At 42.3% G+C, this 61,969-nt stretch overlaps 5 protein-coding genes across 6 annotated transcripts; 3 read left to right on the plus strand and 2 right to left on the minus strand.

Annotated features, from left to right (window-relative positions):
- Nucleotides 1-28,648: 28,648 nt before the first annotated feature.
- On the plus strand, nucleotides 28,649-31,995 carry LOC130202545 (thrombomodulin-like). Its single transcript, XM_056428186.1, has 2 exons — nucleotides 28,649-30,270; nucleotides 30,364-31,995. Exon 1 carries the CDS (start codon nucleotides 28,814-28,816, stop codon nucleotides 30,263-30,265), a length of 1,452 nt encoding a protein of 483 aa, XP_056284161.1. The 5' UTR covers nucleotides 28,649-28,813; the 3' UTR covers nucleotides 30,266-30,270; nucleotides 30,364-31,995.
- Nucleotides 31,996-32,586: 591 nt separating this feature from the next.
- Nucleotides 32,587-34,746, plus strand: thbd (thrombomodulin). Its single transcript, XM_056428316.1, has one exon. The coding sequence runs from the start codon at nucleotides 32,835-32,837 to the stop codon at nucleotides 34,566-34,568; it is 1,734 nt and encodes a 577-aa protein (XP_056284291.1). The 5' UTR covers nucleotides 32,587-32,834; the 3' UTR covers nucleotides 34,569-34,746.
- Nucleotides 34,747-41,587: 6,841 nt separating this feature from the next.
- rwdd3 (RWD domain containing 3) lies at nucleotides 41,588-48,841 on the minus strand. Its single transcript, XM_056428524.1, has 6 exons — nucleotides 48,666-48,841; nucleotides 47,944-48,176; nucleotides 47,592-47,825; nucleotides 43,711-43,829; nucleotides 43,405-43,610; nucleotides 41,588-43,124 (listed from the first exon to the last, which is right to left on the minus strand). Exons 1-5 carry the CDS (start codon nucleotides 48,748-48,750, stop codon nucleotides 43,496-43,498), a joined length of 786 nt encoding a protein of 261 aa, XP_056284499.1. The 5' UTR covers nucleotides 48,751-48,841; the 3' UTR covers nucleotides 41,588-43,124; nucleotides 43,405-43,495.
- Nucleotides 48,842-50,600: 1,759 nt separating this feature from the next.
- LOC130202659 (uncharacterized) lies at nucleotides 50,601-52,341 on the minus strand. Its single transcript, XM_056428362.1, has 2 exons — nucleotides 52,258-52,341; nucleotides 50,601-51,999 (listed from the first exon to the last, which is right to left on the minus strand). The coding sequence occupies exon 2, from the start codon at nucleotides 51,988-51,990 to the stop codon at nucleotides 51,106-51,108; it is 885 nt and encodes a 294-aa protein (XP_056284337.1). The 5' UTR covers nucleotides 51,991-51,999; nucleotides 52,258-52,341; the 3' UTR covers nucleotides 50,601-51,105.
- Nucleotides 52,342-55,878: 3,537 nt separating this feature from the next.
- Nucleotides 55,879-60,552, plus strand: LOC130202517 (uncharacterized). 2 transcript variants are annotated; one of them, XM_056428125.1, is made up of 2 exons: nucleotides 55,879-57,830; nucleotides 58,088-60,552. In XM_056428125.1, the coding sequence occupies exons 1-2, from the start codon at nucleotides 57,809-57,811 to the stop codon at nucleotides 58,981-58,983; spliced, it is 918 nt and encodes a 305-aa protein (XP_056284100.1). In that variant the 5' UTR covers nucleotides 55,879-57,808; the 3' UTR covers nucleotides 58,984-60,552. The 2 variants fall into 2 exon arrangements, with proteins under 2 accessions (XP_056284100.1, XP_056284101.1); XM_056428126.1 differs by having other exon boundaries at nucleotides 55,879-57,768.
- The last annotated feature ends 1,417 nt before the right edge of the window (nucleotides 60,553-61,969 follow it).

Below are 61,969 nucleotides of genomic sequence, written 5' to 3' on the forward strand. Positions count from 1 at the left end.
GAGGCACCATGAAGAAGTTTCAACATCTGTTCGAATAAACAGATGCCTCTCCCCAGACAATGAAATATAACTCTGAACACCTTCCAGTTATGAGCACACGCAGTTCATCTTTTCTTGTTTAAAAGTTTTAGAAGATGTGTACTTTAATTCAAGCCCGTCCCGGGGACAGCTACCGAAACACTTTATATCAAAATATCCTAAATAAAATGCTTGTTGTGTTATGGATGGATTCATACGGACATTTTTTGATCGTAGCATATGTTGGCTCCTTCACAACCCTTTTTATTTTTCTCCAGTAATAAAAAAGCTTTTTTTATGACCGTTGGGGTTCTCACTGTGGTGGACTTCTTCGAGGAGGATGTTCCCACAGTCAGAGTTGGATAAACAGGTGACCGATCCCACCGAGGAAAACAGCTGGAAGATTACTGAGGAAATGCCAGGCAGCACACAACGCAGCCGGCCCGTGTGGCTGCTCCGTGGTTTCTGTTGTTTCAGTCCTGACTTGTATATTAAAATATGGAGGAGAGACAAATACTCTCCATCTTACTAAAATATGTTAGCATTCCGCGCACGTTTGCTTGTCTACGGCAGTGGTTCTCAAATGGGGGTACGTGTACCTCTGAGTACGTCAAGGCACTCCAGAGGCTACGTGAGATTTAAAAAATATATAAATAAATTCAAAAATCCTTTAAAAATAGTCATTTCATGACTATTCACTCACATATAAGTGTGAGATCATAAACACAATGTTATGTATTCTAAATTATATCAGACACTGATGGGAAAGTATACATTTTTATGTTTTGCGCTGGTTATGGGGTACTTGGCTGAAAAAGAATGTAGAGAGGGGTACATCACTGAAAAGCAGTTGAGAACCACCGGTCTACGGTATTGAAAACCGACCATGTAATCTAAGCTTTTTCTATTTAGCCTGGCTCATGAAACCATAAAAGCGTGATCATTTGTGAAATATCCACAATCTTTTTACCTCATAACAATAATCTTAATAATCTATCTGAATAAAAAGTCAAGTTGTCTCGACCTGTATATGATCAGAAGGCTATGAATATTGGGCAGGTTATTCGTCACAACGTCCATACATTAAAGGGGAACTACTCCCCATTTTTCAAAATTAAATAAATAGTATTCTAAAAAAGTCCCAATACATATTAGTTCACTGGGGAAAATGGACTGGAAACAGTCTCAGAAGTTCTCAAAAATGTTGAGGAGCGATTGATGACCCCCTATAAACTATATATTTTCTACTAGTGGCCTGTCTTTTCCTTCTCTCTTCTTTCTTTTTTTATTATTCTTTTCAATTTCATTTAAGTTTTTCTTTTTGTCATTTACACTTTCGCGTTCTTTAAAAAAAAAAATTTAATTCGATTTTTTAAAAAATATTGGTAGAAAAACTCTCTCCCAAATTCCCCCAAAAAACGAGCTCTAAAACTTTGTGGTAACTGTGTGACGTCATCAAGTAAAAAAAGTGTGGAGCCGCTCCGAAAGACAATAAACGGAGCGTCCAGAGACACCACCGCATGTGTTCATCCTGTCTCCTCCACTTTAAACAGAACAGACCATAAACCAGAGCTGCTCCGGTGGAACAGGGAGGCTAAACCACCAGGAGCCGGACAATATTCATGGAGGCGTGAGTCAAAACGAAGGAATGCTCCACAGTGATCGCGGGCTGTGGTCGAGGAGGATTCATCACCACTCAAAGGTTCTGGTGCCCTGGCGACTGCAGACTAGAGCTTCAGGACATTAGACAGGATTTGTTTAACGAGGGTCTATATTTTCCTCCCCGACTTATTAAATTACAGACATTTAACAACCCTCTCAACACCCATAGAGGGTTCGAGTTTTTTTATTTTTTTATCCAATCATATTTTACTCTGATTTTCACTGCAATATAAAAGTCCTGAAGCTCTATGGAAGCAGCACGGTGATGGCTAGAAGTAAAAAGAATGTGCTAACACACTGAACTATTTACGTTTTAACAATCCTCCCTCCTTTGTTTAGTTTCACTGAATTTATTATTTATTGTCTCAGCCGAGTCAATAATTGCTTCCTTATTCGGCAGAGGAGCGCTTAATTTGATGTTTTGTTCTTGGGGCAAGATTTCTGGAGTAAAATATGATTTTTGATGGAATACCATAATTCTAATTAATAAATTACATTAATTAATTATAAGCTTCGTTGTGCTTACTTTTTTTCTGTTGACAGGTGTTCGTCACACACGTGTGTTCCCGGACCGTCGTTTTGTTTTGCAGCTTCTGCCTCCGATAAACCGATTGTTAATAGAAAAAAAAAACTTTTTAATAAAAATGTTTACATTTTAGAGACAGTACTTGTATTTTCATTCTGACTCTCGTGTCTCCGCAGGGATTAATCAATCAAACACACCACGCAGAGTGAGTTATTGAAAAAAAAAAAAAAAGAAGCTGAAAACAGCTCCGGCAACATTCCAACCTCGAGGCTGGATTTTTAAGGTATGCGTGCTCCCTCTCTGCAAGAAGTGTGCAGCAAAATGCAATTCCGGAGTCCAGCAATGTAAACCACATGGTGGAGGTAATGGTGGGGGGGTTACAGGGGCCAGTGTATACGAGGCTAGGGAAGGTAACAAACCCCTGTCCTGTAGAGGGAGCTTCACTCCTGCCTGTTACATAACCGTGGATGATAACTCAGTGAGGGGTTTGGCACATTGTCTCTTGTTGTGCTGCTGCAGCTTAAAACCCTCCACTGGTTTTCCATCGGCCGGGCCTCACATTCGGAGGCCCCGCACCCCAAAAGAAATGATACCGAACCATGAACACTGAGGACAGGTTCCCACGTGTTTTGAATCTGCGAGTTATGCCAAGATGTGCCGCTATGATCAAATCTGATTAATTCGTTTGGCAGGTCACCCAGAGAAACGGGAGAACAACATCCTGCGAAGAAAATTAAAACATCAAGAGAGGATGAGAGGAGGTATATACGAAAAAGGGAGTTATCAGCAGCGTAATGGAGCGTGTGACTATACTTTTTCCTTTCTTTTTAATTTGTCTCTCTACTCCAGATCTCACGGAAGAGTTAAAAGCACAGACCACAGCTGCTGCTAATGTCACGCTAGCACTGGATGTTCAGGACTTAGAAATGCTAATTAATCATTTCAGAATAATACAGGGATAAAAATATATACGCTTTCATTGGACAACCGTTTTAATCTTGCATTCACATAGAAATCACATGCGCTTCATATGACCCTGACTGGAGTGCTGGCCACACTCCAGTCAGGGTCATATGGGGCTAAGTTGTTTACATGAACCTTTGACATCGTGCATTTGACTGCGGTTGCCTTGAATAAACCAGTTAGCCGAATGTTCCTGCCCTCCATCACGCTCACGAGTTCAGCATGTGTCTGCACAAGGACAAGTCACTTGTCTCTACGCGTGTCAACACAGCCACTTTCAAACTAAACACAACTGCCCCGCATGAAGCTCTTTTTTCTTTTTTTAATCCGTTATATCCTGATATCTTGTCATCGCGAGAAAACGGAGTAATGAACTTGTTGTCTTTTGTTTCCTCTTTTTACGCTGATCGCATATCACAAGATTGGGCATTGAATTCTGAACATTTTAGCATTAGTTGCATGCCAATTGGACAAAAATGTATCGTGCTATGGTAAAAAAAGAGTTTGACCTTTCCATGACCTTGACCTTGACCTATGACCCGATTGTTCCCAAAATCTAATCAAATGGTCCCCGGATAATAACCAATCATCCCACCAAATTTCATGCGATTCAAGAACATTTTGACCTGTTCATGACCTTTGACCTTGACCTTTGACCCGATCGATCCCAAAATCTAATCAACTGGTCCCCGGATAATAAACAATCATCCCACCAAATTTCATGCGATTCGGTTCAATACTTTTTGAGTTCTGCGAAAGATTTTGACCTGTTCATGACGTTTGACCTTTGACCCGATCGATCCCAAAATCTAATCAACTGGTCCCCGGATAATAAACAATCATCCCACCAAATTTCATGCGATTCGGTTCAATACTTTTTGAGTTCTGCGAAAGATTTTGACCTGTTCATGACCTTTGATCTTTGACCCGATCGATCCCAAAATCTAATCAACTGGTCCCCGGATAATAAACAATCATCCCACCCAATTTCATGCGATTCGGTTCAATACTTTTTGAGTTCTGCGAAAGATTTTGACCTGTTCATGACGTTTGACCTTTGACCCGATCGATCCCAAAATCTAATCAACTGGTCCCCGGATAATAAACAATCATCCCACCAAATTTCATGCGATTCGGTTCAATACTTTTTGAGTTCTGCGAAAGATTTTGACCTGTTCATGACCTTTGATCTTTGACCCGATCGATCCCAAAATCTAATCAACTGGTCCCCGGATAATAAACAATCATCCCACCAAATTTCATGCGATTCGGTTCAATACTTTTTGAGTTCTGCGAAAGATTTTGACCTGTTCATGACCTTTGACCTTTGACCCGATCGATCCCAAAATCTAATCAACTGGTCCCTGGATAATAAACAATCATCCCACCAAATTTCATGCGATTCGGTTCAATACTTTTTGAGTTCTGCGAAAGATTTTGACCTGTTCATGATCTTTGACCTTTGACCTTTGACCCGATCGATCCCAAAATCTAATCAACTGGTCCCGGATAATAAACAATCATCCCACCAAATTTCATGCGATTCGGTTCAATACTTTTTGAGTTTTGCGAATAACACGCATACAAATAAATAAATAAATAAATAAATACACGGCGATCAAAACATAACCTTCCGGCATTTTCAATGCGAAGGTAACAAACTATATTGGAAACTAAATTCAACTAATCTGTTATATAAGTAATAACAACCAAAGAAATGAACAAGAACATTAATAAGCTTCAATTCATCGTTAATTTAAGGATGACTTATGATGTACACTACCGTTCAAAAGTTTGGGGTCACTTAGAAATGTCTTTATTCTTCAAAGAAAAGCACTGTTTTTTCAATAAAGATAACATAAATCAAAAATACACTCTATACATTGTTAATGTAGTAAATGACTATTCTAGGTGGAAACGTCTGGTTTCTAATGAAATATCTCCAGAGGTGTATAGAGGCCCATTTCCATCAACGATCACTCCAGTGTTCTAATGGTACATTGTGTTTGCTAATCGCCTTAGAAGACTAATATCTGATTAGAAAACCCTTGTGCAATTATGTTAGCACAGCTGAAAACAGTTATGCTGGTGATATAAGCTATACAACTGGCCTTCCTTTGAGCTTGAAGTTTGAAGAACAAAATTAATACTTCAAATATTAATCATTATTTCTAACCTTGTCAATGTCTTGACTATATTTTCGATTCAATTTTCAATTCATTTGATAAATAAAAGTGAGTTTTCATGGAAGACACAAAATTGTCTGGATGACCCCAAACTTTTGAACGGCAGTGTAGCTTTAGCAAGATTTTCAAATAATTTCTTAAATTGGTCCTCCGGCTCTTTGTTTTGTGGTTTCACTGAGAATCAGTTCAGCTCTGACTTGACGCAGGCCGAGCAGAGGCCAAGGTGTTCTGGTAAACCGATCGAGCCGATTAACCAATCCCTGCCAATTCTTTTTCTCAGTGTAATTCAAATTGGCATTTACTGGAGATTCAGTGTGAGACTTTTCTTTCTTAGCGATGATGGCTCTTTCTGGGGTTTGCCTCGTTGTCAATACATTGCGAAAAGAAACCCGGTGGAAAACAACTTTTGACATCTACGTGTTTCCTGCAACAATTGTCGGAAAAAGTAAATCACCCCGCTTAGCTTACAACACAACTGGGTGTATGAGTTGGCGTATTAGCGGTGGGTTTTATTATGATATCAATTAAATGGCCTCCGTAATGACACAAACAACATGACTGCCAAAGAGGATGTTTGGACAAAGACACGTTTTCCTTTTATATCATCAGCTAATAAAAAACATATCCAAGTATTGTATCGTAGGGCCTTGAACATGTTGACTAATAGGCACTGTTGTCACTTTTTGTTTAACAAGAGCTGGCACCTGCATTTTGGATAAAGGCTCAAGGTTAGTTAAAAAGGTCAAGGTGTGACTTCAGGGCTACATCTACTCAGAAGGTCACAGTCTTAATGTTTCAATGCTTGACGAGCCAATGAAATACAAAGAACAGTGGGAGTGATGACATGTTTGTAGGGGCAGGATGGAAGTGCTTTTCCATGGAAATGTATCACACACTGTAATGAACGAGGGATGGCACCAGGAATACTATAGAATTTGTTAGTTCAACTTTAACTGCAACATATATGTTTTTTGTGAGACACAGAATTCCAAATTTTGAAAAGATATGTCGTACAACTATTTTGCGAGCATCAAACAATGCATGTTGCTTCAGTCGCAAAATACATTTATGGCAATCAGCTGGGCTAAAGACCAGTTTACTAGTATGTGGCATTTGTTGTGACATCCATAAAAAAATGTGAATTAATTCTGAACCAAAGCATCGAAAGATAAATACCATACTTCATGTGTCAAATTCATTAGTTAGGCATAACTCAAGATGAATCTATCCCTGTTTTTGTTCTGAGCCAGGAGGGCCAGAGACTGAATATAAAGGAGTAGACATAGTCCAACTCACTATCATTTATAAAATTGTAACGAAAAGCAATCAACGTTTTTGTTTTCCTTCGTCTCACTCGGGAAGAAAAACATTGTCAATGGAAAGTACATGTTTTGTTTTTTTGCCTAAATTGAACTATATATTTAAACCCATATATAATTTTCTTCCTAAACCAAAGTGGTTTTGTTGCCTAAACCTAATTATCGTCTAGAAATGTAATAGTTACACTGAGCAACATGAAAGAAATGTAAGACGACAATGAGGGAAAAGATAATCCAACTCTATGTGACTCGATGACACCACATTGAACTGTCTCATGCTTGTTGCCAGGAGGCTGGTTTCCCAGTCCCCGAGTGCACACATATTTAAGAATAACTTTCCTGATTGAAAAGGTCAACGTAATCCCTTGTGGCAAAGTGAGCTTTTTGTCTTACATCTGGGGAAAGTAATCATTTTCTGACAGTAATAAGGACAAAGCACTTGAGAAAAGATAGTTTTTTGTGGAAGTGACTTCCTGTAAGTGCGTCCCAAAACGATGCGTGACGTCCAATCATCTGTCCGATGTGTTCTTTTCAATGCCAGATATCTGAATCATTAGTTAGCATACACAAGCTCACACGCACACTCACACTCCACTTGACTCACACTCAGATTCATACGCACAAGCCCCTCCGCGTTCAAACTACCCCAGCGTTGACCGACTGGTCAGTCCGCTCGGGATCCGGGCCAGACAAAAGCAGCGGGTCACAGATGACGCCAAAAGGCCTGCCGGTAACCTGGCCACCGCGAGCGTAAAGCGTGGGTGGTGGGGGGGTGACTCGGCTGTCAACCCAAACTCTGCTTACTGTCCAGGACATCGTGAGCGGACGCACAACGCACATGGAAACTTTCGTGCCTCGCAACTGAAAACTCAAAACTTGATGATGTCAGCTGATGAAATGAGTCTGAAACGAAGGGCGGCACTGCTCTGTATCCCCCCCTAAATAAAAGTGTGTTTGTCTCAAGACATTAGGCGTGAAACTTCCAGTGAGTATTAATTAGGACCACTGTCCCAAAGCTAAAAGGAAAGAGTCGATAAGTGCCAACAATAATATGAGGAAAAGAAGGTGTAATTCAGCCAATAATAAAGTCGTAGAGTTCCTTGTAAGACCAAACTATTCCCCCTGTTTATGTTTTTGATTGAATAGTTACCTTTTTGAACATGTACCATACTTGAGTTTGGACTGTATTGTCACTTGATTGGCATAAAGCTCTGATCTATTACATGTGGCTTCCATCTGGTTCAGGAATTCTACCAAAGAAATGTGGCTCAACCTCACATAGTTTGCAATAAAAAAACAATCATGTGGATGTTCTGTCCTCAATATGAGAAAATGAGAGAAGAAAAGTCCCACGGAAATGTAAAAATGGAAAATGATGATCTTGCCAAAAATATGATCCTGTAGGGGACTCCGCTTGGAGCACATAATTCACAGGACTAGTGGGGTGGCTTACACTATACATGAAAGGGTCCCTTTAAGAGCTGGGATCGTAACCAGGGCAACGAGGTGGCGGGCCAACATTGTTTTTCATGCTAGCTAGATTTGACCAGGCTGGTGAATCACCATCAAGAGAATACTCAAACGTAATAAGTAAAATAAATAATATAAATTTCTAACCTGTGATTGTAAATAATTATTTGGCCATTTAGAATGTCCACAATTTCTGGATTTTTCTTTCGTATTGTTCATCAATACTTTTTGTTTTTTCATGATAACCATGAACTATACTCAATGACTCAGAGTACTTATCATAAAATGTCATGTAAAACACAAATGTTCCCTGAATGTTCATTGAGATGTCAGCATTAGATCTGGCATATTTAGCTTCTTTATTCTGCATTGTTCATGTTTATTAGAGCATTAAATTAAACTTAGTGTACACCTGAAAAATGACAACCAAGCAATGGCTTTTCCACAATAACCTTTTGCCTTTTTGGGCTGTTCTATAATAAAGAAATACCCAATTATTCAGGTTTAAAATGTTTCCATGTACCCCTGGTCGGGAATCATTGTATTAAGTTGTGTTTTCTGTGCCGATGAAAGCCGAGAGCGATCATGCTTGCAATTCTTTGAAGCTTATATTGGACAGTGGACAGTAGAGATCTGACAGGAAATAAGGGGATAAGAGTGAGACGGGGAGTGCTATGTAGGTCTCCGCGAGTACAACTGAAACTTCCAGTTTTCTCTGTTAATATTCAGTTCTGTGTGCTTCGGAAATTGAAAATGAATGTTCAATTGACACATGAACCCCTTTTTGACTTCATTCACTGACAGCATCACTGAGGCGGACGACCTTCTAACTCACTGAGTCCTCTCAGTCCATGGGGGGCTGCAGACAGCAGTCATGCTCCTGTATACTGAGTCAACCAACAAGGCGAATCCCTGCGTCATCGAGAGGTTGCACTTACATCATAAATCTCCTAGCAGCCATGTGTGTCACTATCACAGAGTTCTGCTCGTGGCTGTATTTCGATATTGACTAAAACAGTACATCACAAGGGATTCAGCCCTTATGATTCACACATGACTTAATCTTAATCTCACTGTCAGTCAGTGTGGCAAAAAATGCCCCCTAAAATATATATAAATGTCCTGCCCTGCTCTAAGCATCCTGCTGCGCATCGTTTCTTTTGATTGGCTCTCCTGCTTTGATTGACTCATTTAGCTCTCACCTCACCTGTTTCCAATAACACACAGACATGCTAGCTCATATGTAGTGAAGACATGCTAGCTCCTACCTAGTGAGACTGGATTACTGCAACTCCTTATTATCAGGCTGCTCTAATAAATCTCTTAGGTCCCTCCAGTTGATCCAGAATGCTGCAGCTCGTGTTCTCACTAAAACTAAGAAAAGAGATCACATCACTCCTGCACTAGCTGCTCTGCACTGGCTCCCAGTAAAATCAAGAATCACTTTTAAAATTCTTCTCTTAACCTACAAAGCCTTGATTGGTGATGCACCATCATATCTTAAGGAGCTTATAGTACCATATTGCCCCACTAGAGAGCTGCGCTCACTAAATGCGGGACTACTTGTAGTTCCTAGAGTCTTAAAAAGTAGGATGGGAGCCAGAGCCTTTAGTTATCAAGCTCCTCTTCTATGGAACCAGCTTCCAATTTCAGTCCGGGAGGCAGACACAGTCACCTCGTTTAAGAGTCGACTTAAGACTTTCCTCTTTGACAGAGCTTATAGTTAGGGCTGAATCAGGTTCACCTGGTCCAGCCCCTTGATATGCTGCTATAGGCTTATAGCTGCTGGGGGACGTTTAGGATGCACTGAGCACCTATCTCCTCTTTTCTCTCTCCTTATGGATGAATTTTCATCTCTCCATCACACATTACTAACTCTGCTTTCTCCCCGGAGTCCTTGTGACTTCACGTCTCATGGGGTCATCGGACCCTATGAGACGGCATAGATCCTATCTGCCTGATGGATCATCGAGGTCTGGATCGTGGAATTCCTGCTACCAACTACGCCACTGCCCTGTTGAGACTCCACCCACTCCTCCTCTCTACCTCCATCTGTCTGATGGATCGTGGAGGTCTCCATCGTGGAATATGCCAACTACCAACTATTCATACACTCTGTCATGTTCATTGAATGTCTTTTAACTCTAATCTGTCCTTCTGTACACATTATATCTATTGCATCTGTCCATCCTGGAGAGGGATCCTCCTCTGTTGCTCTCCTGAAGGGTTCGTCCCTTTTTTCCCCCCTGAAGGGTTATTTGGGAGTTTTTCCTGATCCGATGTGAGGTTTTGGGACAGGGATGTCTATGGGTTCAGATTGTAAAGCACTCCGAGACAAATTTGTAATTTGTGAAATTGGGCTATACAAATAAACTGAATTAAAAACTGAATAGTGAAGACATGCTAGCTTCTACCTAGTGAAGACATGATAACTCCTAGCTACTGAGCGTAGTGGAGCACGAACACTACCGTTCAAAAGTTTGGAGTCACCCAGACACTGACATCTTAATCCTCTACGGTCGAGGACCAGGACCTTTCTAGTGACATTCTACCTCCTGACAAAGTCCTACACCCCACATTGTTACCACTATCTTGATTTAAAAAAAGAAGATTATATCATGATAGCAATCATACAATGGGTCTGTAAAGTAGACGTGACACGTTTCAGGTAAAAGGGGAGGACCTCCAATATGGTCACAGTATCACAAAAACATTATATTAGCTTTTTGAAGGGCTTTTACAGCTATCCAATAGCACTTTTCTCTGCTTCTGTATGTCAACAAATATTCTTTCTCAAAGTTCATCTTCCCCATAGTATCTAATACATGCCCCATATTGGAGGGACAGGAAGTGGAACCTTTTGTGAGTTATTGGATGGTTTTTTTAAACTATTTTTTTTTCGGACAATTGGTTTGACACATCAGTTCCACAAGTTTATTCAATTGTCATGCATTTGTCTACTTGGGAATTAGTCAGAATAAGAATTCCTGAGTCGGTTCTGCAGAAGCGGCCTCATACGGGAGAATTGTGCAGTGGAATTGGCAATCTTGCCAAAAACTAAATTAAATTTACCAAGTTGTCTGAAGCTGGAAGTCGGCGATGCACTCAGCTGTGCTTTTACCTTTATTTACTCATTCATATAATAACCTTAATTTACTCATTCATATGAAACTGGTGTATATAAAAGACATATTCTACAACTAAAGTGAGCACATAAAGTCCCACTTTAGACTTAGACATTTATATTTAAATGTGTTTTTTAGCATCTGAGCCATGTTTTTAATCCACTCTCTTTTGTCTCTAGCCATTTCTCTATTGTTTATAGATTCTTTCAGGAACTAAAACCATGAGCGTACTTTCGATAAACCTTGAAAGGAAGATGTCTTGGCAATAAGGTTGGACTTGACATCCGAACATCTTACATCAACATGAGAGCTCATCCGGCTGTCACAAACAATGACATGATTGTGTTTCTGATAGAGAGCACTTAAAATATGTTTGTATTGGAACTGGGCTACTTTGCATCATCTGGAGTCTGGTCCATTTGTTGCTATGACAATTGATGTCAACTCTGAGTAAGATGGAACATTAATGTAGCCAATGTTCTTCTTTTAAAACTTTCTGATTATTGAGTTCCACATACAAAGAAATGGAAATATGTCTCTTAATAATCCATCCGTTGTGACAGCTTTGTTTATCTCAGTGTCTTTTTCAGTTTTTCGGCTTTATCTGTCTTAAATAATGCAGACTCAGCTTTCAGTTCTGATCATTTCCTCAGCTTTTCATTCGTCCTGTGTAGGAAGCTTCTCCTGTTATTGTCCAAATTTGCCAGATTTCCTTGCCCTTGCTATGGATAATATTTAGACTAGATATCCATCCCTTCCTTCTACAGTTCTTGTCGTAAAGCCAAACATGCGCACGATAAACGTTCTCCTTTGGTACTATGTTTGGCACATACAAACATTTCCAGACAGCTGCTGTGTACTGAGCCGTCTGAACCAGCCAACTCGTGGATGCTCCCAACGTTACCAGTTGCCCTGCAGGCCTCAGACATGAGGACATGAATAGAAGGAAACACAACCAGGAAGCAGAGTGTTTAGTAGGCAGGAGAGACGAGGCTGAGAATTGATAGAAGACGGGGAAGCTCAGTTGTTGGCAAGCTATGAAGACAATGGTCTGCTTTTTAAATAAGGGGTCAGCTTATAAAACATATTTGCAATGTGAGATTAAATCAGTGGTTCTCAAACTTTTTCTGTTGCGCCCCACTTTGTAGGAAGAACGATGTTCACGCCCCAGCGCCCTGACACAATTGTAACAAAATGGTCCATGTTGAATCTTTATTTAAAAACAACTCTTTGTGAATCCTAATATTTTGCCATCACGATCAATTAAACCAAATGGATCCATCAGACAAAAAACTAATACGTTTTCAATGACTTTAGAATACAAATACTGTTCTACCTGTGCAAAGAAATATATATATGGCAAAAAAAGTGCTTATTTTGGCTGCAATTAACCTGTTTGGCCTTGAATCTCTTTTCAAAATAATCACAATTCAGTGCAACCTGTGAAAAACTAAGACAAAACAAGTGTAAATATTTGCCAATAAAGAGTTTTACTGAGTTTTACACTTCATATATTTTCAAAACAATAATGTGTAACCTTTACAAAAATAAATAAAACGAGTGCAGATATGTGTGAGTCATCACGTTTTATCATTATTATATGCTGCAATGAGCTTTCCACGACACCTCTTGTGAAAACGGGGTTTCAGGCTTAATACGGCCACGCTCAGTTAATGCTCAATGTTGAGCTCTTGTTTTGAAGGACAACAGAAGGAAAGCCGAACTCACGGAGAATCTTGGCAAATCGCCATCATGCATGCGCAGCGTAACCTGTTAACGCCGTAATGTAAACATTTACACTAAAGTACAGGCATTTCCATTGGAACTGGCTGGGTCTGACACCATGGCCCTGCTGATGCTCCGCCCACTCCTCCTCCTCTACCTCCATCTGCCTGATGGATCATGGAGGTCTGGATCGTGGTCCATGCCTACTACCAACTATTCATACACTCTGTCATATTCATTGAATTTGTTGTAACTCTGTAATGATTCCTTCTGTACACATTACATCTATTGCACCTGTCCATCCTGGAGAGGGATCCTCCTCTGTTGCTCTCCTGAAGGTTTCCCTGTAAAAGGTTTTTTTCAATTTTTTTGGGAGATTTCCTGATCCGATGTGAGGTCCTGGGACAGGGATGTCGTATGTGTACAGATTGTAAAACCCCTTTAGGGCAATTTTGTAATTTGTGAGGACGGGCTATATACAAAATAAACTGAATTGAATTGAATTTCGCTCTTTATTTATTAATAACTTTGTTTCATGTCCGTGTACTTTGTAAGATGTGAAGTTCCCAAAAAAGGTCTTGAAATAAAAAAATCTGCATTTCCCTCGCGCCCCACCTGTAATGCCTTGAGAACTACTGGATTAGACTAATGAAAGCTGGCAAAACCACAAATAGAATCAATTAATTGTATACACTGTATTACTTGGACTTTATTTTAAAAAACAAACATTAGTCAATTCTCTCTTTAAACGATCAATGAGGAGAACCCACCTTGGACTCATTTAAAAGCTGCTATAAGCGATATTCAACCTTATTATATGTGAAGTGAAAGTTGTTGCTGACAGTCAAGAAAGCACAGTGCACCACCAACTTATTGGACCCTTTAGCTGCTAAGGAGTCAGGTATATTTCCCTCAGGAGTTAGTATCAACAAAAGAGAGAGAGAGCTAAAAGGAGAGTGACTATTAGACTCCTTCATCATGGCCAGAACCAGGAGTCCACGTGAATGACCATTCAATTCAATTCAGTGTATTTCATATAGTCCAATATCACAAATGACTAATTTGTCTCAGAGGGCTTTTCAATCTTTACACATACGACATCCCTGTCCCAGGACCTCACATTGAACAGGAAAAACTCCAGAAAAAAACTGAAAAAACCCTTTTTACATTACATTACATGTCATTTAGCAGACGCTTTTATCCAAAGCGACTTACAATAAATTTTTCAACAACCTAACAAACTAAAGAACAAGATACAGGAAGTAACATTTCCAACACATAACGACTAAAAAAGTAACATAAGTAAAGTGCTTAAAAAGAACTTTCACAGGGTAAAAAGGGAAGAAACCTGCAGGAGAGCAACAGAGGAGGATCCCTCTCATCGGATGGACAGAAGCAACATGTCATGCAGATAAACAGTGTTACAACACATTCAACTAGAATGGGCACTCGGGAGAGTGTATACCGTCGCATATCACAAGATTGGGCATTGCATTATGAACATTTTGGCATTATTTGCATGCCAATTGGATATAAATTGACCGCGCTATGGTAAAAAGAAGTTGTTGACCTTTTCATGACCTTGACCTTTGACCCGATCGATCCCAAAATCTAATCAAATGGTCCCCGGATAATACCCAATCATCCTACCAAATTGCATGCGATTCGGTTAAAAACTTTTTTTGTGATGCGAATAACACGCATACAAATAAATAAATAAACTAGAACGGGCACTCGGTAGAGCGCATACCTTCGCATATCACAAGATTGGGCATTGAATTATGAAAATGTTGGCATTATTTGCATGCCAATTGGATAAAAATTGACCGCGCTATGGTAAAAAGAAGTTGTTGACCTTTTTCATGACCTTGACCTTGACCTTTCAGCCGATCGATCCCAAAATCGAATCAAATGGTCCCCGGATAATAACCAATCATCCCACCAAATTTCATGCGATTCGGTTTCATACTTTTTTACTTATGCGAATAACACGCATACAAATAAATAAATAAATACACGGCGATCAAAACATTACCTTCCGCATTTTCAATGCGAAGGTAATAAATACACGGCGATCAAAACATTACCTTCCGCATTTTCAATGCGAAGGTAATGAGTATGACAGACAAATTAAACAGAAGGAGGTAGAGAGGGTGTGTGTGTGTGGGGGGGGGGGGGGCATCAGCAGGGCCATGGCAGGAGGTAGGCTCACCACAGCCAGGTCCAATAGATCCTATGAGACGTGAAGTCACAAGGACTCCGGGGAGGAAGCAGAGTTAATAATGTGTGATGGAGAGATGAAAATGCATCCATAAGAGGAGAGAGAAGAGGAGAGAGGTGCTCAGTGTATCCTCAAACATGTTGCTCCCTGTGTGCTGCATGTGTGAATACGATGAGCGGCTGTTTGTCAACATGCTAACAAACAGTCGCTCAGCGTATTCACACATGCACAGGCCAAAGAAGAAAAAAAGAGCGATATGCCACTATCGCTCTTTTTTTAGACATCGTCGGGCTTCTACGGTCGCTTTCCCACCGGGCCCGTTTTTTTACCCCGGAAATATTTCGCGGGATAGTTTGTTTGTGTCGGTGGGAACCAAATAATCGAACGGAGACCACTTTTTAAAGCGATCCACGAGTTACCGGTCAGTAACTTCATGTTTACTCCTCTTGGTCCGTGTGAACAGGAACCAGAACTAAAATGCAACAATGCATCATTGAATCCCCCGGGGGGTCCGGACCATTGAACCCAACTACGGCTCTGAAAGCACCACCGAGAGAGCCACGAGCACTAAAAAATGAATTTGAGCACATCTGCAGCATAAGTAGGGTAAACAAACACAGAGTGGGCGATACTGAGAGCTGTGGCCTCTTTCCAGATGTTGAGAAGAAAAACATGGGCTGAGAATTTGCTGCCGTTTAGCCACAATAAAAACTACACAGTGCAACATTCATTTAGCAGCCGATAGCATTACGGCTGGTTTGTCGTGAAGTTGAATCTTAAGGAATTAAGGATATCTGTGACAATGGAGCTTCTAAAAGTGAAAGATTTTTTTATCAAATATCATACATTTTTAAAAGCTTCACAAAGTCTCCCTTAGTATAATCCATCTTGGAGCTATGGGCTCATTCTCTGTAGGTCTAACGCCACTAAGCCTCAAGGAGCCCTGCGTATTTATTATGAAGTGTGTTTCCCAAACAATGGTCCTATCATCCCGTTCACCTCGTAGCACACCAGACCCCTTCCGACATATTCTTTCCCGTCAATCTTTTTTTTTTTCAACACGACCTTGATACCACTTCACCAAGCCAAAAAAACCTGTTGCGTAAGATTTCCATTTCGTGATGCCAACTGGATGTTGTTGCCGCCACCTTTGAACTCAGTGTGCAAGACCTCACTCGTTTTTATCAACCAGAAAGGCAAACTGTGCCAGAAGAGGAAGAAGAAAGAAAACAAGTTGTAAAATGTCTTTAGTCATGGTTGTCATTATCGATTTTTCCATTGCCTTTTATTTTCTTTGCTGTATTTCAAAAACTGTAAATGCACCATTTGTGCATATTCTAATGAATTAATTGTATAATGTCCCGGATATGAATTTCTATTTCACAATAAAAGTATTATGGTGAATATTTTTGAACCGTGATGAAAACTTAAAATACGTGAAAAGGTTTAAAGCTCTTTGGTGGAGACATCCATTGAATATACAGTGGGTATGTAAAGTATTCAGACCCCTTTAAAATGGTCACTCTTTGTTTCATTGCAGGGTCTGAATACTTATGATCATGTGATGTTTCAGTTTCTAGTGACTTTTTCTTTGCTCCGTCCCGATGCGCGCAAACCGGTGTCGGAGCTCTCTTTTTTCGCGCAACTGAATCCCATGTAAAGTCAACGTACAGACGCGTGTGGCTGCGATAGACGCAATATTTTCCCGGGCGGCGTGTTTGGGGCCGACGCGTTTCCAGCGGCACAATTATCGCCCGGAGTTGAAATATTTCAACTTTGAGGCGGTCATCTCGCAACTCGGGCGAATCAGCTCTTGAGTTCCGCTCTCGTAGCGCTGGAAGCGGAAGTCTTTCAGACGTAACAGTAACTTCATCGGTGAAAGTTTTGCTTTTGGTGTGAACGCACCTTTAGTCTAGCGATTCCTCCTGAATCATCGGACAGACTTAAATTTTGGTCAGTACAATATCAAACCTTATTCAAATGTCTAAATGCACATTGTTGCGCATGAGTCAATTGCGAGCAGACTCAAGCTCATGTCAACTGCAGAGTTATTGTTAGTTAATTGCCACATTAAGTTCCATCTCGTCAATAACCACATTGTATTGATCAGCGTCCAGGACTCTGATATCTAGATGAAACTAGACTTGAATTCTAAAAATGGTGTGTGTCACACAGTGACCAGCTGAACATGAGGTCCTTACATGTACAGTTAACACACTGTTCATAATACTTACATAATATGTCCTAAACCCCCAAGAGCAAACACAACCAACGCTCTATATTTAAACCTTTGAGTTGTCAATGTATTTCTAATGTATTGTAATGACGCCAATCACACGCACTTTCATGAAATGCCTTTCCAGTTTGCCTTTTAATGTTTCAATACCATTTTGCATCTTTGACAAAAAACATGTTTTTAAATCCCTCTCCTTCTTATCAACTCACTTATGTGTTGCAAGCCAATAACGACTGCAGTCGGAGATGGAGTACGCGAGAAATCCACAGATATCAGATATTTCAGATTTGTTTATTTAGTTGGACACTGCACTGGAATATGCACTATCTGTATATGCACTCCCTATTTAAATCATATTTCACTCCTTTTATTCTGTATAATGCATTTTTAAATTAAAAAAATCTTGTCACACTAAAATCATACTACTGTAATTGCAGCTGCTAAGGGTGGGGGGGGGGGCATGGGGGGGTCAGCAAGACAAGCTGGGTGCCGGAAATGCAGATCCAAACTTTGGGACAAGGGTTGTACAAGTAATTGGATTGAATGGATGAAACAGTTTGATTATACCCATAATCTACAACACTGTGCGGCCGAGAACAACAAGATACCACGAAGGATGCAACGATCTGGAGATGAGTAAATGGAAATATGTTTCTGCAGCTACAGTAATAGTCAAAGAGAAAACACAATATACATTCTAAATACAATTTATTTTATTTATTTATTTATTTATTTTATTTTATTTTATTTATTTTATTTATTTATTTATTTTATTTATTTATTTTATTTATTTTATTTATTTTATTTATTTTATTTATTTTATTTATTTCATTCATTTATTTTATTTATTTATTTCATTTTATTTTATTTATTTTATTTATTTATTTTATTTATTTTATTTATTTTATTTTATTCATTTTATTCATTTTATTCATTTTATTCATTTTATTCATTTATTTATATCTCAGTCAAAAAAACATCTACAACGAATTCACACTGTAGTGTGAATGCTGTCTTTTGACTGCCTACCAACACACATGTGCATTAATCCTCTTTTAGGGTGAAAGGGTGATTGTATAATGTATGGCGACATAAGAGCCCTCATTGGCCTCATCAGCCTCTTTTGCAACGCCTCCTGCCTGGTGGGCCGGCCTGCTGACTCCTGCCTCCATGGCCCTGCTGATCAGATTTTTTCTTGGAGTTTTTCCTGATCGGATGTGAGGTCCTGGGACACGGATGTCGTATGTCTAGAGAATGTAAAGCCCTCTGAGGCAAATTTATTATTCTGGGCCATACAACATAAACAGCATATAATTTAATTGATTAAGTACATAAAAGCTTTTTAATTATTCTCCACCTTTACACTTTGCACTACCAGCAATAGAGCAACACACTCTGCCTCCTCACGTCTGTCCGGCTGGAAGGAAACTGTTTCCAAACAGTCTCTACGCTGCAGGTTTCTTCCTTGCTGCTCATATTTGTTTGAAATTATTGGCATGAACCGAAAATATGTATGACACAACCAGACTGGGAAAGAACTGTATCCTTGCCGTGGTGCTCTGCAACCACATGTAGGTCCGAACATCGGGGAGACGGTTGCTTTCCACAGGAGGGGTTCAGGGGGGGCCTCGCTGTGTGGGAAAAACCAAAACAACATCACCGATAGTTTATGTGTTAGCGAAAAGAATTCCCTGTTGTTGTTCTCCTGAGACGGATCCAAGCAGACTGGGTCAAAGGTCTCCAATGTAACCCCCCCCCCCCCCCCCCGTCATACATACATTATGTCTATAATACATGAAGACGCAATCTACTGCGTACACGTGAAACTCTAGATGCTTTGCAGTTATGGAACATTAATGAATTCCTCATTAGATTAGCTCCATAACTCCAAACCCACCACACCCACACACACACACACACACACACACACCACTAAAACATGTGGGGTCAAACACCCTGCTTTCTGGTCTATCTGAAAAATATATATTTTCCTTTTAATCGTTGGACCTGCAAACTTCCACTCTCCTGTTACTCCAGCCGGCGGCATGAAAACAATCAACTCGTCAAATGTTATCGCCGGTCTGTGTTGACTTTTGTGTTCTTGTGTCGAACAAAACGTGTTTCAGGAGCCAGAAAATAAATGTGTCTGTGCCCCAGTGCATGTCGTGCATGGGAAGTGTAGAGCACGGAAAGTGGAAACAGCCAATGTGTGTGTGTGTGTGTGTGTGTGTGTTGTTGTGTGTGTCTTAGTGTGTGGTACTTGCACACCTCACAAGGGTCCAGGGTATGTGTTCTTGTTTCTGGGGTCACAGGAAGTTCAGAATATTTCAGTCAACGTGCCAAGACTGAATAGGCGAGGGGCGTTCGAGGTGGGACTGGGAAGAGCGAGGAGGAAAGCTGAAGGGGAAACGCTGCAACGCGTTTATGGGTTTTGTTAAGAGCCACGCGGGAGGCTCTGGCTTGGTCGCTGCAAACACAATGAGATTGATTGTCCTTGAAGTCAATCTGTCGAGATCAGCATTTTAACTTTTCTGCAAGAAGAAGAAAACAATTAATAATAGTGGTCTCCAAGTATAAGGGGTTGCATTGTTATTTTGCCTAATTCCTTGGAATATTCGCTAATAATTAATTACAAAGAATTACAAAGAATTACAAATAACTACAAATAATTACAAAGGTTGTTTTAATAACTTATCTAAGTTTGAAGTGGCGCATTGTTTCTTCAGCTAATTTCTTTGAATATTCGATCGCCCTTATTAATTAAGGATAATCACAAATAATTTAAAGATAATTTAAAATGATTAGAAAATAATTTACATTTCTTCAAAGTATTTACAAATGTTGGTTTTGTTCATATCTAAATCTTAGAATAACTTACCTATGTTTAAAGTGGCGCATTGTTTCTTCAGCTAATTTCTTTCAATATTCGATCGCCCTTATTAATTAAGGTTAATCACAAATAATTTAAAGATAATTTAAAATGAATAGAAAATGATTAGAAAATAATTTAAAATAATTTAAAAATAATTACAAATGTTGGTTTTGTTCTTATCTAAATCTCAGAATAACTTACCAATGTTTAAAGTGGCGCATTGTTTCTTCGCCTAATTTCTTATATTCTAATATTCGATCATCATCATTAATTAAAGATAATTTAAAATAATTTAAAATGTTGGTTTTGTTCTCATCTTAATCTCAGAATAACTTACGTAAATTTGAAAGAGTATGGGACCCTTGTAAATGGCACTTTCCCCGTCATTTCCCAAGATGCTCTTCAGTCGTTTGGATAAAAGTTGCATTCTGTGAGTTTTGTTCGACATTTTACATTTTACTACAAAGCTGTTGTCGTGAATGTGTTAGCGGACAGTTGGAAACAAGTCTGTGGGCCCCACCATCAAAACAATGAGGTGCAAAGGCGATGACAGGCGTTGTAGAGTTACAAATAGTTACAAGGTCTGTGAAACTTGGCTGAATCCTGGAAGAATAAACAGCAGCATTCATTATTTTTCTTTTTACCGATTCGACAGCAGAGGACTCTGAAAGAAGAAAGTGCTTTGTGGTGATTATTTTTTCATTAATTGGTTGATTAAATGAAGACATCATGTATACACGTTTTTTTGCGGTGTGACATTTTAGCGTAATTTATATATTAACAGCAACGTGGCGCAACAAGATGACAGGGTAAACGTTCGCAAAGGCCTAGTTTGTTAGCTGGTGTTTCAGCAACCAGGATTTATTATTAAATTAAATCACTTATGCAGATCAGATTTATCAATGTATTTACTCCAGGTCAATCAAGCTTTCAATTCCCCGACACATTTTTTTATCTCAGCAGAACAGTATTAAAAAAAGAGGTTTCTTCCCTTTTTTCCCTGTGAAAGCTTTTTTTTGGGAGTCTTTCCTGATCCGATGTGAGGTCCTGGGACAGGGATGTCTATATATGTACAGATTGTAAAGCCCTCTGAGGCAAATTTGTAATTTGTGATAATGGGCGATACAAAATAAACTGAATTGAATGATGTCCATTTACTCAAATTGAATTTGCATAAACATAAGTACCCTAGTTAGCTACTTCTTAACCAAAAAGCCATCTGTGATTATATGGTGACTGAGCAAAGAAACACTAACAATTACCTTCGCATTGAAAATGCGGAAGGTTATGTTTTGATCGCCGTGTATTTATTTATTTATTTATTTGTATGCGTGTTATTCGCATCACAAAAAAAGTTTTAAACCGAATCGCATGAAATTTGGTGGGATGATTGGTTCTTATCCGGGGACCATTTGATTAGATTTTGGGATCGATCGGGTCAAAGGTCAAGGTCAAGGTCATGGAAAGGTCAAAATCTTCTTTTTACCATAGCGCGGTAAATTTGTATCCAATTGGCATGCAACTAATGCCAAAATGTTCATAATTCAATGACAAATCTTGTGATATGCGATGGTATGCGTTCTACCGAGTGCCCATTCTAGTTATATTTTGTATTAATTCACAGATATCTGAACCACAGTGCAAACCACCTCAATATCATATGAGTACAAATGCAGCCATACCGAACAAAGAGCTTTACTTGGGAAATAATTAAAAATAATCGGTGTAATTTAGAGAAGATTTATTTCTGTTCCAGTGAAGCACGATTCTTTTCAAGGTCGAACAGGTGCTAGATGAAAAGATGGTTGGTCTGCTCTCAGGTCACAGGGGTGTGCATGAACAACACGTGAAGTCCTCTTTCCTTAACTTTTTTTAGTGTCTCCATGCTTTGGATGAATCGTTTCCTCTCTCCTCGCATGGTTTCCTTGCATCCATGCATCCCTAGTGGGAGGGACTAAGACGCAAGTAAAGGTGCAAGTGAGGGAAAGAGGGATGCAATTAGGAGACCCCTACTTACTTCCCGGCTCCCTCCTGATGACCACTCATTCACCTCCCTGTCCAGTCCACCCAGCTGCCTCTAATTACTCATCTCCTCAACAGTACATCTACCCCGGGTTTCCATCCACTCTTCGGCAGGCCGTCGTCGTTGTTGTTGTTGCTGCAATCTCTTTGTTATCTTGTCTCCCTGCCACGCTCTCCACCTGCCCTGCATTGTTCTGCCAGGTTCCCCACCCTCGACCCTCTTATCCTGGGTCCATTACACCATAATCCCCTGGAAATAATACATTGCACCATATTTTTCTTTGTCTGCGCTTGGGTTCTCAACCTCACCCGAGACAAGATTAAAAAAAGATCTGAACTTTAATGGTTTACTCACACACTCATTATAAAAACAAAAGATGATGGAAGTTGTAATATATTGTGGTTTGTTTAACCTGAAAGCTTGTGATATCGCCCGGGAGCCCCGAGGGGGCATTTCCTGCCATTGAGGCGTTGGAGCTTCCCCCCTCCTGCGCCCCAATGCAGGACATGATTTACACCTTCAATATTTATCTGTGCGTCTCAGATGGTGAAATACAATATCCTGAAGGCAAGTTCCTCGCAGGTCAGCGAGGGTCAGGGAGGGAAAGCAAGACACATCCCTGCCAACGTTTTTTTAAAGCCATGACTAGTTGAGATAGGTATTTTTGACAAGATTGTGAACATATTCCTTTATGAACGTCACGTTGCTCCATCATGTTCTATGTTTTGTTAAGATTACCTCAAGTTTCAGTTCCCTAGAACGGAGAAGGTTTTGGTGATTTTAATTGTAAACCATCATTTATTGTACATCAATCACCCCGTGTCACCTTGAATTCTTGAGATGACTTAAACGTTTCAAAAACTGAGAAAAGTCTTAATTAACTGAGGCGAATGTGGACGACGGCATTAAGCAACAGCAAAATGTCATCGAACGTGCATCCTCATGCGGCGACCTCGAGTGGCAAAACTAATTACGACGGGGGCAAAGATGGACGAATAGGTCGGGATTTCAACCAGATAGCCGTTGTTTGTGTCACGTGTGAAACTAAAAGGTTAGTTAAATTAGGTTTAACCACACGTCCCGCGTAAAATAACAAACAGTTATTTGCGACCGTTTCAAAACGTTCAGGGGAAAGGTCATATTTAACAAAAGTATCCAATTGAACAAAACGGCCCAGTGTTGCCGGCTTGTAGCTCGTAGCATTAGCTTCAAAAAGTCCCTAGAAAGACGCCGAGTCATTGACGACTTTCTTTGGAGGGAGCCCCTCCCATGAGGGCTCCCTCCAAAAGCCAGGCACATAAAATCACTGTTATGAAGGTAAACAACCAACATGGCTGTTGCTAGTACTCACAGAAGTTAAGCTAGCACAAACTGCTAGCTTAACTTCTGTGAGTAGGCCTCGGCCTACTAGGAACTAGGACGACTTTGGTGGCGAACAATGAGTGCACAGTCAGAATGTGCCCGCAGGTAATGAAAGGATTAGACGGGCTTATTTCAGTCATGTGACAGCCACAGATACCTATACTATTATTAACTCTTTTATTTTGGGCAGAGCTTTTTACTCATTGATTTCTGTCGGGATGTAATGAGAGTTTTATTCAGAATATCAACAATATTTTTTAAGAAGATGACAAACCCTTCCTTTAAAGGACAGTTGTAAGAAGTGTCCGGATATCCTTTTCGTGTGTGTGTGTGTGTTTACATAATGACCAACCACTCCCTCACTGAAGGGGATGTACGCCATCGAAAAGGTCATCTGGGTGGGCATGTGCTCTGTGTCTGTCCACTGGTGCCACCCACGACATAGCAGCAGAGCTTAGTCAATTCCTCAGGGTGCGGGTGGCATAGGGCGAGTGAGAAACTAAAATGTCACTCACACTGTGTATGTGTGTGTGTGTGTGTGAGTTATCCACATGCACACACACACACATGGAGCTTCCTTATGCCTCTGCGTCTGTACGTGCAGATAGAATTATGTGCATGTAGGTGTGAGAGAGATAAAGAGGCCATGGGTGAATTCGCCTCAGCTCTCCTTCCCTTCATCCTCGTCCAGGACATGGAAAACACCTCCCATTTCCTCCTCGCCCGGGGACGGGCTCCTGTACTCCAACAACAATAAATCTTTACGTTTTGTTTGAGCGGTTAGGTGCAAAGCATTGCTCCTTTTGTGCAGCAGTCAATACTAAAGGTGGATGGTGCCACACGGACAATAACCCAGTGTGTTATTGGCATTGCGATTAAAGTAGAAATGAGAAGTTTGAAAGAACTGCAAACTGCCCTCAGGCTGGGTCAAAAACATCACAAACATAACTTAAAAATAAAGTTTTTCAGATGTATCCGGTTATTTCTTTAAAAATAAAACGGTACCAAGGGACCCAGGGACCAGCACCGGGCCACGTCCCGGTGGCTGGGGGACCGCTGTGTTAAGCCTCTTCGGCCCTGCGTGTGTGTTTTTTAATTTTTTATGTGTATTCATTTATTTGTTCCACTCCCGGAGCATTTTTTTTCTGAGCCTTTAAAAACGCTAAATTATCAGAAAAGCCCGAAGTGGGCCTTGTGCGTCGGTATCACACGGCGAGGGGGGCGTGGCAAAGCGCCTGTGTATGACAACGGGCTGAGCTTTGTGTGTTTTTATTATGATTCTTGAAACAGTTTTTAACGTCCATTCCACTGTCCGTTTTGCTGATTGTGTCTTCTTCTTAATCTCAATGAGATTAACTAAAGATTGAATAGATAATGTTCTAAAAAAGCTGCGATAGCTTCCCCTGTGGCCTACATTCACAAGGCTTGCCATTGGTCGACGGCTCATTTCATAAGGCACGGAGGTTTTTATACACAAAACTGGTTACATATTATTTCTATTATGATTTATTTCCAGAAATGATGTAAAAATGGGACTATTTGGGGGGTTTAGCAACGACATTTAATAGGAGACGTGATATTGCTATACAGTGTGTGCAGGCCAAGAGCACTTATGAGTTCTGTGGCACATCTCTTCCTACTGCTCTTCACCAACAGGATAATAAGTCCAGCTCAGCACTCGGCCGTCAGTTGGGCGTACGCGGCCTTTGACAGGCGGCAGGAAACCAGCGAGGCCCTCACAGGTCAGCCGAGGGCGAGCTGCTCCCACGTGTTGAAACGGAAGTATCGGAGCTATGTCACAAATATCGAATTCAAATCGAGACTGTACCGAGGATTTTAGTGGCGCTGACACCTGAACCTCGTCAAACCTCGTGTATCCACTGTGGAAAACGGCGAGGACGTGACGCCTGGAAAACAGCGAGGAGGAACAAGGCAGACTTCGTCTTGACCGCCCTCGGCGTGGGCACTAACAGATATCAGAGAAAAGTATTTATGGAGACTATACCGGCCTGGCTTTTGTCTCCACGCTGACATAATGTGTAAACGCGGGAGTGTGTGTGTCGCTGCGTCCGAGCAAAGATCGGAATCTCACAGTGAAATGACTCGAATAGAACCACCGATTATTTTTGTTTCTACAGCGTGAACAAAGGGTTCCCATCCCCGTACGCCTCTTTCACATCCCCTCCACCCCACCACACCCCTCTAACGAGGGCACTGCGATATAGCAGTGAGCCAACCTACCGCTTTCAATTGTGGGTAGTTCTTCACTGTGGCGTAAATGTCTGTAATCACAGTCATAATGTAACAGTTTAGCTCCACGCCTTCCTTTTTGTAATAGTTGTTTTCATCCTGTCACACCATCTCGTCAATCCAACTCCCCTCACCTGCCTCTGATCACCTCGTTAGTCCCTCATTCCCTTCACCTGGTCCTCACGCCCTTCTCACCTGCAGCCCATTCCCTCATTAGTCCCTCACTATTTAGCTCCCTCACTTCCACTTGTCCTCTGCCAGATTGTCTTGTGTTTTCGTGTCAAGTTCTCCAGCGTTATTAGAGTATATTCCTGACCTGCCTGCCCTGACCTCTGATTCTCGGCTCGCCCCGCCAATTTTTGGACTTGTTTGCTTCTTCGACTGATCTCCCGGTTTTGACCCAGCCTGTTTCCAACCAGACAGTATTCTTTGTTACTCCTGTCGGAGTCGTGCTTTTGATTCCACTCTAATAGCGTCGTGACACACAAGTCCATTGTTTTACGTCATCCGAACACATATTCAGTGACAGCTGAGGATCATTGACACATTGTCCTTATGATGTCACTCTACTGCATTGAAACACATGCTTCATCTCCCATGACAACCATGTGACTCACTCTGTGTCAATTAGGGAGGGAATCAGTCAGTCACATTCTTCCAAATCGACTGGAATGAGAGTGTGTAGGTTTACATAATGTCACGTTTTTGTTCCCGCGCCCAGTAGCTGTGGGAAGTGTGTCCCGCCCTCTTATTCCCTTTTCCTCTTCCCGTCCAGTCACGACGCCCCCTGGGGAGAGGAGAAGGAAGCTCTCTTAATCCTCGGAAGACGTTGAATAGTTTTACGGTGATGATTGAACACAAGTCAGACGATTGTGTCTCCACCTAAAGTTATCATTGTACCTGAAGGAAGTTCGAGTGAGTCAGTGTCTCTCCTGGAAGGCGTGCTTTTATTAGTTTATGGTTCTATTATTAGGCACATAGTAAATTGTGCTCCGATCGGGTATTCTGTTTATAATAATCGAGAGTACTTACATATAGAGCACCCACATTCTATGAGGCAAATGTGGCCGAAAAGAGGCGACTGTGGGTCAGTGGTCAGCAGGTCTGTCTTCCAATCAGGGAGTTGGCGGCTCTATCCCCGCCCTAGTCGATGTGTCCTTGAGCAAGACACTTAACCCTGAATTGCTCCCAGTAGCTGTGTCTATGGTGTATGTATGTAACAGGATTGTAAGTCGCTTTGGATAAAAGCGTCAGCTAAATGACATGTAATGTAATGTTTATAAAACTCAACATTGATATTCAATCACCCTATAAAGTCGATGTGGCTAATGTGCTAAAAAAACTCTTAAATATTTACACTTCTAGCAGACACAGCATTCATTTTTGCGTCCACCTGGCAAAGGTAAGTGGAATATTCGTTATCTTTTAGCTCAGTCTGACATCTGAGGCACAACTCATTGGCCCAAATCCAATCCGGGAACCCACAGCTATTGTCTGACGATCATTTCCCTTTTGGTTGGTTGAAAATATGAAACAATCCGGTTGTATAGAAGTCGTCTCTCATCTGACTGTCATACAGAAATATATAAACTTGCTAGACGTATCCGAGGGGTTCTGAGATTGAGTCTCTTTATATTGTAGAGAGCTTTAAAGATTAGATTAAGACAACATCAACTTTTTTTGTAATTTGATTCAGCAGTTATCGGATGTAATCATTATCTGTAAAGTAGTGGACTAAAAAGTGCAACATTTCCCAATCTGAAATATCTTAAGCCTTACATTTAATCCTCACAGTACAAGCTTTTGGTTACTTTGTGGATGGAATGTCATTTGAATCATCTTTTCCCTCAATTTTTCTTTGAGATGTTGACTTTAATAACCAACATCCTTTGACCTCCTGGTTCCCAACAACTACTTATCCAGCATAGTTATGAAATATGAGGGTCACGGTATGAAGTGACACTGATGATAAACTGGATTTCCCTTCTCAACACTGATAAATATGAATTATGGCATGTCAAATTATTAATTAATATATTTAGAGCATATTACGAATATTTATATATATAAATATATAGAATATATATATATACATATATAATATATATATATTATATATAATATATATATTATTAATTAATATATTTAGAGCATATTACGAATATTTATATATATATATAATATATCTATTATATATAATATATATATTTATATATATACATATATAATATATATATATTATATATGTATATATATAATATATATTATATATATATATTTATATATATAAATATTCGTAATATGCATATATATTATATATACATATATATACATATATATATATATTGCGATGATGTATATATTTTTAACAGACTATTAACTTTATCAGGACAAAAAGAAGTTAAGAAAAAAAAAATCACGTATGGGGTGGGGCGTTTTTTCTCTCCCCTCGAGACCCGGAATATCATCTAAATCTGGAACACTAATAGGAGAGGGTTATGGGATATTGTTCATTGACCTCAAATTAAAAGTTTACGTACACGAGTGCGCAGGCGCGTGCGCTCTAACGGAATGCGTGTGCGCGCGTGTGTATTTTGATGAGACGGTCTCTTTGAGATAAGGCTTTTGGTCCGGGGGGAGGGGAGGCTTGAGCAATCAGACCGGGGCTTTAGCTGCTGGCCTGAACGGAACTTCCTTCCTCGCCTGGTCTGACAAAAAAAAAAAAGCAGCCGGACCGAGTGTGAGGGAGCTGTTATAAATGGAGACTTTGCTCAGCCTCCAGTCGTTGAATCCGCTTCAGATCGTCGAACTCGGAGGTCCACAGCACCGCAGGCGGCTTTTCTAACATTGCCACCATGATTCCCTCAACTCCAGCGCTGCTCATGTGTGTGGCCGTCCTCTGCGGGCTGGAGGAAACGGTCCGGTCCCAGCGCGCACATTGCGCCGGGAATCAGTGTTTAGCGTTTTTCCTGGAGCCCGAGACCTTTCCAGGCGCGCAGAAAAGCTGCCAAGACTCCGGCGGACAGTTGTACACTTTAAGCTGGGAAACCGTCGACGAAATAGTGACCGTCAGCGGGAGTTACTGGGTGCAGCTGCCCAGCAACGACACGGCGGCAGAGGACCAAAGCTGCCCGTCCATCTCCTTGTCGACTGGGGGCAAAGTCAAGCTGCAGCGGGTGCCGTGCGGAGGGACCCTGAAGGCATTCCTGTGCCAGTACACTTTCGAGGAGCCGTGCGTTGGCGTACTGACCGGCGCAGGCGCACAGGTGACCTACACCGCCCCCATGGACTTTAGGTTGGACAATTCGGAAACGTTTCCACCGGGGACCATCGCGGTAACGATGAAGGTCGGCGGAATTTATCTGGAATCAAAGCACGTGTGTGTATCCAGGGGTTGGATGCCAGCACCCTGGAGCTGTGAGGTGCTGGGGGGCGGCTGCCAGCACACCTGCACCGCCGCGGCAAACACCTGCGCCTGCCCCCCGGGGGAAGTCCTCCACCCCAACAACATCTCCTGCACTACGGGTGCCTGCGAGGAGAACCGGTGCACGGGCGAGGGCGAGGAGTGCGAGAACACCCGGGAAGGGTTCAGGTGCACGTGCGGGGACGACTTTGTGGAGGAGGACGGCGCGTGCGTCAACGTCACGATATGCCAGATGTGTGAGCACATGCTGTGCGAGAAGTTCCACGGGGTTTACCAGTGCGTGTGCCGGAAGGGGTTCAGGGTGGCGGCCCACGACCCCACCAAGTGCGAGCTCATCTGCGCCGAGAAGGACTGTCCGGCCAGGTGCGACTGGAACAACCAGGCCTCGTGTTTCTGCCCAGTCGGCTACATCAAAGACATCAGAGAGGGCGGGCCATTTTGCACCGACATCGATGAGTGCGACATGGGGCAGTGCCACCAAAAGTGTGAGAACCTGTTCGGGGGTTACCGGTGTTCGTGCGACGTGGGGTTCAAGCTGCGCGATGGGGACATGTGCATCGCAGAAGAAGAAGAGAACGAGGATGATAACGGGTCAGGCTCCAGTCCACCGCCACCTCCCCGGGAGCACCCCACCCCGGCAAGCGCTCTACCGGCCGCGGTGCCCTATTACGTGAAGACCGGAAGCGTCCTGGGCATCGGCGTGTTCGTGATGCTGTGCGCGGTGCTGCTGTACTTCCTGGTCCGAAACGCGGCCAAGCGTTGCGGCAGATTCGAGCTCACGTCCATCAAACACCGGGACATCGACATCTTCTACCTGCAGCAGGTGACCTCGGAGACGTACAAGAGGTTGTCCCTGGACAAACCGTTCAAACGCGACTCATAAATACTGTTTGTACAATTTTATATATATTTATATTTATATTTACTATACACTAGTATGCTGCTTTTTCATGTTGTTTTCTCCCATTGTCACATGCACAGTTTTGGAGCGTTTGGGGCCTTCAATCGCATCGTGGAGCACGTGCCCGTCAACCATTGTCCAATTCACTATAAGAACATTAATTGTTTCAAAATGGGAATTTATATTTTTCTACTTTTTAATAACAAAATATGGTGCCAGAGTTCCATAATTCCTTTAAAAAAAGCATACATTATATAAAATACAATAGTTATTTTATATCTTCCATGCTTTTTTATACTTATTTATACAATAAGTATATAATTATCTAAACAATATGACGCGTTATAACGTATATTAAGTTATAAAGTCAACTAATTTGAAAATAAAGAGTTTCAAAGAGAGAAGTTGGGGCCTTTTAATATTTATTTCTTTTATCTGCCAAAGAGTATTCCTGTTGGTTTGAATTTGGCCTCCTGTCGTTTTGTAAAAGTGCACGTTGACTTTCCCAGGTGTAAAGTCCTCGATTTTTGACTCGTTTTCTGAATATGTAATTTTTTTTCAATATTGAATTGTTGTTAATTTATCGACCATTTAGCTTTTTGTTCTTCCAATAGTGCAGTTTATTTTGGACCTATAAAAACAAATGAGAGGCTGTTACATGGTACTAAACAGCTAGTATGGTCACGTTTTCTAATTACAGATGCAAGCCTTTCATGTTTAAGACAAGAACAGAATCGGCTCGGTTTGATGCCGTCCGCTAACACACTTATGCTGCACTGTAGTTACGTTCTTTATTTGACAAAAAGAGAAAGGAAACCATTGCTCGTCATCCTTGTTTTGCACACTTTTGCGTATCGCAAGTTATATAACATTCCACATATTGGTTACAATGTCTACTGTCGTTCTGGTCTTTGTCTTTCTGTAAGATGTAAAAACACTGTCAACTATTAGTGATTAAATTAGCTTTTTGGGGGGTCAAATATACATTATTTTTCTACTGTGTGCTGTTTTTTGTGCATTTGACTGATGTTTTTAATTTTAATAAGTTAGTTTTACATTATGATTCATTTAATGTGTTGTTACTCTGTAATGCTGTCCATCTGGTCACATGACATCTATTGCTTCTGTCCATCCTCTGTTGCTCTACTAAAGGGTTCTTCCCTTTTCCCGTCAAAGGGTTCTTTCTCATGTTTTTTTTCTTCCTGATCCGATGTGAGGTCAAAGGTCAGGGATGTTGTATGTGCACAGATTGTAAAGCCCCCTAAGGCAAATTTATAATTTGTGATATTGAGCTAAATGAAACTGAATTTAAATGATTTATGGACGCTCTCTGATGTCCTTGACCACTCTGTGCTTTGGGTTGCTGTGGAGACAGTTTCTGATGACTATAGTATTTTTTTAACATCACCCACAAATGACAAAAGTGAAATGTCCAAGAGGTTAGTTTGCTTATTCTTCCAGATAGCGGTGCTTCATGCTCTGTGCTCCACCTGGACGTCCAACTGTGACTCTCCGGGTCCTGAGGGCTCGTGGTTCCTTCTGTCGAACACTGAGAACATTAGAACTCCACTGAATGACATGTTACCATATTCTCTCATGATGCTGAGCACTGACAGTCACATGGGACCTTTACTGTATGATAGACGTCTGGAGATTTTAATCTGTGAATATTTTTGTATAATTGAATGATAAATAAGGTTCTGAACACTAAATGTTGGTGTGTTATTCACAAAAGGTTTCATTATATATAATATGTAGGGTACTCTAATCGTGTATTCATAAGCATGATGCCCAATTCCTTTGAGGCAACGAGGATTTGGTGCAACGGATTAACAGAATCATCATAATCGCATTAATACGAGATACGAGGAATAAATACTGGAGGAGAAAAACACTCAAATAATAGATGCATTTTTGTATGTTTTTTTCTTCTTTTTCATCTTATTTAATCGGGTGTTTGCAACAACAACACTAAATAATTCAGTTTTGATGAATTTCACTGCTGACCTAATTTTTGAGATGAAAATCAACACATAAGATTCGTATTTTTCCTTATTCTGCCTCGTTATGAGCTACATAGACAGAAAATGGTCCAAAACAAGTAAAACTGTTTTGGAACTATAATAATTATAATTATAATAATAATCATATATATATAGCACTTTTCAAAGTTTTCAGACACTTTACAAACATTACATAAAAGAGCTATACACAAAGAACATAGAAAACACATTAGTCACACACCAACTGTCGGCGTTTTAACCACGAGACTAAATAAACGACTCGTTCACATGAGTGGTGTTGAGTGGCGACTGCAAATAGGGGGGCGTTGGGTAGAAGCCCCCACCTCCACTTGCGTGCCCGCGCGCAGCTTCGCAGCGTATGTGCGTAAAAGTCGTGCGTAATTTGGGGATGTGGTCCGCCGTGCACAGGAGAAAGTTTTTTTGGAAGGAAGGGCGGGGGAGGGGGCAGTGAGACGCACAGAGGGCTGATTAAAAGCCACTTCCTTTCTCCGCCGGGGCCCTAAACATGGAGTCGGAGGGCTATAAATATGAGCGATATGTTTTCTCAAACAAACAAACCTATACAGTGCCGGGACGCGCGAGAATATAAACGGGAGCAGCGACGTTCAAACATGGGGAACCTAACGGGACTATTTGTTTTCTTGTTGACTTTCCTGGTGGGACAAACCGACGGGATAGAGCCGAGTAACGGGTACTGCATCGAGACCCAGTGCTTCACTGTGTACCACCACGCAAGCGATTTTATTACCGCGCAGGACCGATGTAGAGACCAGGGAGGACATTTGATGACCGTGCACTCGTCTGTCTCCCACGACATTCTCTTCATCCTGTTGGGGAACTTGACGGGGCGGTACTGGGTCGGTCTACATCTGGCGGCCGGCTGCCCGGACTCTTCTGCTGAGCTGAGGGGTTTCCAGTGGGTGACCGGGGAGAGCGAAAGCGACTTCTTCAACTGGCCGCCGGGTCTTGCCAGCAGCTGTTCGTCTCCGCGCTGCGTCTCGGTTTCCCAAGAAGACGAGTTCCAATGGATCCCCGAACCGTGTGACGAACACTTGGCCGGGTTCCTCTGTGAATACAGCTTCAGTGAACCGTGCGACGGTCTTGCGGTCGCAGCGGGCGAGTCCGTCACCTACAGGACCCCCATGGGGTCCGTTGCCGAGGATGTACTTCATTTGCCCCCTGGGAGCATCGCCGTCCGAATGCCGGCCGAGACCAAATACGTCTGCTTCACGGAGCAGTGGCTGCAGGCACCCTGGAGCTGCGAGATACACGAGGGCGGGTGTGAGTACAGGTGCGCGGTGAACCCCAAACACGAGCCCGTCTGCGTGTGCCCGCCGGGCCAGACCGTCGACCCAAAGAACAAAGTCACCTGCGAGGTGACGGACGCGGACGACCCGTGCGCGGCCCTGCGCTGCGCGCACGCCTGCTTCAGGGACGGAGACTCCCTGCACGCGTGCCTGTGCGACCACGGCTTTAAGCTGGCGCAGGACGGCCGGTCGTGCGTGGACATCAACGACTGCAGCGACAAGCGGCAGTGTCCCGGGGACAACTTCATGTGCGTCAACAGCGTCGGCGGCTTCCAGTGCGTCTGCGAGGATGGATACACGGCGCGCGGCGGCCTGTGCGTCGACGAGGACGAGTGCGTGTCCGCTCCGTGCGAGCACATGTGCGCCAACATGCCCGGCAGCTACGAATGCTCTTGTTATGACGGATACAAAGGGGACCCGAAGTCCTCGAATAAGTGTGTGCTCCACTGCGGGAAGGAGGAGTGCGTCGCCGAGTGCGACCCAAACAACCGCTACGAGTGCTACTGCCCCGACGGGTACGTGGCGTCGGGGGAGACGCAGGTGGTCTGCATAGACATGGACGAGTGCTCCTTCGGATACTGCGATCAGGGTTGCGAAAACACGTTCGGCAGCTACGAGTGCTCGTGCTATCCGGGATACACTTTAGTCGGACAGATCACTTGCGTCCAAACCGAGGGGGGCGCGGACGGAGGGTCGGAGGGCTCCGGAGAGGGCACGACCCCGAGCGACCCCACGACATCCGGCGCGCCCCCTCCAACGAGGCGGCGCTCGGGGGTGTCGGCGTGGGGTCTCGCGGGGATCATAGTGTGCACTGTGTTGTTCATCTTGCTGGTGGTGTTTGGGGCTCATCGCATCCTCAACGGCAGAGGGAAGATGGAGAGCGGCGGCGGCGGCGCGCTCAAAGCCGCGGAGGAGGAAGCGCACGGTTTACAGCGCGTGACGAGGGACGCTTAAAAAAAATAGGGGCAACGTATAAAAGACAATGTAAGCGGAGACAGGAGAGATGCCGCAGGACACAACGCCACCATAACCTCACGAGACTCCCCCAACAAGTATGTTCCACTGCCCTCGGAGTGCTGTTACCATTCAACTCAAATACACCAGAAGCAATGCAATAAAATATGCAAAATAACTTTGTTTTGTTATTTTTAAGTTTGTGCATGATTAAATTATTCATAAAAAAATATAAAAAAGTGAATGAATGCAGCTCGGTCAGCTCGTCTGGCCTCAGACAGAGGCAGACTGCGCCACCTGGTGGAGAAAGAGGAGAACGACAGGTTAACCACATGAATACGTGAAGGTGAGGTAAGGAAGTTTATTGTCATTGTAAAAATTTAAAAAAACATACAACGAAAGGAAGTTCATTCAGTACAGCAGCAACAGTAAACACATGTAAACAAACATTTAAGACGGGACATTTGTCATTTAAAAATAAAAACAGATACATAAGAATAAATAAAACGTAAATCACAGGCATCAGTGACTTAAAAGTGAACACGGGTGTCATGTAAAAGGGTATTTTGGTTCCCCCGCAGCAGCACTGTTCGGTGCTAGCTGGGTGTGGGGGTGATGGAGGAAACCGCTCTGGGAAAAAAAGCTGTTCCCCAGCCTGTTAGTCCAGGTCTAGTCCTGAATTTTCTTCCTGATGGCAGAGGAACAAACAGAGAGTGCCCCGGGTGTGTGATATCTTTCTTCTGGAGGTGGCCAGCACACACTGTGTCCAGGTCAGGGGGAGGGGAACTCCCCCAATCCTCTGTGCAGTCCGAACCACCCGGGCCAGGTCCCTCCTGTTCGCTGCTGTGCAGCTGGAGCACCGCACTGGCAGAGGATGCTTTCTATTACACTCCTGTAGAAGTTACCCAGAAGTTCAGGGGGCAGGCCAGCTTGCTTTAGCTTCCTCAGGAGGAAGAGCCTCTGCTGGGCCTTCTTCACCAGGTGTGATGTGTTTAGGGACCAAGTGAGCCTATATATATATATATATATATATATATATATATATATATATATATATATATACACACAGTGCATCCGGAAAGTATTCACAGCGCTTCACTTTTTCCACATTTTGTTATGTTACAGCCTTATTCCAAAATGGATTAAATTAATTATTTTCCTCAACATTCTACACACAAAAACCCATCATGACAAAGTGAAAACTGTTTTTTGCAAATTTGTTAAAAATAAAGAACGAAAACATAACATGTACATATTTATTCACAGCCTTTGCCATGACACTCAACATGTAGCTCAGGTGCATCCTGTTTCCACTGATCATCCTTGAGATGTTTGATTGGAGTCCACCTGTGCTAAATTCAGTTGATTGGACATGATTGAGAAAGGCACACACCTGTCTATATAAGGTATCACAGTTGACAGTGCATATCAGAGAACGTTAGCAACTCGTCAGGCTCTTTGGGCAGGCAAAGGGGCGAGGCTTTTTTCCGGAGTGGTGCGAAGCTAGTAAGCGTGACTAACGACAGAAAGTTTGGAGGATTAGTTTCAGCGGAGTGTACATACACTGACCTGTGACTGGACTAAGGATGGGAGGCGATAGTGATGGAGAGGGTGGGAGTGAGGATATGGATTATAATAACTGGAATGAAGTGGGCAATAAGAAACGAGCCAGGAGTCGTAGCAGTAGATCTGGTAGTAGTGGGGACGGGAGAGAGAAAATCAGGAGGATGAGGGAGAAGATTGCAGAGAAGGAGGGGTTCAAAATAATTGTGCGATTCAATGACGGAAATGACATTAGGAAAATAAGCCCGGTGGCGCTGACTCGTGGATTGAAGGAGAAAGTTGGCGAGATTGTGATGGCGAAGGTGCTGGCTGATGGCGGATTGTTGATCCAGTGTAAGGACGAGGGGCAGAGAGGGAAAGCAATGAAGCTGAAAAAAGTGTGCAATATAGTGGTTGAGAGCGTGAAGAAGCTGAATGATGGGCCCTTTGTTAGAGGCGTGATATACGGTATCCCAATGGAAGAGAACGTGGAGGAACTGAGAGTAAGTATGAAAGGAGGTAAAGTTATTGGGATTAAAAGTCTGCAGGCAAGACGAGGTGGAGAAAGGGTGGACAGTTTGTCAGTGCAGCTAGATTTTGAAGAAAGGGTGTTGCCTGACTCAGTTACGGTGGGGTATTTAAGGTATAGAGTAAGAGCATATTTCCCACCACCTTTGAGGTGTTTCAAATGCCAAAAGTATGGCCATATTGCGGCAGCGTGTAAAGGGAAGCAAAGATGTGGAGAATGTGGAGGGGAACATGACTATGGGAAATGTGAGGCTGGGACAGAGCTCAAATGTGCAAATTGCGGAGGTGCACACAGTGTGGCCTATGGTGGGTGTGAAGTGAGAAAGAAGGCAGTGGTAGTGCAGCAGCTGAAAGTGAAAACGAATATATCGTATGCAGAAGCAGCAAAGAGGGCTCAGAGGGAAAGAGGGGGGGAGATGTAGTCAGGAAGGAACCGGCTCAACAGCCAAGTGAACAACTATCGACTAAGAGTCAAAGGGGAGATGAGAATATAATGGCAGTAAATAAGGAGCACTTTGTGTTTTTCATGGCAGAAGTGGTTAACTGCACATTCCAGGCAAAAGGGAGATCTGAGAAAATTGAAATAATAGTAAAAAGTGCAGCAAGATACTGAAATATTCACGGAATAACTGGGATGGCGGTACAGGAAGAGCTTCAAAAACAGGGGCAGTTAACCAAAGAATCATGTTAATTCTAAAATGGAATTGTACACATGACATATATTGCACCTGTCCATCCTGGAGAGGGATCCTCCTCTGTTGCTCTCCTGAAGGTTTCTTCCCTTTTTTTCCCCCTGAAAAGTTATTTGGGAGTTTTTCCTGATCCGATGTGAGGTTTTGGGGCAGGGATGTTTATGTGTACAGATTGTAAAGCACTCCGAGACAAATTTGTAATTTGTGAAATTGGGCTATACAAATAAACTGAATTGAAATTGAATGCTCGGAGTTTGTTGGCAAATGGACAAGAATTCAAAAAATATGTTGGGAATATTCCTATAGTAAGCCAGATGTCATATGCATACAGGAAACATGGTTAAAACCAAATTTGGACTTCAGACTAGCTGGATATGCGTGTGTTAGGTGTGATAGGGAGGGTGGTCAAGGAGGAGGATGTGCCACATTTATTAGTGAAGACGTCACATTTAGAGAGGTGAAGATAGGGACCGAGCTCGAATATGAGAGATGGTGGTGGACTTCAGGAGGAAGGCGACAGCTCCTACACCTCTGAGTGTCCTGGGAGTGGACGTGGACATGGTGGAGGAGTACAAGTACCTGGGCGTCTCCATCGACAGCCGACTGAACTGGAAGGCCAACATCAACGCTGTGTACAAGAAGGGGATGAGTCGACTTTTTCCTGGAGGAATCCTTCCTTCAACGTGTGCAGATGATGCTGGAGTACTTCTACCCGTCGGCTTGTGGCCCAGTGTGCTGCACTTTGCCATTGTCTGCTGGGGGAGCAGCGAACAGGTGGCCTTCCAGCAAACCAACTCGGTTGGAAGCTGGCTCTCATCCCATCGGCTGCAGCTGGAGCACCTGGAACAGGTGGTGGAGAGGAGGAGTGTTGTTGAAACAAACTGGTGTCCACAACCAGAAACCCTCCCACCAACCACCACCTCCTACAGGGCTTTCGGAGATCGTTCTCCTCCGCTCTCCTGCCCGCTGAGAAGGAGAAGGGAGAGAAACATTCCTGCAGGCTCACAGCCTCTTGCCAGATCACCCTAACCCTCCTTATATTTGTGTTTTTTTTTTTTTTTTTTTCTTGTGTGTTGCTGCGGGATTAATAAAGTATATATCTATCTATCTATGTAACTGTGGAGATCTGGGCAAGGGAAGGAGAGGTCATAGTTGTACATTTTTATAATCCCTGTAAAAATTAGAGGTAGAATAAATTGAAGGATAGGTGGCAACAAGGGTGGTGGTATGTGGAGATTTTTTAAGTACATTATGGGAATTATGTAACTGTGGGGAGGGAAGGGGGGGAGAGGAGGTCATAGTGTACATTTTTTTAATCCTGTAAAAATTGAATTGAATAATAAAAAGGAAGGGGTGGTGGCAAGGTGGTGGTGGTATTTTAATTTTTTTAATGCACATAGTAAGGGGTGGAAGAACAGATCTCAATGGGGAGGTAATGGAAGAGTTACTAGAGGAACACAATTTGGTTTGTTTAAACGATGGCAGAGGGACTAGATGTGCACACAGGGAACATGTCGGCGCGAGACTTAACCATTGTATCGAGGAGTTTAGCAGGGATATGCAAGTGGGAGGTAGAAGAGGACACATCAGTGGGCAGTGATCATTTTCCAATAAAGTGTAAAATAGCATTACAAAGGAGTCAGGAACAGGGAGAGTTGATAGGGAAGTGGGTGTTTATTTCAAATATATATGCGAGCAAGAAATGGATAAAATAGACTTAAATGAAGATGTCGACGAGGTTGATATAAAAAATGACATTTACAATACTGGAAGCAGCAAAACAAGCAATAGCTAAAAGTAAAGGAAGGATGAAAAGAAAGGGGGTCCCCTGGTGGACAGAGGAATGTGGGAGAGTAGTGAAAGAAAGAAACAAAGCTCTTAAGCTATTAAAAAGAACTAGGGCTGTCAATCGATTACAAAAAATTAACTAATTAATCGCACATTTTGAAATTCATTAATCGCAATTAAAAGTAAAAAGGTCATTCTTTTTAAAGACCAAACTTCACACAGAGCTGTGTTTTCAAAGAGGCTCCTACCTATATTTAATATTGTGGATGATAAATTGTTTCTTCAGTGAAACATCAGATTAGTAAAAAAAAAAGAAGTATATTGAGACCCCATTGGTCCTGTCATCTTTAACATTGAACAGCAGAACCAGTGGCCTTGGTAACTGACTGACATTCAAATATGTCACGTTAACCCTCTGGAGGCTGGGCTCATTTTATACATTTTACAAAACAAAAAAAATTCACCTTTTAAAGGCGTTTGCATATGACACATACCCACGTGTTCTACATCAAACATTCCAGAACAATCTCAGCTCTATTCAATGAGGCTCAGTTGTCCTGTTGCCGTCTTCTCTGCTCTCTGACTGACAGGTTGCTATAGAGCCTTACCTGTGAGGTGGGAGGTCCTTTGTGATTTACTGAGTGTTCATTGGTTGTTTTTTCCCCAAAATGTTGACAGACAAACAGATTGACAAATCACGGTGAAGGTTTCGTGTGACGAGTTCTTTCCGCGCCGCGTCACCCGACACGTCGCCCCTCGGTTCCTCTGTGTATCAGAGGGGGAGACGGGAGGAAGGAGGAGCAGGAGGAAACCCGACTGATTCATCCACGAGTTTAAACTGATTTATGCTCCTTATTTTCGCGGAGAAATAATTGTTTTAAAAACGGAAACAGTGTTAAACCACACTGCCGCGGTTTGACACTCGGTTTGAGTGTAAAAACTACAATGAACACCGGAAGTAAACAAAGTTGCGTTAATTGCGTTAAAATATTTTAGTGCGTTAACGTGGCCAAATTAATCGCATAGATTAACGCGTTAACGCTGACAGCCCTAAAAAGAACACATAACTTCCAGAATCTGATCCAGTACAAACAAGCGCAGGCAAGAGTACGGGGAACCATTCGGAAAGCAAAAAGGGAAAGCTGGAGGAATTACTGTCGTAGAATTGGGAGATCAACACCTGTGGGAGAGATTTGGGGGATGATCAGAAGCATGAGAGGAATCAGAAAAGTATGGCAGTATCCAGTCCTGAAGAAAGGGGAGGAAACGGCAGCGACAGAGATGATGGCAAAAGCGTTAACAGAAATCCACAGCTCTGCCAACCTTACAGGAGAGGGTAAATTAGGGAGGGAGAGGACACGGGCGGCTCATCCTGGTGCTCTGGAAAGAAGAGACAATACTAATAGTTCAATGGATGCCCCATTTACTTTGGAAGAGGTTAAAAGGGGGATAGAAAGAGCCGGATTGACATCACCAGGGAAGGATGAAATATGTTATATAATGCTGAAGCATTTAGGTAGGTTAGCAATGACGAAATTGGTATCATTTTATAATAACATTTTGGAAATGGGGAGACTTCCTAGATCATGGAAAGAAGCTGTGATTATTCCAATCAGGAAACCGGGCAAAGATTCATCAAATCCAACAAAGTATAGACCCATAGCACTAACCTCTCATGTAGGTAAAATTATGGAGAGAATGATAACCGAGAGATTAAGCTATTATATGGAGACCAGGGGAATGATAACACCTCATCAAAGTGGATTTCGGAAAGGTAGAGGAACTATGGACCCAATTATTTGTTTAGAGACAGAAATCAAAAAAAGCCCAGGTAAATAAGGAGTCAGTGATGGCGGTGTTTTTTGATGTGTAAAAGGCATATGACATGGTTTGGAAGGAAGGGTTGATGATTAAGTTGAATATTATGGGAATTTTTAATTCGGTTCATAATAATAATAATAATTAATAATTAATAATAATAATTATTATTAATTCTGTTCATGAGCCCTACTGTCGACAGGAAGAAGTTTGTGTGGTGTGAGGTCTTGATCCTGATGGACCACATCCTCCTGCCAGATGAAAAAGACTCACATTTTTTGTGTCCAGGGTGAGGGCTGCAACTAACGATTATGTTAATAATCGATTAATATGTCGATTATTCTTTCCATTAATTGCTGAATCGTTTTTTTTTTTAAAGCATTAATTTCCAAACCTTTATTTAAAAACAGAACTGACAACGCTTTACTAGTGTGAGTTTACTCGCCCGACTATTTTCGGTTCATTCGCGTGGCTTATCTCCGTCACAGCTGGACGTTCAGGTCGAGCACAGAGCAGAAGCACCGCCATGTGATAGAATAAGCAAACTAAACTCTTGGACATTTCACTTTCGTCATTTTCGGGTCATCAGACACTGTCTCCACAGCAACCCAAAACACATAGTGGTCAAGGACATCAGAGAGCGTCCATAAATCAATTAAAGTCAGTTTAATTCAGCCCAATATCACACATTACAAATTTGCCTCAGAGGGCTTTACAATCTGTACACATACAACATCCCTGACCTTTGACCTCACATTAGATCAGGAAAAATTCCCAAGAAATAGAAAAAAAACCTTTCACAGGGAAAAAAGGGAAGACACCTTCAGGAGAGCAACAGAGGAGGATCCCTCTCCAGGATGGACAGAAGCAATAGATCTGCTCTTTTTGTTGTTGTTGCCTTGCTCCGCTCCCCGTTCAACTGTCTTTTTTTATATATATAAGCAGGCACGTGCAGACATTTTGGGGGGCAGGTGCTCAAACCAAAAAAAAAGGGCACCCAATGCCAAAATAAAATTCTGACAGAGTTGAAGCGTCAGCAGCATTACACTGATGATGCAATACATCCTCGACCTGCGTCTCCTCTGGCAGCATCAGACCGCTAGCTTTCATTTTCTTTATGAATAAAGATAAATTATTATATAGCAACAACAGTACAAGCGTTCTGATTGGCTAATGGGTCGTCATGCCAGCCACGTATTGCCCTCCTGGTCTGATACAGATCCGTATGACCCTCTTACGTCATTTTCAAAATGAGCGATATTGATAGACAACAGCCAAGAGCAGTGGTCCTCAAACTAAGGCCCGCGGGCCGAATACGGCCTGCCTCCACATTTGGCCCGGCCCTCTGAACAATACCAGAGGCCTTATGATTTTTTTTTCAGTCTGGCCACGAAAATCCCGTTAAATAGAACGGAATAAGAATTCTCCCTCTCTCTATTCTCTAAACATAACTAACGTCAGTAAACAGCTGGACAAGGCGTTGAAATCACGGATTTCCTGAGTTTTTGTTTAATTTTTTTTAGGAAACGTCGGACCAGGAGTGACGTCATGTTTTCAGCAGCGCTAATGTTGTGGTTGATTTATCACAAAACAACGTCAGGGGACAAACACCGTCATGACCTGTTTGTCTGGTGCTGCGGGTCAGAGGAGAAGGAGGTGCACCCGTCTGGTGGCGCGAGGAGCACTGCGCGGAGGAGGAAGTGGAGGAGGAGGAGGGGGGGCTCGTGAGCGCCGCGGAGCATGTCGGGGAGAAATTCTCACAAGAACTCAAATAAATGCCCCGTCGGATATCAAAACACATTTGGGGGGGACTTGATGACCGAGAGTGTAACTTTTATTCTTAAATACTGATGAATGAAAACAATTTGTCTGCAGCCAAAAGGGCACTTTCCTCATACAGGGCAAAAGGGGAGGAGCTTGAGCACCACTAGGGCTCTATCTGTGCACGTGCCTGAATTATATATATATATGTTTGAAATAAAGCAGGTGTATATCCATTTAGTAAACTATTTTTAATTTATTTTGGCAGGAAAGACAAGAGAAGATTCACAGAGGGGAACAGGCAGTGATACTGATCATTTTATTTTACTTGAACATTCATTTTCAGATCTTCTTCTTCTTCTTCTTTGTGAAGTCAAGGTAGATAGATTGTCTCCAAGTAGAAAATGAACACGAGCAGCAGCCATACCTAACAATCAAATGAAAATGTTTTTTTCTAAAGTAACATTAATCTCAGAAAGTATACACGTTCTTTCCTTGAAAAATGTCTACTGTGATCTCCTAAATGCAGAGTTATTGGAACATTACCCCACTCCCCTGTGTTATTTTGGAAAAAAATGTTTTTACACGACACCCGTCATTCCCCCATTCACACATTTATACACTCGCCATGTGACGTGCCACCTGCAGATCAGGACTATCTAATCATCCATACCCATCCATGAGCAATTTGGTGTGAAGTGTCTCACCCAAGTTAACAGACATGGACTAGCAGAGCCGGGATTGGGCCTCTGCTTGAAGTCCACCGGGCCGCAGACGCCCTCGGCCAATGTGTGTCAGTCAGCCACTTAGTGACGGCCGTATCTGCTGGTAGAGACCAGTCATGTTGATTTCCTGGAAGGCTGCAGCCAGCTGTGGGAGTGACTTGTAGTTCATCACGACGAAACCCTGGAGCCTGATGGGAAGACATGGAAAGAAACGCAGAGAGAAAAGCTCGTGGACTGCCCTCACTCCATTCTCCTGCTGCGACAGAGTCATCCGTCTGTCATCCATACCCATGTCCACCGGAGGAAGACGTCGGGCTTTCAGTGAGAACCTTCATCATCCTCTCTTTGCATTTCTTGCCTGAAGAATCCACATCCACCTTCACCGTTCTCAAAAGGCGACAAAACTCCTGAAAAGAAATGATTTGCAGTCAGAATGAACTCCAACGGTTACAGGAGTCCGACATGTTTAGAAAACATGGCATTTATGCACAAGTTACTTTGCCGTTAAAACTGATGACTTCCATTAAATAAGGGATAACCTGTAAAACCTTTACACCCAGTCTTTATTAGTAATAGTACACTGATGATAACTGTCTTTAATAATATAAGTACAGTGATGGCAACTGTCTTCATGAGTATGAATACAGTGATTAAGGGTCTCTCCAGCTGTTAACAATGTCTGACAGCTGTACACCATCATCAGAAGAAAGGACGTCTCATGGCAGGTGACTTTTTGTCAAATATACACTACCGTTCAAAAGTTTGGGGTCACTTAGAAATGTCTTTATTTTTCAAAGAAAAGCACTGTTTTTTCAATAAAGATAACATTAATCAAAAATACACACTATACATTGTTAATGTGGTAAATGACTATTCTGGGTGGAAACGTCTGGTTTCTAATGAAATATCTCCATAGGTGTATAGAGGCCCATTTCCATCAACGATCACTCCAGTGTTCTAATGGTACATTGTGTTTACTAATCGCCTTAGAAGACTAATATCTGATTAGAAAACCCTTGTGCAATTATGTTAGCACAGCTGAAAACAGTTATGCTGGTGATATAAGCTATACAACTGGCCTTCCTTTGAGCTTGAAGAACAAAATTAATACTTCAAATATTAATCATTATTTCTAACCTTGTCAATGTCTTGACTATATTTTCTATTCAATTTTCAATTCATTTGATAAATAAAAGTGAGTTTTCATGGAAGACACGAAATTGTCTGGATGACCCCAAACTTTTGAACGCTAGTGTACATTGTCATTATATATTCTCTTAAGACTTGTTTCCTCTCTCCTCGCATGGTCAGTGAAACGGGACAGTTAAGAGACAGGATCATTACAATTCCTTCAACCACTAGAGGGCGCTGTCACTTGGATGTTTCACTGAAGTTGTCCTGGGACACAACTGATGCTCTCCTTTTGTGGAGAGGAATCGACGTCAGTGTGGTGAACTCTTTGATCTGTGCATTGTGTTTTATGTCAGAGCTGCAATGATAAGTCAATAAACATTTCTTTCCAAATATAAAATTGTTAACCTTCTGTTGTTTAACCACTTAAGCCCCATTGCCCCACCTGTGGGGCAGATTTGATGTTTTGTTCTAAACTGTCTATAATATTATAATAAACATGAGCAAATATATTGAGGTTGTACATCAAATTAAAGAAGACAACTGGGGCTACAAGTATCAGTGAGCCATTTAAACACAACTCAAACACCAACTGAAATAAAAATACAAATAACATAATCATAATTTTGTCAGGTGTCGGCCCACTCAGAACGTTTCCGTAGCTAGCGACATGTAGCTTTGTGCAATCATAAAAGAAGAGATGTTCGAAAGCAAGAGGACTTCACACAGATTCTAAATATCTTTACAGAATCCTTCTGAACCAAAGTATCACTGAGATATAAGCCAAAGAACACAGAAATATTAATCGCTTCATAGCTTTACATTCAGCAAATTCAACATACTTTTGTTCTTGAGAAGAAGAAAAAAACGTTTCTCTCCCCTGCATTCCAGCTGGCATGGCTTTAGTGTGTGTGTATGTCCCCAGCACCACTTTGTTTGATCGTTTTTTTATCTTTGATTTACTGTTTTAAAGCCACATAATGATGTATTTGCATGTATTGATCACCACAAGTAAAAGTGAAAATGAAATAAATGGTTTGGTACATGAGAAAAGTCAAATGGCACAGATGGTGCTTCAATGTGCCCAAATGCAAATTTAGAGACCTCGCCTAAATTCTCTTTACTAAAAAGTCTCCAACTATTGTTCTGCTTTATTTTTTCTGAGTCAAACTTTGCAGAGAGTCTGTTCACAAGTTGTATTATTATCTGGGTGATTTTAGGCCTTTGCTGTGCATCCATCCAGGATATATTCATCCTGAAAGTGCTTTTTTTTCTAATCGAACCTGAAATTTCTATGAAAATAGAAGATTCATCTTTATTTACTCTTAACCAGTAACATATATGCTAATATTTACACATCTGAACAAAAGCTCATTGTGTTCCCTTTATTATAACACCAACATTATTCAAATAGCTTGTGTGGTTGCAGAGCTACACCCTTTTTAGTTTGGGTATGTCATTTCGAGCAGAAACCTAAAAAAACGGGTGGGGGTTAACAGGTTAAGCTTCTTAAATGTGAACGCTTGCTTGTCTTCACTAATCAATAAAGTTGATGTTTTCGTTTAGTTTTTTGGGACTGCTGGCCCGCCAAAACAAGACATTTGATGACATCACCTTGGGCTACAAGGAATTTTGCATTATTAGCTTCGTTCTACAGAAGAAAATAAGCTCTATATTAATTGTGAGTGCACTGTTCTTCTTGTTAATGGGAAACCATATCATATTCTCCTGTTTTGCCTGCATTTATTTACCTCGTTATCACAGTAATATATTAAAGATGTATCCATTTCATAGTATTATACACGGCCTATTCGACAACTGTACAGGGTTCTTACACATGTCGACCAATGGATTTCCAGGACTTTTCCAAGAATTTTCCATGACTTTAAACCAAACTTCCATGACCAAACTGAAATCTCGGTGTGTCCATGAACATTTTTGAAAATGTAGTATTCAAACAATGAGAATTACAAAGCATACACTGTACCTTAAAGGAAACAAATGAATGAGAGACAATAGTTTGATTCAAAGAATAAACATTTGTATACATGTTTATTCTTATAAACACTAATATAAATGTTTATTCTTTTAACCCTCCGGTTACCTTCGGGTCAATTTGGCCCCATTCAATGTTTAACCCTCCTGTTACCTTTATATTTACTGACATATTTTACCCTTGGGGTCAATTTGACCCCAGCAATTAAAACCTCCAGAAAATTATTAGAATTAATATTGTTTTCCAAGTTTAAGTGTGAGGTACTTTGTTTGTTTGTTGACTACATAAATAGCCCTTTAAATATATAAAAAAAGTTGATATTTCTTATATGTTTGACACAGTGAAAAACAGCCTGGGGTCAAATTGACAAGAAAGAACACCAACATTAAACATTGAATGGGATCAAATTGACCCTAAGGTAACAGGAGGGTTAATCAAACTATTATCCTTTACGTGCGAATCCCTCTGTTTGGACTTTAAATAGTGGTTCAGGCTTTGGTCCGACAGAAAGACATCGGCCCTTCCACACGTTGACAACGGGACTCTTATAGTGACGGAGCCCCAATGAGCTGAGATGAACGTTTGCTTTCAACACAAGCGTCACATAGCAGGCTGGCATCTTCGGATGATTTAAAAGAACAATGTGAATTGGCAACCTTCAGTGGCCACATTACCTCCACAGTCAGGGCTTCACTTTGTTACGGCATCGGTGATCGCCGCCTGCTTGTTACCGGAGAGAGAGCCGCGCTGCTCGGGGTAGCAGCTGCCCTCGCTGTGGCTCCGCTAGCCGGTGATGGAGGAGCCGTAGCTCCGCTAGCTCGGAGCTGTGATGACTTCCTTTAGCACGGCTCGTTAATGTCTCCTCTCCAATGTTTGACATGTCTGATGTGTTGCCACCACACAGAGGAGCCACCATGGCTTTTCCAGGGCATACTCAAAACATATTTAAAAGGCACAAGACATGGCCAGCCTTACAGTACATGCTGTTTTAGGGGCATACACATGAATAAACTTTTGGCGGGCTAAACAGGTGCGTCGGTACCTTGATGTTGGGTCTGGCTCCCTGCAGAATCACCAGTATACTTCGTCCCAGTAGTAACCTCCCAGCGAGCTGCAGCTGCTGGGTCCAGCGCTGCAGCAGACTGGTGTAGCGATTCTGAGATCGGATGTGGTCCAACGACAGCACCGCCGTCCACTCCTCCTCCTTTTCTCTCTCTCTCACCTCCTCCGCCTCATCCTTGTTGACTCTGCAGTTCTCCGTCACCTCCACACACTGCTATTTTTTGGGGGGTTTGTTCACACAGATCAAATGATTATTGTGGAGGACTCCTTTAATATAGAAAAATTAAATAGCAATGCTGTCGTTGTTGGATTCGGTCAGTGAGCTCTTCTACCTGCAGCCACTCCACTAGCTGATGGACCATCGGTTCTGGAGGTAAAGCTGCAGCTTGATCCAGCAGCTTCTGTCTGATGTTGAGACACTGACTCCTGGAAAGACCAGTGGAGGAGACGGAGATGGCGGGGGGACAGGAAGGGTAGCGGGGGTGCAGATGGAACAACAGTCTCACGTCCGGCCCTCTTTCTCCTCCAACGGTGCTGTTGATCTGGACCATGAGCCCACCCTGAGCTAGAAGGCAAACAGAGGTGCAATTATTTGTCCAACACCTGCATTTTGTAATTGAACTGCATGGCAAGACAGAGAGGGGCACAGGTTATTGTCAACACCTTCGCAGAACTCAAACTTAAAATAGTGAATGTTATTCAGAAACAGCTGACGGCGAATGAAAACATTAATGATCTTTTCTTCATTCGGTATCCAAGGCGAACAGTTTGAAGAATTTATTTAGAAAATAGGACATAATTCAGGATACAGCAATTGTCTCTTTATGACTATATATTTGGTCATGTTTATAGAAGCAGTAAAATCACTTGGAAACTTGGATTTAACTCAATGTTGGTTGCAACTGGCTACATAAACACAGAGGCTTCAACATCTCACTTCCGCAAAGTAGTGTAGGCGAAGACTTGAGGTCGGAAGTCACGTGACGCGGTCGGTTCGTTGCAGCCTAAAATGTTCGGTACGCCGGTGTTTGCAGCGAAATGTTCGCGAATTTACCGGACTGCTGGACGAGCTGGAACTCTCCTCCTCCGCAGTAAATGGACGATAACACGGAAACTTCCTCAAAAGCCGCTTCAGACATTATCTAGGAATCAACACCATGTCAAGTGTTTAAAAAAAAAAAGGCTGCATGTTATGAAGCCTACGATATTTATTGTCACGCTTTGAATCAGCAAAAGATTGGCGGAAGTGATGCTGCTATATGTGTCCGCCTCTTAATGTCGTCCGGGTAGTTCCGTTCAACGTTCTTCACTTCCGCGCCACAATTAGCGCGCCGGAATATCAGAATCAGAAACTTTAACATACAAGGCGGGTGGTGCAACAATAGACAATAACATTAACAACCATCTAAACAGTGCAATAATCGAAACATATTAATTGTAGAGTGAATATAAAATATAAAATAAAGTGCACAGACAGACAGGTAACAGTAATTTAAACAGTGTAAGTTTAAAGTGACAATTGTATTTAAAGTGAAGAGTTACACGAGCAAGAAAGAGAATACCTGACTAGGGCTGCAACAACATATCGATAACAATCGATTATTAGAATAGAAATTAGAATAGAGTAGGATTAAATATAAAAAAAGAAAGTTGAACGGGGAGCGGAGCAAGGCAACAACAACAACAAAAAGAGCAGATCTATTGCACCTGTCCATCCTGGAGATGGATCCTCCTCTGTTGCTCTCCTGAAGGTGTCTTCCCTTTTTTCCCTGTGAAAGTTTTTTTCTTCTATTTCTTGGGAGTTTTTCCTGATCCGATGTGAGGTCCTGGGACAGGGATGTCGTATGTGTACAGATTGTTAAGCCCTCTGAGGCAAATTTGTAATGTGTGATATTGGGCTAAATTAAACTGACTTTAGTTGATTTATGGAGGCTCTCTGATGTCCTTGACCACTATGTGTTTTGGGTTGCTGTGGAGACAGTGTCTGATGACCCGAAAATAACAAAAGTGAAATGTCCAAGAGTTTAGTTTGCTTATTCTTCCAGCGGTGCTCCTGCTCTGTGCTCGACCTGAACGTCCAGCTGTGACGGAGATAAGCCACGTGAATAAACCACAAATAGTCGGGCGAGTAAACTCACACTAGTAAAGCGTTGTCAGTTCTGTTTTTGAATAAAGGTTTGGAAATTAATTCTTTTTTAAAAACCCGATTCAGCAATTAATGGAAAAAAATTATTGACAGATTAATCCATTATTAAAATAATCGTTAGTTGCAGCCCTCTCACCCTGGACACAAACAGTTTGAGTCTTTTTCATCTGGCAGGAGGATGTGGTCCATCAGGATCAAGACCTCACACCACACAAACTTCTTCCTGTCGACAGTAGGGCTCATGAACAGAATAAAAAAAATGTGATTCTTGAAAATGTCACAAGATCACACGTTAAATTTAATTTTGTTTATCTTCAGCAGGGCCATGACAGGAGGCCGACTTACCAGGCAGGAGGCATCAGATACAGCCAGGTCCAATGGACCCTATGAGACGTGGAGTAACAAAGACTCCGGGGAGGCCAGGGCAAGGATTGATTGATATATTGATAGATTCAGAGTAATACAAATAAATATAATCAACAAATATATGATGAAGTAGACTTTATTGATCCCTTACTACCTGGCAGTAAAACAATGTACATATTCTCTTCTCTATAAATGTGTGCTATTACTTTTAGTACTTATATTATATATTTTGATGCTAGTACTTTTGTACTTTAACTAGTACACACACTCTAACTAGTATTTCTACACTGTGCTTCTGCTACTTTGACTTGAGTCAAAGATCTGAGGACTTCTTCCACCACTGTGAGTCCAAAACATGATTTCATGAGTTTGATGAATGATTTGTCAGCATGATGACAGTGATGGAACTAAGGAGATGAAAACACATGAGAACACTCAAAGTGAACTTTCTATGGAGTCTGAAGGAAACACACTTCATATGCAGAGATGTCTTTATTGAAAAGCAGGAAATGGTCAGAATAAAGTGATACAGATGATTAATATTCATTTACATTGTTGAGCAAAATAAAATTGAAATAGTTTGATTGTCATCAGGTTAAACAGGAGAAATCATATATTGATACTTTCGGATATTACCAGTAGTGTTACTGTAATATGTTAATCACATTGTTTCAAAATTAAAAAGAAAAAGTGAAGGAGACCATCACAAAAATGTTTTGACAACATTGTTGGACTGTGCCTTTTTAAATATGACTTCTTCTCATCTCAGAAAACTTTACCTTTAAAGAACATAAACCCTATGATACTTTGTGATATTATATGTGACTTTAATATAATGAATCATCAATTTTATATAGAAAAAGAAAGAAAAGGTTAAAGAGGCCATCACCTAACAGATTGAACCGCATGGCTGGACTTTGCTTTTCACTCAGTGAGTGTTGGGAATTCTCCGCTCTGCTGCCATGAGGAAGGTGTGTTGCTTTCACTGATACACACACAGGTTCTCAAAGAAGCATTGACTGCCTGCATTGATATCTTTATCGATAACAGTGAGACCAGCCTTGGTGTAAGCTGGGATCAAAGCTGAGTTGACAAGGATGGCGATGGCCTTAATGGGATTGCTGGGTCCCCCCTTCTTGTACCACACGTACACCAGTCGACCACTGCCTTCACCGGAGAGGTTGACACTCACACATGTGTAACCTTGCTGCTGGAAGGCAAACACCTCAGCTTCACTGGTGGAGACCTGCAGATCAGTGAGTGCACGCTTGGGGTCGGTGGTCTGACGGTACCAGATGAAGTCTTCGGATCCTCCTGCTCCCCTGTTAGTATTTGCATCCACACGGATGTAACCGCCCTGAAACAGGTCGGTGTCTGATCCGTAGGAATCGGTGGCAGTGATGTCACAGATGTAGGTTTGTTCTGCTCTCTTCACCCAGAAATGGGCGCAGGCCCCTCCGGCGTTGCGGTTCAGATCACAGGACAGTCTCTCCCAGCCAAAGCTAAACTTTGCAGCTTCATTTTTCTCCTCTGTAGTGACATCAATGTCCACTATGGGAGTATCGTACTCTCCGGAGCCCCGGAGGTACCAAAGGAAGATGCAATCGCCTCCTGCACCAGCATTGAGATCTTTAGCGATCTGTGTGTACCCTGCTCTGGTCAATCCAGTAGCCATGTCAGGGTTGTGGGAAACTTGCAGCCTGGTGATTGCTCCTCCTCTTTGCCCCTCTTTGTACCAAAGATAGATCTGATTGCCACCTGCTCCTTTGTTCAGGTCATTTGGGAGTTTCTTGAAGCCCCTGGCGAGGAGATGTTGCTCATGTGTTTTATTCAGGGACACATCAAGTTGTGAGATGTAGGTGGCCATGATGGGTAACTGCATAAAGACACATCATGAATAAACAGTTAGCAGCATGTCTTTGCATCTTCAGGTGAGTTCCAATGTTATCACCACAAATTAAAATATCAGTACTCAAATATGGATCACCATAATGACATCTAAAATAAACTACTTTTTAAATGTGCATGTTTACTGCCCCATTTCCACTAGTCATCATGAATATGAAAGAATAAGATTTGAAAAAGCAAACTGTATCTCCCACAACAAGACAACCAATTATGCTTGAAAACTTACGTTTCTGCTGACAGTCAATGAAAGAGCGGCAGGAAGAAGTCAGCTGGTCCTCTGGAGTCTGTTGTACTTACTGCAGGTCTCCTGCCTATATATAGAGGACAGAGATGAAAAAACTCATTGTTGAAGTCTGACCATGATGAGTCATATTCCAAAGAAAATGCCATCTTGTGAAACTTTATCCTCCCAGCAGGTCAGTCATTAGGCAATCATTATCAAGTTTAAGTTCCAAAGAATTGTTTTTCTTCCGAATACTTTGTTTAACCCTTGTGTTGCCTTAGGGTCATTTTGACCCGAATCAATATTACACCCTCCCCCCGCCTTTGGGTCATTTTGACCCGATTCAATGTTTCACCCTCCTGTTACCTTTATATTTACTAACATATTTTACCCTTTGGGTTCAATTTGACGCCAGCAATTAAAACCTCCAGAAAATTATTAGAATTAATATTGTTTTCCAAGTTTAAGTGTGAGGCACTTTATGTTTGTTTGTTGACTACCGAAAGAACACCGACATTAAACATTGAATGGGGTCAAATTAATCCTAAAGCGGGGGGAGGGTGTAATATTGATTCGGGTCAAAATGACCCTAAGGCAACACAAGGGTTAATTAGATTAAAGTTATATTTTGATGCTAGTACATTTACACTTTAACTAATACACAACACACACACACATTGACACACACACACTCTAAATAGTATTTCTACACTGTGGTTCTGCTACTTTGACTTGAGTCAAAGATCTGAGGACTTCTTCCACCGCTGAGTCCAAAACATGATTTCATGAGTTTGATGAATGATTTGTCAGCATGATGACAGTGATGGAACTAAGGAGATGAAAACACACAAAAACACTCAAAGTGAACTTTCTATGGAGTCTGAAGCAAACACACTTCATATGCAGAGATGTCTTTATTGAAAAGCAGGAAATGTGCAGAATAAAGTGACACAGATCATTAATATTCATTTAAATTAAAAGAAAATTGAAATAGTTTAATTTTCATAAAGTTAAACAGTATAAATCATACATTGGTACTTTCGGATATTACCAGGATTATATTACTATATTAATATTCTATTATATTACTGTAATATGTTGATCATAATGTTTCATATAGTGAAGAAACATTTAGAAAAAGTTGCAGCATTCTGGATTAACTGGAGGGATTATAGTAATTTATTAGAGCAGCCTGATAATAAGGAGTTGCAGTAATCTAGTCTAGAAGTAAGAAAAGCGTGAACCAGTTTTTCTGCATCTTTTTGAGACAAGTTACATCCCTAGTCTCTTAATTGTCTCTCTTAATTGTCGTTTCCTCGATCCTGCTTGAACCGGAAGTTGTTCTCCGCCGCCATATTGACATCCATCCCAAAGCTCTTATTCTGCTATGAGGATCGAGGGGCGTCCATGATCGAGGAGTCACAGTGGGCTTCCAGGAAGTGATTTAACGCTTGACACGCCCCCCTCATTGTCATTTGATTGGACGCAGCAGCTGAATGATCGTTGGAGTTTCATTCCAGATTGAAGACGCATCACAGATTAAAGTTAGGTAGGGCCCCACCTCCATTTGCAAGCACGCAGCTCCGCTGCGTACGTGCGTAAAAACTGTGCGTAATTTGAGGATGTGGTCCACCATGCACAGGAGAAAGTATGTCACTGCACTCGGAGTATTGTTCTTACCATTCCACTCAAATACATCAGATGCAAATAAATATACAAGATAACTTTGTTTAAAAAAAATGTAAGTTTGGGCACTATTAAGTGATTTTAAAAAATTACAAAAAGTGAACGAATGCAGCTCAGTCATCTCGTCTTGCCTCAGACACGGCCGACTGCCCCACCTTGTGGAGAATTAGGAGAACGACAGGTCAACCACAGGACACAGCTCCCTGCCCTCAGCACACACACATGTGGAAGTATCAGAAGCTGTTGCAATAAAAGCAGAAGTAGCAGTTGTACACTACTATTACGTATTCTACTGCTACTAGTATCCCTCACAATTGTGCCATGTAAGCAAGTACATTCACTACAGTACAGTTCTTAAGTCCAGTTTGAGGTACTTGTACTAGCAGCAGCAGTATTGAGAGCAGTCCGTGGTGAATGTGACAATACACATTTGAGCTATTCTTATTTTGCTTGAGCCCTTTCTTGTCACTCCACCTTTACTTGTAGTCCAGCACATCTAACCCTATCAACCACACGGTCCCGGACAATGTCGACCCCCTCCAGTTTGCCTACCGCCCCAACCGATCAGTGGATGACGCGGTAGCAATAGCTCTACATCGCACTCTGCAACACCTGGAAAGCCGCAGAACGTATGCCAGGATGCTTTTCCTGGACTATAGTTCTGCCTTTAATACCATCCGCCCGGGAAAACTAATCAAGAAGCTGACAGACCTCGGCGTCCCAACTCCCACCTGCAACTGGATTCTGGACTTTCTGATAGAAAGACCCCAGGTGGTGAGAATGGGAGGACGGGTGTCTACCGAGCTCACAGTCAGCACAGGATCCCCACAGGGCTGCTGCCTGAGCCCCAAACTATTCACCCTGTACACCCATGACTGCACCTCCACAGGACAACACCATCCTCATCAAATACGCCGATGGCACCACCGTCCTGGGGCTCATCAAGGGGAGCGGGGATGAGTCAGGCTACAGGACCCTGGTGAACAACATCCTGGTCTACGGAGAGGAGAACGACCTCATCCTCAACACAAACAAGACCAAGGAAATAATACTGGACTTCAGGAAGAACCCTCCCCCTCTACAGCCTCTCATCATCAAAGGGACTGAGGTGGAGAGGGCTGACGGGTACAGATTCCTGGGAATGCAGGTGACATCCGACCTGAGCTGGACTCTTCACACCACAGCCACAGTGAAAAAGGCCCAGAAAAGGCTTTATTTCATCAGGATGCTCAGGAAAGCTGGTCTGAACCGTCGCCCTCTCACCCAGGCCTATAGAGGACTGATCGAGAGCATCCTCACTGCAGGCATCACTGTGTGGTATGGAAACACCACACAGGCAGAGAGGAAGGCTCTGCAAAGAGTCATAAGGACTGCAAAGAGGATCACAGGGACACAACTTCCGTCCATGGACTCTATGTATGTGCAGCGCTGTCGGAAAAGAGCAGAGGGAATCATTGGAGACTCACTTCATCCAGCTCACTCTCTGCTCCGACACAAACACTGCACATACAACCTGAGACACAGCAGAGCGGACAGCATCGTCACCCACAGGACACGCTTCTTCAACAGCTTCTTCCCTGCCACAGTCAGACTGATGGCACAACAGACCTACTGAGAAATGCGCACTTCTTAAAAGTGTGAAAAAGTTGCAATACTACAATCAGTGCAATAAGCCCCACACAACCTTCCCCCAACATCTGAACATGTGCAATATCCCCACATAACTTTCCCCTTCCCCCTCTTTCTTTCTTTTTACAAGCTAGGTACAGCACTAGCCTACTCACCTACTTATTATCTCTGCGCTCTGCTTTCTTATGTTTATCTTTGATAACCTGTTCCTGTACTTAGTACTTAATACTGTTAATACTGCATACCCTTTACCACACTATGTACAGTGTGTTTTTTGTACAGTGTTCTTTTTAAATATATGTTTCATATTTCTATTATTATTACGGTTATTATTATTATTATTATTATTATAGTGTGTTTGTTCTGTACCTCTGTTGACTCGGAGAACCCTGCAAAAATAATTCCGATGTGTCTGGACTGCTGGTCTAGGCACAGATGGCAAATAAAAAACCTTGAACCTTGAACCTTGATCTGAGAAGGAAATCTACCTAAATAGAGCTTTAGTTACAGATTTGTTACATCTTAAACCTTAAATGCAATGTTTTGTAATAAATTAAACCAATTATACAAGTACAGCTGAGAGGAATAGTAGATTAATCAGTTAATAGTTTAAAAGCAATCACTTCATGGTTCCAGCTACGCACATGTGAAGATGTGCTGCTTTCCCTTGGGCTCTGGGTAATCGTGGCTTCATTTCTCACTAATTTCACTATTTTCACAAACCAAACAATCAATATTTTAATAATTGGAGATAAGGCTATTAATCCATAACGGAAGTTCAAAATGACCTCCACCTTAACCAACTACAAGAGTAGTGCACTGTAACTAGAACACTGATATACAGGAACTGGCTGGCAGCAATTAGAAAGTCAATTGCTGTCTACATTTCACATTAGCTTTCTGTCAAATGAATCACAGTACCCATACAATACTCGAGTTAGTTTTACAGTAATAATCACAGTACTATACTTGTCTTCACAGTAACAGGGTAGGCCTACTGCATTTCTTTTCATTAGCAAATCTTAGAATACTACCGTAATATGCATTAGCCTACATTAATTATAATACTGCCAAAATACCTGTAACATATTTACATTTTGTAATGAAAAGACAAAAACATATTTTCCTTTATCATTTCTAAAACATTCAGAATGGTTTTAAAGGATTGTATCAGTAGTTACCTATACACTCAAAGAAATGACTCATTGGATGAACTCAATTAAATTGTTGGCAGGTTTTCCATCCAATAATTATCTGCAACTCCAACTCAAATTTAGCACATCAGTGCAATACAATGTAATTAAGTTCGTCCAACTCATTTGTATCAAATACATCTAAAATAAAATAACGATATTCATTGAATTAAATTAATTTGTGTTTGTCCAACTCAAAATATAAACTAACTAACGAAGAAAATATGCAAAGTCCACACAGAAGGAACGCCCCGACTGGGAATTGAACCCACGGCCCTCTGGCTTTGAGGCGACAGTGCTAGCCACTACACCACCAACTCTGAAAGTGTCTTCACCTTGTAAACAACTGATTTTCAGCTGGCGCATGCGCAAAGGGTAGTCCTCAATGAAACACATTTATTTTGAGTTGATATGCACACCATCTAACCTAAATAAATCTAATAAATGAAAGAATTCATACATTTTGTGTTCCACCCATTAAATATAAATATCTATTTTTGTAATTGATTTATTTAAATGTATCAAACAATATTTAAATGTGTCACCTCGAAGAAGGGCTTGAATCGTTTTTGTGAGTGTAACCTAAATAAATCTAATAAATGAAAGTATTCATACATATTGTGTTACACCCATTCAAAATAAATATCTTCGTTTTGTAATTGATTTATTTAAATGTATCAAACAATATTTAAATGTGTCACCTCTAAGAAGGGCTTGAATCATTTTTTTGAGTGTAGTTAGAGCTGAATCAGGTTCACCTGGTCCAGCCCCTAGAGATGCTGCTATAGGCTTATAGGCTGCTGGGGGATGTTTTAGGATTCACTGAGCACCTCTCTCCTCTTCTTTCTCTACTTATCAATGAATTTTCATCTCTCCATCACACATTCCTAACTCTGCTTCCTCTCCGGAGTCCTTGTGACTTCACGTCTCATAGGGTCCATTGGACCTGGCTGTGTCTGATGCCTCCTGCCTGGTGCTGCTGATGCCATGCAGTTCAAACTGTCTGGTGATGCCCTCTTTAACTTGTTCTCTTTTTCTATATAAAAATGATGATTCATCTTGTTAAAGGTACTCTATCATATCACACAGTTTCATATGGTTTATGGGTTATAATCACAAAGTCTTCTGTGAGAAGAGAATAAATCAGACATATTTAAAAAGGCACAGTCCAACAATGTTGTCTCCTCAAACTACTTCAATTTATTTTATTGGGAAGGGAAGAATGACAATTCTTTGGAACTTGACAAATAGTGAAATTCTTTGGAACTTAAACTTGATAATGATTGCCTCATGACTGACCTGCTCCCTTGTCCCCACATCAACAGATGGTACTCCACATGACTGTGTAGAGATTGCAGACACTGTCACTTTGCCAAGAGTTGACCTGAAGGACATCGCACTACCCGAAGGGGAAGTGTGGTATGTGGACGGGTCAGCCCAAAAGGATGTATGTGGAAAGAACCAAGTTGGTTATGCGGTAGTGAACCAAGAAGGGGAAGTAATAAGCGCAGGCTCACTTCCCTCCACGTACTCCGCCCAAGCAGCTGAATTAGTTGCACTGACTGAAGCATGCAAAGAAGGGTCAGGCCTAAAACTGACTGTTTACACCGACAGCCAATATGCATACTCAACATTGTTTATATTTGCTAAAATGTGGGAACAAAGGGGGATGGTTACAACTACTGGGCGTCCAGTAGTTCATGCACCTTTGTTAACAGATTTACTAGCAGCTATAACTTTACCTAAGGAATTAGCTGTAGTAAAATGCCGAGCACACCAAAAAGGCACAGATAAAATAACAGAAGGCAATGCTAAAGCTGATGAAGAAGCAAAACGAGCGGCTAAAACACCACATGTACACACAGTGCAAACAACACCGTCAAGCCCAATTGACCCTGCGATCCTACACGACGCACAAGCGAATGCAACGACACAAGAAAAAGCCACATGGAAAACAAGGGGGGCCATTGAGGAAAACAAGATGCTTTGTATAGAAGGAAAACCAATCCTACCAAAAAGCCTATTCAAGGCAGCTGCTATTTTGAGTCATGGGCAATGCCATGTCTCAACAGGAGGGATGGTATCTATGATACAACAGTACTTCTATACAATAAATATACAAAACTACTTAAATTTTTTTTGTAAAAACATGTGTGACATGCATCAAGCACAACCCTCAAGGAAACCTTCGCCCGAAACGAGGCAGGTTCCCGCTCCCTGAGTACCCATTCCAGGTAATGCACATGGATTTCATCGAACTCAATCCATGCGGCCATTACAAATACTGTTTGGTGATGGTGGACGCATTTTCCAAGTGGGTAGAAATTGCACCAACAACGAAAGCAGATGCTGAAGCAGTGGTGAAAGCCATATGCAAATACATTCTGCCCACTCATGGCATTCCAAGACGCATTTACAGTGACAATGGCTCACACTTTGTAAACGAGGTAGTAACAAGACTAAGCGTCATTATGGACATTGAACTAAAAAATCATTGTGCATACCACCCACAGAGTGCCGGATTGGTAGAGCGAACCAACGGCACCATAAAAAGCAGGCTGAAGAAATGCATGACTGAAACAGGAAAAACTTGGCTGGAGTGCATAGACATTGTGAAAACATACATGCACATCGTTCCGACCCAAACGGGCCTAACACCATTTGAACTCGTTCATGGACGACCCTACCGCCTACCACTAACTCACCCAGACTTAGAACAAGTGGGTGAGGAAGAAACAATAGTGGAGTACATGAAAAAGACCATGATGGGGAGAGGAGTCAGGGAAGCAAATGTTTTGCCAGATTCACCTGTCTCTCCCATTATGTCGGTACAGGTCGGCGACTGGGTCTTCATCCGCGTCATCAAAAAAAAAGGACGTGGAGCGACGCCCGCTGGGAGGGACCATTCCAAGTCCTTCTGACGACTGCAACCGCTGTGAAGATAGCCGAGAGGACCACCTGGATACATCTTTCCCATTGCAAACTGTTCCCCACAGAAATCCCGGACCAGTGCCCTGATCCCGAGACGACCACGAGCAGAGGGGAAGACTGACTTCAAAGGGGACTGTCCGCTTAAAAGACAGCCGTCTCAACGTCAGTGAAGAAACCAACGATCCCTGCTCTTAGGTGTCAGCTCGGGTGGAAGAAAATGTAAACTAACCTTTAGTCTAAGCTTGTATGATATAATTGTGTAAAACTCCTCACAAGGAACGGACAATTATTGATGTGAAACTGCTGACTAAAAAAGTTTAAATCCCAAAGAGATTGTTGTGGTGTTACTAACAAATAATATGTAAACAAATAATCATGATTCTGCTTAGACTGCTTAACCAAAATACGTAAATCACATTCTGCTTAGAATTAGAAAGATACAAGTAAAATGATTGCCTTTATTGAACATGTTTAATAATCATCAATAGCATAAATAGGAGGGAAATGATGGGGATATAAATGTGTGTTATGCTCTTGCTGACCTTAGCTAATAGTAAACAGCCAGGAGAGGCTTCTCCTTTGCTGTGACCCCACACTAATGTTAAAAAACATATCTTCGGAAACGTGTCTTGTGAAAACGATATGGAAGTGAAAGAGATGAGTCAGTAACGGAGGGAAGGAACTGGTCAACGCCTCAACGGCTTGACCAGTTCCACTTCCCTTTTATGATATGTATGTGTGTGGTAAGCTTTCAATAAAAGGCTGAAGAAAAGGGGTGCTCAGTGGGATGTCTTGGACGTCGACACTGCTCTGAGCAGGTGTGACTGAGCTCCCCCTTTTGCAAAAGCCATCAAAGATACTGCTGTGTCTGTGGTTCATTCTCGCCTCCTTGACCGTGATATTTTACATGATATAGAAAATACCTATCAGGGGTAGTTAGGGGCCATAGGGGTAGTTAGGGTCCAGAGGGGTAGTTAGGGGCCAGAGGGGTAGTTAGGATCCAGAGGGGTAGTTAGGGTCCAGAGGAGGTAGTTAGGGGCCAGAGGGGTAGTTAGGGGCCAGAGGGTAGTTAGGGGCCAGAGGGTAGTTAGGGTCCAGAGGGGTAGTTAGGGTCCAGAGGGGTAGTTAGGGGCCATAGGGGGTAGTTAGGGGCCAGAGGGGTAGTTAGGGGCCATAGGGGTAGTTAGGGGCCAGAGGGGTAGTTAGGGCCAGAGGGGTAGTTAGGGGCCAGAGGGGTAGTTAGGGGCCATAGGGGGTAGTTAGGGTCCAGAGGGGTAGTTAGGGGCCAGAGGGGTAGTTAGGGGCCAGAGGGGCTAGTTAGGGTCCAGAGGGGTAGTTAGGGGCCAGAGGGGTAGTTAGGGTCCAGAGGGGTAATTAAGGGCCATAGGGGTAGTTAAGGGCCAGAGGGGTAGTTAGGGTCCAGAGGAGGTAGTTAGGGTCCAGAGGGGTAGTTAGGGGCCAGAGGGGTAGTTAGGGGCCAGAGGGGTAGTTAGGGTCCAGAGGGCTAGTTAGGGTCCATAGGGGTAATTAAGGGCCATAGGGGTAGTTAGGGTCCAGAGGGGTAGTTAGGGTCCAGAGGGGTAGTTAGGATCCAGAGGGGTAGTTAGGGTCCAGAGGGGTAGTTAGCGGCCAGAGGGGCTATTTAGGGTCCAGAGGGGTAGTTAGGGGCCATAGGGGTAGTTAGGGGCCAGAGGGGTAGTTAGGGGCCAGAGGGGTAGTTAGGGCCAGAGGGGTAGTTAGGGGCCAGAGGGTAAGTTAGGGTCCAGAGGGGTAGTTAGGGGCCATAGGGGGTAGTTAGGGGCCAGAGGAGGTAGTTAGGGTCAGAGGGGTAGTTAGGGGCCAGAGGGCTAGTTAGGGTCCAGAGGGGTAGTTAGGGGCCAGAGGGGTAGTAAGGGGCCATAGGGGGTAGTTAGGGTCCAGAGGGTAGTTAGGGGCCAGAGGGGTAGTTAGGGTCCAGAGGAGGTAGTTAGGGCCAGAGGGGTAGTTAGGGTCCAGAGGGGGTAGTTAGGGTTAGAGGGGTTAGGGTCAGAGGGGTTAGGGTCAGAGGGGTAGTTAGGGGCCAGAGGGTAGTTAGGGGCCAGAGGGGTAATTAGGGTCCAGAGGGGTAGTTAGGGGCCAGAGGGGTAGTTAGGGTCCAGAGGGGTAGTTAGGGGCCATAGGGGTAGTTAGGGTCCAGAGGGGTAGTTAGGGGCCAGAGGGGTAGTTAGGGTCCAGAGGGGTAGTTAGGGCCAGAGGGGTAGTTAGGGTCCAGAGGAGGTAGTTAGGGGCCAGAGGGG

The sequence above is a fragment of the Pseudoliparis swirei genome, chromosome 12 (assembly GCF_029220125.1).
Source record: "Pseudoliparis swirei isolate HS2019 ecotype Mariana Trench chromosome 12, NWPU_hadal_v1, whole genome shotgun sequence".
In the NCBI taxonomy this organism is placed as follows: Eukaryota; Metazoa; Chordata; class Actinopteri; order Perciformes; family Liparidae; genus Pseudoliparis; species Pseudoliparis swirei.

What these genes read in the sequence shown, in the direction of transcription:
- rwdd3 (XM_056428524.1), bottom strand. Translation starts at nt 48,750, where the DNA reads ATGTCTGAAGCGGCTTTTGAGGAAGTTTCCGTGTTATCGTCCATTTAC. An exon ending in GAGCCAGACCCAACATCAAG is followed by an intron (nt 43,830 to 47,591) that starts GTACCGACGCAC and finishes ATTTCTTTTCAG; the next exon opens with GAGTTTTGTCGCCTTTTGAG. An exon ending in TCTTCCTCCGGTGGACATGG is followed by an intron (nt 43,611 to 43,710) that starts GTATGGATGACA and finishes TCTTCCCATCAG; the next exon opens with GCTCCAGGGTTTCGTCGTGA.
- LOC130202545 (XM_056428186.1), top strand. Translation starts at nt 28,814, where the DNA reads ATGATTCCCTCAACTCCAGCGCTGCTCATGTGTGTGGCCGTCCTCTGC.
- LOC130202517 (XM_056428125.1), top strand. Translation starts at nt 57,809, where the DNA reads ATGATGATTCATCTTGTTAAAG. An exon ending in GATGATTCATCTTGTTAAAG is followed by an intron (nt 57,831 to 58,087) that starts GTACTCTATCAT and finishes CCACATCAACAG; the next exon opens with ATGGTACTCCACATGACTGT.
- thbd (XM_056428316.1), top strand. Translation starts at nt 32,835, where the DNA reads ATGAGCGATATGTTTTCTCAAACAAACAAACCTATACAGTGCCGGGAC.
- LOC130202659 (XM_056428362.1), bottom strand. Translation starts at nt 51,990, where the DNA reads ATGGCCACCTACATCTCACAACTTGATGTGTCCCTGAATAAAACACAT.